The sequence below is a fragment of the Malus sylvestris genome, chromosome 8 (assembly GCF_916048215.2).
Source record: "Malus sylvestris chromosome 8, drMalSylv7.2, whole genome shotgun sequence".
NCBI lineage: Eukaryota > Viridiplantae > Streptophyta > Magnoliopsida > Rosales > Rosaceae > Malus > Malus sylvestris.
The window spans coordinates 3,797,856-3,858,803 of NC_062267.1; the positions used below are offsets into that span (position 1 = coordinate 3,797,856).

The 60,948-nt window shown below is 39.7% G+C and overlaps 4 protein-coding genes, 1 long non-coding RNA gene and 2 pseudogenes across 7 annotated transcripts; 3 read left to right on the plus strand and 4 right to left on the minus strand.

The window, feature by feature from the left end:
- The first annotated feature begins 7,677 nt into the window (after positions 1-7,677).
- Positions 7,678-8,850, plus strand: LOC126632562 (protein ENHANCED DISEASE RESISTANCE 2-like). The gene has a single exon (XM_050302987.1). The coding sequence runs from the start codon at positions 7,773-7,775 to the stop codon at positions 8,682-8,684; it is 912 nt and encodes a 303-aa protein (XP_050158944.1). The 5' UTR covers positions 7,678-7,772; the 3' UTR covers positions 8,685-8,850.
- A 6,121-nt stretch (positions 8,851-14,971) lies between these two features.
- On the minus strand, positions 14,972-27,186 carry LOC126632558 (aspartyl protease family protein At5g10770-like). Of its 2 annotated transcripts, XM_050302982.1 has the most exons (3): positions 27,133-27,186; positions 17,356-17,516; positions 14,972-16,532 (listed from the first exon to the last, which is right to left on the minus strand). In XM_050302982.1, the coding sequence occupies exons 1-3, from the start codon at positions 27,153-27,155 to the stop codon at positions 15,226-15,228; spliced, it is 1,491 nt and encodes a 496-aa protein (XP_050158939.1). In that variant the 5' UTR covers positions 27,156-27,186; the 3' UTR covers positions 14,972-15,225. The 2 variants fall into 2 exon arrangements, with proteins under 2 accessions (XP_050158939.1, XP_050158938.1); XM_050302981.1 differs by lacking the exon at positions 27,133-27,186 and having other exon boundaries at positions 17,356-17,594.
- Positions 17,372-27,307, plus strand: LOC126632569 (uncharacterized). Its single transcript, XR_007626741.1, has 2 exons — positions 17,372-17,516; positions 27,133-27,307. It is a non-coding gene; the product is annotated as an uncharacterized LOC126632569 (long non-coding RNA).
- LOC126632559 (aspartyl protease family protein At5g10770-like) lies at positions 24,689-27,155 on the minus strand. The gene is made up of 2 exons (XM_050302983.1): positions 26,972-27,155; positions 24,689-26,217 (listed from the first exon to the last, which is right to left on the minus strand). Exons 1-2 carry the CDS (start codon positions 27,153-27,155, stop codon positions 24,917-24,919), a joined length of 1,485 nt encoding a protein of 494 aa, XP_050158940.1. The 3' UTR covers positions 24,689-24,916.
- Positions 27,308-33,511: 6,204 nt separating the features above from the next.
- On the minus strand, positions 33,512-35,707 carry LOC126632567 (glutathione S-transferase L3-like; annotated as a pseudogene).
- A 1,698-nt stretch (positions 35,708-37,405) lies between these two features.
- Positions 37,406-47,338, plus strand: LOC126632552 (ruBisCO large subunit-binding protein subunit alpha-like; annotated as a pseudogene).
- A 7,500-nt stretch (positions 47,339-54,838) lies between these two features.
- On the minus strand, positions 54,839-58,641 carry LOC126632555 (aspartyl protease family protein At5g10770-like). 2 transcript variants are annotated; one of them, XR_007626738.1, is made up of 3 exons: positions 58,358-58,641; positions 55,012-56,385; positions 54,839-54,912 (listed from the first exon to the last, which is right to left on the minus strand). XR_007626738.1 is itself a non-coding variant. In XM_050302979.1 (2 exons), the coding sequence occupies exons 1-2, from the start codon at positions 58,587-58,589 to the stop codon at positions 55,091-55,093; spliced, it is 1,527 nt and encodes a 508-aa protein (XP_050158936.1). In that variant the 5' UTR covers positions 58,590-58,641; the 3' UTR covers positions 54,839-55,090. The 2 variants fall into 2 exon arrangements, 1 of the variants encoding a protein (XP_050158936.1); XM_050302979.1 differs by having other exon boundaries at positions 54,839-56,385.
- Between the last annotated feature and the right edge of the window lie 2,307 nt (positions 58,642-60,948).

Genomic DNA, 60,948 nt, shown 5'->3' on the forward strand with positions numbered 1-60,948 from the left:
ATAAACAGCGGTAAAATAAAATAGTTGAGTGTTTGGTAATTTTTTTTTGTAAAAATGCTTTTAATAATAATAAAAAAAACAATGTGTGAGTGTTTGGTAAACTTTTATATAAATTGTTTTGAATATGTTAAATGACTAAAAAGGGTATGGTACTTAGGGCCAATTCGGAATTGCTGTGCTTTTTAAAAAAAAAATTGTTTATGCCGTGCTTTAAGAATAATTAGCTGTAAAGTAAAGCATATGAGCGTTTGGTTAACTGTATTTTATAAATGTTGTGAGTATGAAAAGCAGTGTAAAAGCGTTTGGTAAATTTTAAAAATGATATAATTGTATAATGACAAAATGGACCTAATTGTAAGAGTGGGGGCGACGACAGTAGTGGCAAGGATGGTAGTGGTGGCGGTGGTGACGGTAGCAACGGTGGAGGTATGGTGGTGGTGCTAATAGTGATTTGATGGTGACGGTGCTAATAGTGAGATTTGATGGTTGGGGTGCATATATAACAATGGTGTTAAGGGTGGTAGTGCCGATGGTGGCAGTTGTGGTTATGGTGACAACGGTGACGGTTGAGGTTATGGTGGTGGCGGAAAAAATGGTGGTGACAATAGTAGTAGTGGCGGTTGTTGTTATGATGGCAATAGTGGCGGTTGCTTGCAGTTATGGTGGTGATGGTTGCAGTGGATGGCCCTGCCCTTGGCTTTTTTGCTAACAAGGCAATTTCATGCCCTGCCCTTGGAGGTTGTGGTTATGGTGACAATGGTGGAGGTTATGGTTATAGTGGTGGTGGTGGCAACAACAGTGGTGATAGGTGGTAGGAGTCACTTTATTCTCTAAGGGATACTATGTGTGAAAGACTAAATATGTCATTTTCAAAAAACTAATAAAGGTATTACAATAATTGAAAATATTCATCAAAGGCTAAATTCTGCTTTTTATTAAAACAGCTTTTAAAAGCAACATACAGGTTGCTTTTAAAAGTTGCTGTCTGGAGATCATTGTTTTTAAAATAAGCATGATATTTTACTTTTACCAAATACTTTTTTACTGCTTAACTTTAAAGTGAATCAGTGTTTGGTGAAAAAAAAACAATATTAAACGGGGCCTTAATGTGATTTAATAATTATCAAAGACAATAATGTAGGGCAAAAATTATAATTTTGTAAAATATTTGGGGGTATACTTGCCATTTTAAAAATTCATTAATTGAGCATTTATTAATATGCTTTGACAAAAAAATTATTTTTTTTTTAAAGCATGGTAGATGATGCTTCTACTTTTTTTATTTTTTATGTTTTTCTACTTTCATAGACATCATTTTTTTTAAAGTATTTTTTTTATTTTACCGAACACATTTAATGTTCCAGATTTTTTAATAAGCTGTTTTTTTTAAAAGCACCATAATTCAATCAAAATGTAGCATTAGTTTGTTACTAACTCGACTTTACCCAACGGATTTTCTCTTTCTCTCTCTCTAGAAACCCAGATCCAGAGCGCCCCTTGCTCTTGCTTGGAGTAGGCGGCAACCCGCTACTTCTTCCTCTTTCCAATCTCATTCTTCCCTCCTCCTTCTCTTTCTCTCTCATTCCTTCCTTTGCATTTCCACTCTCACTTCCTCTGATCCATCCCCTCCATGCATCCATCTCTTTGAGTTTATCTCAGTTTTCTCTGAGCTGGTTCTCAACTATCCCATGAGCTTGTCTCATATTTGGACTTCATGCCCCTTATTCGGCATCTTTTGCCTAATTTTACTGCTTTGTGTCTTTTAACTTTCTGTCCTCCCGTCTCCTTAGTTGTGATACTAAATCCCCATACCACCATGTACTCGGATAGGTGGGCTTCAATCAGAAAATGGATACCAAATCTACCACCCTCCTTCACTTCCCCTTCCCAACCCGCATACCTATGCTGGATCCCCATTGAGGCCAAGTGTTAGGTATTTTACATATCCGCTTAACCTCACCCTCTACCCGTATGATACTTTGTTTGTATATATTTGTAAGGATTCGTGAAAGGGATTTGGTGTTACATCCCACATCGCCCAGGGGAGTAGATCCTGTAAGCCTTATATGTATATTCTCATCTCTACCTAGCAGGAGGCCTTTTGGGAGCTCACTGGTTTCGGGTTCCATCGGAACTCCGAAGTTAAGCGAGTTTGCACGAGAGCATCCCCATGATGGGTGACCCACTAGGAAGTTCTCGTGTGAGTTCCCAGAAACAAAACTGTGAGGGCGTGGTCGAGGCCAAAAGTGGACAATATCGTGCTATGACGGAGTCAAGCCCGGGGGGGGGGAATATTGGGATCGGGGGGGGGGGGGGGCGTGACAATTGGTATCAGAGCCAATCCCTGGCCGGATGTATGTCGACGAGGACGTCGGGCCCCTAAGAGGGGTGGATTATTACATTCCACATCGCCCAGGGAAGTGGATCTTGTAAGCCTTATATGTATATTTTCATCTCTACCTAGCACGTGCATATCCTTGTGTTCGGGGAATATCGGGATCGAGGCGTGTCATTTGGATCTAGTGTCTACTTTCTTAGTCCGGAGTTTGGCTTCATCCGAGGATGTGATGGTGGTGGCAATGTGGTCTTTACTGCTGGAGATTAGGGTTTTTTACTTTCTATTTTCCCTTCGAGCCTAAACTTATATGAGTCTTCCATTGTATCTTGGGTTACTGCTCTCATATTGCTTGGGCCTTGTACTTAATAAAAGTTGACTTTCTGATAAAAAAAAGGTTTGTTACTATCTCAACAATTCTATTATCTGTTATTAATAATAATTTCATAATTTGTTTGGTTTTGGTACACTTAAATAGCCATAACCAACTAGACTACTGATTTATGACTACTCAATTATGCCACAAATGTTTCAATATCGTAATCACATCAACGGATTACAATAAATAATACAAACATTGATACCTGCTGTGGAGGAGAGATTTTTTAGTGTGACTGGTACACGGGATGGTACATCATGTGTCACTAAACAAATAGTGGGATATGTGTGCTAAAAAGTTAATAGCTTAAAAAATAAAATTTCTCACCACTCATATTGAAACACGTGGTATACCACTTGTGTTTCCGTCACAACTAAAAATTTCTCGCTGTGGAGACCGTCAACACAAGCCTCCATGTGCCACATGTCAAATTTGAGCCACCAAACCAATGAGATACTTTTCAGGGCAATCGGAACATAAATTGGTACACTGCATATCGTATACAAATGGAGCGAAATTTTTTTAAAGTGCCTCTCTAATTCTATAGTGATATGTAAACTACCGTCTTTTGATCACACAGAAAAATCTGTTTAAACGAATATGGATCCCCAATTATGTGACATTTGTTATATTTTTATTTTCCAGAGTACGGATATTTGTTTTCTTTGTCAAAAACTTAAAAGTCGGCATGAAAAATCAGATTGTCAAAGGACGAAAATGTTGCGGAGGCGAATGCCCTTTACATAAAGATGTTAACACGTGTCGCTGTCCAGATGCTCAGATCCGTCAAGTCAAACGGTTTGTCAAGGCCACACCGTCCTGGGGAGTAGGGACCATTTCTCAGTTTTTCATATTCCCATTTCACTTCCGGAAGTCCCCCTATTGTGTTGAGGAATTTACAGAAAATGCCCCTTATTCTTGCTTTCCTCTTAAGAAAAGTAGAAATTAGGAAGGGAAATTTTATTTGAACCCAAACAACTTCACTTTACACCCAACTTAAATCTTAATTGTGAATTGTCTTCTTAGCCCTATTGTCTAATTACCATCAAGTACAAGATGAAATTAATACAAAAATCAAAATGTTATCAATAAACCCACTTCCAATAATTAAACCCTTATCATCACGCAATAATTTTTTTACATTTTGTTTTGGCTAAAATCCTAAGACGTTGTCAAAGAGAGAAATAAGCTCTTTTTGACGGATAGATGATAATTTTGAAGTTTTAAATCTTTCAAATAAAATATGAATCAATTTATGTTAATTTTTTATTTGATTTCAATTCTTTTTGTTTAGGGTTTAGTAGCAGTTGTATACTGCCTGCAAATAGGCTTGAAATCAAGGATAATAAAGGTGGATGATTTATTTCTTGGTATTTTGTTTCTCTGCCACCACATGTTCTAGATTTTTCAAAGATCCATGTATATGGCTAATCATCTTTTTTAGTGATAGTATCCCGATAAATATATGTCAAAACCAAACCTTTTTTGTTAAGAGGAAATAACCATCACTCGAGTAGAAAATTGAAATCAAGGATTATTGAAATCAATAATTGAACTGGGTAATTATACTTGGTAAAATCTCGTCGGAACAATAAACTTGCCCGGAGCACCAGGTGCGAAGGAAACCCACACGATACCTAAACTTTTGCAAATTAAAAAATATTTTGAATACCTCAACGCTTGGGTTGGTTGGTGATGAAACAAAGCAATGAGAAATATGCAGCAAAAGAAGGATTAAGCGCGAGACAAATATGTAAGATATATTGTTCTCTTTACGTCTTGAATGAGTTGTAGAATACTCATTTTGTGTTTTTATTTTCTCAACGGATGTAAAGATAAATTTACATATTGAATTAGGTTTGAGAGGGTAGTTTAGGTAGTAAATTTGGGTTCAAATAGATATTGATGGTTTAATTAAAATTAATATGGGTGTAGAGAGTAAGTTGGGTGTAAAAATAGGTTGTATGGGTTCAAATAAAATTTCCCAATTAGGAAAAACAAAGGGTTTATCAAAGTCAGTTTTCAATATTAAATAGAGAATTTCGTTTCCTAATAAAAATACAAGACAGAAATTTGTTTTAAATATTAATTTTTTTTTGTCAAATAAATATTAATCTTTTTTTTGTCAAATAATTTGGATGTTAAAATCATATCTAGTTGATGGTTAAAAAAAACAGTAAAATTTATATTTTTGTAATTACCAAATTGCCTATAATTTTTATTTCGGTTCAATTTTAATTAAAGGGTCAAAATACTAATTTTCTCAAATTTAGTTAAGAACCATAGTTCTATTAATATGTAGTTTAAATATAATTAAATGGTAAGGAATCAAATTAGAAATTAGTAAGGAATCCAATATTATAGGAAAAATACAATTTCTTAGTTGTCATGCATGATAGAGCTTCACACCTTATTGATTACATGGAATTAAAAGAGCAACCACGCTTAGATTTAGAGCTAATTATATAGTTCACTTTAATGAAAGTGTCAGTCAGTCATCCGCACATAATAAAAGTAGAAAGTAGTAATTTTGCAAAAAAAAAAAAATTATTAGTTATGCCCTTCCATGATTTTATGTTGCTGGGAAGGGAATTAAATATGAAAACTGAATATATGGATTTTTTTTAATAGAATGATGTTAATTTGGTTGGTTTAGGTGTGAAGCATGAGTTTTCAATTTTTTGCTCCATACAACATATCTTTGCTTCTCATAACAATTTCAAACAAAAATGGAAACAAAGTGGGGGTGTGTAGATTTCCACTATCAAAATGCAAGCATGCATTTCATTTTATTTTTACAAACGATAGAGTCAGTGAGGATCGAACATGCCCTATAATGCATACACATTACTATTTTCCATCAAAGCATTATTTGCAAAATGTAATCATGCATTTTTGATTCTTGAATTGACAACAAGAGTGACGATTACTCCCAAAATAAAAATAATTTTATAATACAAAATCATTTCACCAACTGCATTTTAAAATTAGGGTAAATTACATTTTACCCCCTCAGGTTTGGGGTCGATTTCAATTCCTTACAACATCTTTAAAACATTTCAATTTCATACATTTACTTTTCATTTTATTTCAATTTCATACATCCATTAGAAAATCCATTAAGTGATGACGTGGCTGTCAAATTTGTGCCACGTGGCAAATTTTTTTTATTTATGCATTTAAAATATTATAATAATTAATCCTATTAAATAAATAAAAGAAACAAGAAACCCATCTTCTTCCCGAGCACACCCATCCCACCCCACCCCACCCAAAACCCAACCTCGGGCACCAGAACGCCATGTCTTGGGAAGACAAAATTGTTATGCGCGATGTCACCCATGGTGGCCTCATCGTCGCCGACTGCATTGGCCGTGAAGTCGCGTCGCAACTCGATCTTGAAGAAGCCCTAGAAGCTTCTCGATACGCTAGTGTGCATGTGTTTGTGGATGGGTTTTGATTTGGGATCGGATTTTCGAATTCGGTGTGCAGGTGTTTGTGGGTGGGGTGGGAGATGGGTTTCTGGATGGTTTGTGGGGTGAGAGGGAAGGTTGCAGGGGAGATGGGGGGGTTGCAGGTGGGGTGGGGTGGGATGGGTGTGCTCGGGGAAGAAGATGGGGTTTTTTTTAATAGGATAAATTATTATAATATTTTAAATACATATAAAATTATTATTTTTGCCACGTGACACAAATTTGTCAGCCACATCATCACTTAACAGTTTACTTGGATGTATGAAATTGAAATAAAATGATAAGTAAATGTATGAAATTGAAATGTTTTAAAGATGTTGTAAGGAATTGAAATCGACCCCAAACCTGAGAGGATAAAATGTAATTTACCATTAAAATTAAGTCCCAATTTAGTTTTCCACTATTTAAAATTATTAAGTTTTAGACTATATTTAAGTTCGGGTCTGCCTCTCGTTATAAAAAGTTAAGCACACTAACTATAAAATAAATTAGGTACAATAGGACATTATTTTATTCAAGAACACATGTGAGTTTATTGGTGCATGCAATTTTATTAGTTTTTATTCAATTAATATGTATTCTAATTCTTTGATTTGCTACATGCGGATTTATTTAATCCAAGGCATGTATAAAAGTGAGTGTACGAGTGTGTTTTTTTTTTCCAATAGTCAATGGAAGGTTTAAGCAGAGATCAAATCTCCTACACTAAAAAAATGTGTGATCTTTCTGTGACCCAATAAATAACTGATACATATATATTATTTTAAATTTTTTTTAATTTTGTTGTCATAAATTCAATATGTGTTAAACACATATTGGGGTCATAGAGACGCCACACTTATTTTGGGTGAAGAAGATTTGATCTCGCATGCCAAATTATAAATCCATCTGAACATGTTATGATGATAAAAAGAAAATAAAAATGTGAATTAATGGTTAAAAATGAAAAATAAACAATTAAATTGTTTTTATAATGTGGTATTTTTTTACTATAATTTTAAAGTTAATATTTTTGAGATCTTCTAGCCCTTTTTGATGTAGGGTTAAAACTTGAAGTTATGAATATCATTTCTTATAAAATAAATTTATTTTAATTTGTAGAAAAGAGAATTTGAGAACAGACTCTCTAAAAAGTGGAACTGTTCATGAACTTTAGTCATTTCATGTTTTTTATATAATATTTTATGATGTTGATACGAGAATTAATGCTAAATTAAAATAACAGAGAGTATAAAAAGTTCTTAGTATCTCTTGAGAAGAAGGAAATAAACACACTACATACAACCAGCATTACTTGCTTTCCGAAAAAGCAGAGGAAAAAAAAGAACAAAATAATATATGAGCCGTGTAAATTATCTGTCCCAGATGCGATGAATAATCAAATAGAAATAAATACACAAAATTAGCTGTCTCAGAAACGATGGCAGTCTCGTAGTTTTCTCCAAAAACAAAGGGCACTTGTGTTTCCCTCGCTATTATACACCGCGGTGGCCTCGACAACTGAGGCGCTCGCTTCTAAACAGGAGAGAGTCGTAGTGCGAAACCAAAATAACAGAGAGACGAGTAGAGAAGCACCACTGCCATCATGTGTCCAACAAAGCAAAAGCACCGGAGCTCCGTCGCCGACCACGCAGGAAAATGCTCCGAATCGGAGGATTCTACAACCTCCACCGCCGACTGGATCTCCGAGTCCGTCCACGGCGGATCCTTGCGCCACGTGGACCTCACCACCGGAACCAACGGCTGGGCGTCCCCTCCCGGCGACCTATTCTCCCTCCGCACCAAGAAATACTTGTCGAATAAACAAAAAGGCCCCGCCGGCGACTACCTACTCCAGCCGTGCGGCACCGACTGGCTCAGATCCAGCACGAAACTCGATAACGTACTCGCCCGCCCCGATAATCGCGTGGCCAACGCGCTGCGGAAGGCTCAGTCGCAAGGGAAGTCGATGAAGAGCTTCATTTTCGCCGTGAATCTCCAGATTCCCGGCAAGGACCAGCACAGCGCGGTTTTCTACTTCGCGGCGGAGGATCCAATCCCCGCCGGCTCTCTCCTCTACCGGTTCATCCACGGCGACGACGCGTTCCGGAATCAGCGGTTCAAGATCGTGAACCGGATCGTGAAGGGGCCGTGGATCGTCGTGAAGACGGTGGGGAATTACAGTGCGTGTTTGCTGGGGAAGGCGCTGACGTGTAATTACCACAGAGGACCCAACTACCTCGAGATTGACGTCGATATCGCGAGCTCGGGGATCGCGAAGGCCATTTTACGACTCGCATTGAGGTACGTGACGAGCGTGGCGATAGACATGGGGTTTGTTGTGGAGGCGCATGCGGAGGATGAGCTGCCAGAAAAGTTAGTCGGCGCGGTTAGGGTATGCCAGATGGAGATGTCGTCGGCAACGGTCGTGGACGCGCCGCAGATCGTAGCGCGTGGATTGAGTTTTGCGTCGATGTTGAATCATCATAAGTCCGGCGACGATGACGACGACGATTGAGAATCTTAACCGGCCGTAGCTTTTTTTTGTTTTTTTTTATTTAAAAAAACGTTTAATTATTGTTTGTTGTTAATTGTAATTTTCACTTGGTGGGTTCATCCCTTTTTTCATGGGGATTGATGTGTAGATAATAAAATTGAAATCGCAACAACAAATTACAATGCAACTGATTTTTCACTTTCCACATGTTTTTTAGGTTTCTGGATTAATATGAAAAACATAAATTTCAATATTTAAACTTGTTTAATGATAATAAATAGTGGGGCGAGTATGTAGAGATTTTGGTAGTGGGATATGGTAACGGTAAATACGTCACAGAAAGCACAAATGTAGCATGCGGCATGCCTACTAAGCATTAGGATTTCAAGTGGTTCCAAATTTTTATTTTTTTTATTTTTATTTTTATCAAAATCGGTCTTAGCTACACTTTTAAACGAAGATATGTCGTTTTTTGTGTAATGACATTATTTGTGGTAGTACATTGTACCCTAAAGCCTTGTTTGGTAGTGTGATTGTGACAAGTCTATTCCATTGCAAATGATTCAGCGATATATTGTACATTGCGTTAATTTATAGAATTTAGAAGTAAAAATAGACCTCATCCCCAAGAATTAGGGATTAGGATTTTCTGCTCCTCTATTATCATCACCTTCCATTCTTTCGTCTCACTTTTTTTTTTCTTTTTCGTTTTATTCTTTATATAAAAAATTCAAAACAAGATGTAGATGTGTCTGCAATAGCTTAAATAGAAGGGGATGAAAGGAGAAAGAGATGATGAGGGAAGATAATCCTTCAAGAATTAGACACTATGAAGATATTTCTTTAGGAATCCGGATTCTCGCCAGATCCTCTTCGTGAGGATCCCGAGGATCCATGAATCGTGTCCGTTCATCGTACATCGTGCGATTAGAAATTATTTTAAAAAAATTTATTTAAAATTAAACACAAACAGTATTTGACAATAACTGATCGCATAATGCATGATGAATGGACACGATTCACGGATCTCCAGGATCCTCACTAAAAAGATCCTGAGAGGATCTTGTTGGTTTCTTTAGAACCAAGACATAGGACCTATTGTCCTTATATGTTCAATAATTGCTTAGTTTAGTAGGTGTCCAATAGATGGTGGTGGATCGATTACCTAAGAGATATCTCGACATTATGGGATTAGACGCAGTATTGTCTTGAAGTGGCAGAGAACTAGGATATAATTATAGTATAACTTCCGTCGTTTATTTCTCATATGTAAGATAATGTGGGAGTAGAAAAATTACTCCACTAAGCAACCCACTAGGATGTCAAACATGGAGAAATAGAAGGAAAGTGGGACTTGGAGCCCAATTACTTGAATGCCAATAAAAGGTTAATAATCCCACTAGCATAGGGGGTTGGGGGAAAAGGAGAGGTGTGAGATTGTTTTATGTTTTACAAGCATCTTGAACAAACATTGACTTGAGTGTCAGGGTGTTTTATTGCATGTCTCCTTCCTTCCTCATTGACAGCGAGCAAAGATGATGTTGTGGACTTCTCAACATGGTTACAAGATTACTTTGTTGGTGGAAAATTGAAATACTCGAAATTTGCCTCTCCAACAGATACTTATCACAAAAACACAACACCTTGAAAAGTTTAATGCCATTTGATTCAATGTGAAAACTGTAACAAGCATCCGAACAAGATTTCTCGGTTTCTCTCTTCCGAATGAGACCTAATAACTTCTTGATGTGGGGTTGGGGTTGGTGGGTGAGAAGGCGGCATGCCTTAGCCTAGCTTGCTGAAGTTACTAGCCTACTGTGGTAGTACCTTTTACCCAAATGAAATAAGAGGTTAATGTGTTCCCGATTAGGACCTTTCGGCCAATTTTAAAGTGGCTGAGGGTCTCCCTTCCCACCGCTGAAAGCAATTGTGGACTCAAATGTCAGAATCTTGTGTCAGCATCATCGTTTTTTCATTCAACATAAAGTTTCTATCGATGACGAACAAATAAAACTTTAGTTGTACCATTTTTTGTTTTGTTTTTTTAACTCGTCTTGTCACGATATTCTTCTTGTTTTTTGGTTGATAAAATCCTTATATTTTTGTTGATTATAATTTATAAACCAATGTGATGTACAATATGTCCGAGTTCGAATCATTTTCTCCTTAATACTTTTCTAATTTAAGTTGTTACCCCTTAATTTAAATTAGTTTTAAATTGAAACATTTAGTGTTTCTAGTGTTTAAAATATTCACGAAACTGTCGATATTTCTATCAAAATATCCCAAAAATCATGAATTAATTTGGAAATGGGGTGAAATGCAAACTTTACCTTATATTGAGTAGATATAGCAATTATAAAAATTTCATCAGAACCCATTGCAGATTTCGAACTTCAGATTTTTTTCTTTCTCTAATTCGACTAAATTTGAATGAGTTGATATACTCATCCCATTACAAATTTCTTTAACGACCAATATTGTTTGGTAAATTTAACTGTATTTTCATAAATTTACATATCGTTAATTTTAGAGTTGAAAGCATCTAACTGCCTATGATCCAATCCATCCTTCAGTTGAAATAAAAACAACTTTCTGTTTGCAATCGAAGTTTCTGGATCAAGCCTCATATCAAGAATCTGGAGGGGGCCCGACTCTTTTGAGCGTTTTATTTCTTGAATCATTATTCACCATCCACTTGTCAGACTAGGAATGTCCAACCAATTTTGATATATTTTTTTACTATATTTCTTTTCCCTTAATCCATATTATTTAAAAAGATCATTGGTCCTAGTCGCAGTTGTATTTTGTTTTCTTTTTTTCTTTTGGCAACTTTCAATGTGCTTGGCTGCTATCTTCGGCAACTTTCAGTAAGTTGTAATATAGAAAAGAAGATGAAAAAGATGACCACTTCTAAAATATTATATGTTAATTTTTCTCGTTTTATAGAGATTTTTTAGTGTGTTCAGAAGACGGATGCATACGTCATATGTCATTGTACAAGTGGAAGAACACTTAAAAAAAAAAACTCCTTCCACTTATGCTACATATAATGTACTGACATGTGTTCTGAACACATCAAAAAATGTATGCTCATTTTACGGGTGAATCACTAGTTCATCAATTTTTGGAGCGAAAACTGTCATTCCTTGTATAAATCTTTAGGATCTTGGAAATTGTTTTATGTTGAGACAGTGGACTTCAATTTTGGTATTGATCTTCTTGTTTCCACAAGCTTATGAGGAAAAAAGAGCCTTCCTAATTTTGCGCACTTGGAAATATCATGTTTGTGCGTATAAAGTGAATTCAACTATTCATGTTTATGAAACTTACAAATGAAGAAACAATGCAAGAACGACAAACCTTACCACTCTCCTTTCACACTATTATCATGCCTTGTGTGTTTTCCGAAAGATTTTTCAATAGTTTGTCATAAAAACGGTCTGGTAAACCAAGTATTATAATACAGGTGGTTGAATACTGAAAAAAATAATTTTAACTACTTATATAATGACACTTAATGTACTAAATCATTTCTTAACACTGAAAAATTTCTCGTGCATTGCGATGCATTATTTTCAGTCTCCTAGGATTTCATCCACACAAGAATAAGTGGACTCATGAGAGAAGTTTATAAAGCATGGTGGAGTGATGGCTTAGGCAATGCTTTGCTTCTGCTGCAGCAGTTCAAGCAGGATTGTAGTGTCTTTGTTTGGTTTTTTTGTTAGACCATCTCCAACCCTTGGGCTAAAAGCCAAATTTTTTAGCCCGGAAAATTTGGCTTTTAGCCCAGAAACATCTTTTCTGCTCCAACCCTTCTAGCCTAAAATTTTAGCCCGGAATTATTAAATAATGAACTTAGGCTAATTTTTTTCTTAAATCAATTTAAAAAAAAATATGTAGATTATTGTAAATTAATTTTATGAACATTTTAATCTAAAAAAATTTAAATTCCTATAAACATTTGGCATTTAGCCCGGAGGGAAAGCTGGGGGGTATTTGGCTCAGAAATAACATTTGGCATTTAGCCTAAAATTTTAACATGGGTTAGAGAGTGTTTGGGGGGGGTAATTTGGCTTTTAGCCCAGATTTGGAGATGGTCTTATGGGCTCAAAACTTGTTTTGGGGGTCCATATCTTTTTTTCCTGCATTTTTTTTGTAACTGGACCTCTTTTCTTTGTAATGTGGTGTGCTGTTAGTAAAAAATTTATTTTTTTATAAAGGAAAGCGTATTATTCATGATAATTACTGTTACTTATCCATGAATACTAGTTTCAAGTAACTTTTTCATACGATGGTTGGTTATAAATATATATGAATCACACATTCATTCATACAATAATTGAATGTGGTGCAGAAGGGAAGATAATAATGGTAAAAGCAATCAATGGTTCAAATTTTTGAGTAAGATAGTAATGCATCACGTCGTGTTAACAATTTAGAATTCATGTAATAATACGTGTTATAACTATTACTAATATATATACATAAATTTGTCCTTGATCCATGTCATATTATAACTATTTGACATGGCTTGCTAGTGCTGCTATTATAGTGGACTCGTGAAGTCTATAAAGTATGGTGGAGTGCTGGCTTAGGCATTAGTGAGAGCTTGACCCACCTAATTCATCGACATTCTCTTTCTTTTCTTTTTCCTCCATCTTTTTAATTTCTCTTTGCCTTTCCGAGACATTTACGAGTGACAAAAAGGTAAAAATGAACGACTTTTGCCTCGTCGTGTACAAGGGGAGATGCAAACTTTGAGTTTTGTTGACGAGCTGCGTTTTTGGCAAAAATGAACAATTTTTGACTCGTGCTTGGTCTTCCTCAAGGAATTGTGTGTAACATTCATGATGATCTGTAGCGGTTTTGGTTTTTTGTTGGTTGGGTTCGTGGCAATGGCCATGCATGTGCACCACTAGTTCTGATGCATGTTTCTTGTTGTTGTGACCTGAATTAGTGAATCAATTTCCAAACCTCTGTCATCAATTTCAAACTTAAGCCATCAATTTCAATTCCCCTTTCCCATCCTCCACATCCATGGTTTTATTCCTTCCTTCTCCTACCCATCCCAACTGGCTCCGGGTTTCCTCGACCCCACATATTTGCGGATCTTCAGCCACTCTCCTTCATCACGTTTTGACGCGATTCTCTCGGGAAGTGCATACCTTTCTAAGAGGATTTTTGTCAATCTAACCACTTCACTTAATGAGGATATTGACATATTTTTCACAGAATGATCAAAATGTTTACGGTGGACAAACTCAAAGACCACTTTCATCAATTTTCATTATCAGAGAACAGAGTGAAGAGTTATGCCAATTTCATGAAACATTTTAGTGAAAAAGCCTAGAACAAAATAAACCTAGGATCCCCCATAGCCACTAATAATTCAATATGCCAATCCCCTTGTTCACACCACCACCTCCCATGGATCAGGAAATGCGTTTTGCTTTGATTCGGGTGTTCACACCGCCATCTCACATGAATTTGTCCTGGGCGGCTTCATCGCCTTCGGTGACCTTTTTGTTGGCGGGTCATCTTTCCCTAGCTTTTCTTTGGTTTGTGGTTGTTGTTTTGATCTACATGGTGCTTTGTGGAGGTTGTTGGAGTCGTCTTTTCCATCATTTTTCAGGATTTGGTTGGCTGTTTGAAATTCTGTTTCTCGACAATTCAAGTAGGATTGTAGGGTCTTTGTTTGGTTTTTCTGTTTTGGGGGTCCATATCTTTTTTTCCTGCTCTTTTTTTTTTTTTGTAACTTGACGTCTTTTCTTCGTAATTTGGTGTGCTGTTAGTAATAAATTTACCTTTTATAAAGGAAAACGTATTATTCATGATAATTATTGTTACTTTTCCATGAATACTAGTTTTCAAATAACTTTTTCATACCTTGGTTTGGAGTTTAAAAACTCTAAAATCTCACTTTTTGTGTTTTTAGAAGTAGTCTAATTTTCAAGTTAGTTTTGAATTCAGTTTTTGGAAAAGTCATACCAAATAAGTATTCAAGTTGTAAAACTTAAAAAATATTTTTGGGTCTAAAAAGTTGGATTCAAGTTGAATACCAAACAAGCCCTTAATAACTCAACTAAAATTTTGTAAATATTTCAACAAGATTAATATATATACTGAATTTTCAACTTGGAAAAGGGTGTGAGAGGGTATGTGCCCCCTCTACTTATACTTTCACAAGCTCTAAATACATGACAATATTCCGAATACACCTCAAAATTATTCTCGACATGCATATGCAACATTACTTAATATCTTTTTTTGGTTGTGAAACCAATATTTATTTTATCAAAGTACGATTACGATTGTAAGCTGGGATAATTCTTATTGAATTGAAATAACAATTATGACTATTAAATAGCCTTACATCAAAACAGGAATTGGAATAACAGCCCAATATTTTACGGGACCTAGAATCGTGGTAAGTGACGAAGTCAAAAACAGAAAACAAACTTGTCCCTCAAGTATCGAAGGGTTATTAGCACGACCTGAAATAAAACCCTAAAACAAGGAACCCTATCAACTAGGAAATCCCAACAACTTCAACAATAAATCATTGGCAACCAGCAGGGGCAAATCCAACCTTTCCACCAGCAACGTCATACACTACCTGCAACCTCTTCTGTTGAACGTTCCCAATAATCCCAACATTCCTATCATCTTTGTTTCCGGCAAACGCCAAGCAAAACTGCGAAGCACTCTGCGGGACTACTATCCCCGTTGCGTCCACATCTACCGTAACCCCATTGCCAAACACAAACCCTATCGTTGGAAAGGTTATCGTTTTGAATCCACTGAAGTCGTAACACGTGTCCAGCAGGGAAGAAATCGACTTAGCAGTTGGGTACCTCTTCATCGCTTCTCGAAATGCGTCCCGCAGCGCTGTGTACGCTGTGGCTGGGAGGCGCGTGATGACCGTCCCCGAGTCGATGATTGTCCCCGAAGTCGAAAATACTGAAGCCGAAATTGGCAATTGACTCCCACCGATGTTGATGCCGACCAGTCCGAGGCTGTAATACGACGCGCCTTGAGATAATGTGGTGAGCGGCGTGAACTTGACGGCGTTACCTGAACGTCTGTTGTCGGAGTTGCCCAAGCTGAGGTAACCGGTGGAGCTTGAAGTTGAAGGGAGGCAGTAGGAGAAGAATCTGTTGTACTTCTGAGCGGTTTGTTCAACAAAGGAGATCTTACTTCGACCGAGACCGAGCAAACCGGCGATGCCCCTAAATAAGCCTTGGTTATTCTGGCCGCAGCCGAAGACGAAACCAGTAAAAACATCTGTTGAAGTCAAAGTTAACTTCTCGCTGGCAAAGAAGCCGATTGTGAAGGAGCGGTCTCCATACTGTTGGCCGTAAACACAGGTGGAGGCGGAACAACCGCTGGGGACACCGGAGGCTGCAAGTTGAGAACACGCGGGGGAGTTGCAGGAGATGTTGGAGTAAGAGGTAGAGAGAGAAGGGTCGAAGATGGGATCTTTCTGTTTGTAACAAGATACAGAACATGGTCGGCACTGTGTCCAAGTGAGACTGCTGCCGGTGTCGAATACAAGCGAGAGTTGCTTCTGGGGCGAGCCCAAGCCGACACTGACGATGTAGTTTCCAGAACCAAGTACGCTGGCAGACTGGGCGGGAATCACGGTGGCTTCTGATTGTGCAAGTGGGTCGGGGATTCTGTAATTACGGTTTGAGTCGTTGAAATGGGAGTGGATTGAGTTGACTCGGGCTTCGTCTTGCTTGAGGATTTGCATGTGATATTCATCTTGATCGGAAGGGTTACTGTTTGATTTGATTTGGTGGACTTGGTTGCATGGGCCATATTTGTGGACCACTTTCAGTACGGATGCCGCCTTATTGTCATAACCTGAATTGAGAAATGTATAGGTTTGTCATTACATACAATTTTTTTTAACAAATGATATTATCTGCATACTTACATGGTGCCAATTACTTTTATGAAGTACAATATATATATATATATATATATATATATATATATATATATATATATATAAGTGTGTGTGTGTGGTGACACGAGTTGTTTTTACACATGCTTTTATGGAGCCCATTCGTAATGTATTTCAATGATCTGAACTGTTTATCTTTTATGTTTCCTCTCAAAGATCTTGTTTGCCAAAAATGACCTAGATCTAAAATCATATGACCGTTGGATTAACGATTTAGGTTTTTTTTTTTTTTTTTGTAAAACCATATTCGTCAATTTTCTTCACTAAAAGATAGACGGTTCAGATCGTTAAAATACATGACGAAATGGGTACAAAATTAAAAATAGAAACATATGATACAAATTTTACCCATAAATATAAACATACCAAATGTAACACTTATGACACTAAATAGATTTATTTGGAAAATTAAACTTAAATATGCTGACATGTAAATATTTCATTACTAAAATACTGACATAGATAAAAATAAAAATAAAATAACTGACATAGATAAAAATAAAAATAAAATAAAATAAGATTTCAATCGATGGAATAGAAAAATGAGGGATTTAAACCTAATTTTTCTATTAAAATATTTCCATGCACTTGGCACTCATTCAACACGATGCATGCAATGATCCATATATAAAGCAAGTAGAATACGCTTCATTGAGATTGAAAAGACAACATATGCGTGCATGGATAGAGGAGTTAGCTAGAGAGAGATATGGGATCGACCATTGGTGGAGGGTCTGCAGGTGTTTGCTGGTAGAAGAGAGATGACTTCAACTGTGTAAGTACGTGAAGGGAGGTTTGTTTTTGTATCTCTTACTGCCAAAGAGCAGATAATTAGGCATAGAAATGCTGATAAACCAATGGAAAATCTAAGGAAGAAGGAGGTGCTAGAAATGGGAGTCGCCATGATAGCAGATTAGCAAGTCTTCTTGCTATTTCCTCTAGATTATGTTGCTCCTGTAAGCATACGATCTCAACCTTATATACTAATTGGAAATTGGAAGACATGCAGGGATGGCCACCGTGTTGTCGGGTTTAATTATTTTTCTATTGAAAAGTACATTGATCAATTGGTAATTACCTACCACCACTCAACTCGTCAAAGTCCATAGAGACCATATATACACCAACGTTCTCAACACGTTCAAGTCCACCATATTACTTCGTTGCATTCCTCAAGGGAATGTTAGAGAATATTACTCGAGTTCATCCGATTGTGATTAAGAAATATCGTTAAACAAATGTTATTGACATGCCCCAACTTCGATATCCCCAAATACCAGAATGGACACGTGCTGGTCGACACTCGAGGATGACGAAGCCATAATGATACGCATGCAAGTTATAAAAGAAGAACGAATGTAAATAAAAATAGGTAAATTTAAAAATATAATTTAATATGGAAATGCAGGAACATGTTCAGAGTATATATCTAATCAAGAATAATGTGAAAGAATTATTATAAAAAGGTACAAATAAAGGAATGGGTTCTACGCTGAGAAGACTCGAAGATACCCATGCGAAAGTGCCCTGACGCCAGAATCGTACGCCTCGATTCTAAATCCTAAAGGGAGAGTAAACAAAGGGTGAGTGGACCAAAGTTTATAATGCTAATACTAATAATAGTAAACCATTTTCTTTCTGAACATATTAACCCAGTGTTCTGAAAACTCAAATAGTACTACATAATAGGTTTTATGAAAACTCTAGCATGTCATGAAAACGTTCATAAAACATGTACGTATAAACCAGTGCTCAGTAATGGTATCATAGTCACCCGAAGTCAAATCCATAAAACCTTCAAAAATCCAAAATAGTAAAGTACTCAACTAGGGGTATCATAGTCACTCAAAGACATAACCATCACCTGAAGGTGAAGCTGTAAGAAATATAACATAACACACCGACACTAGCCGTGGCTAGTGAAGCTGTCTGACACTGGTTTCGCCAATGATGGTGGGATTATGTCCTAAATATCCTCAACTGTGTCTTATGGCCTTAGGCGACTACATATGCGTGTTGTGTGTATGTGCTGTTTGATAACCCATTAGATAAGCACAAAAAATGTATCTCAAAATCTCATAACAAATCACCGGAGCTAAAATACTCAAAGCATCAATTCATAAACCATGATAATTCATATCGTTTCATAAAATGTAAATTCAATAAATCGTAAATAAATCATAAAACATAAAATCATGAAATCATGCTTTTCGTGAATGCAACCCTAATATTTTATAAAACATGCAAATTAAGAAGACACTCACAAATGTTCTGTTGCTGGGGAGTTGCTCGAACTAGAAAGGACGGGGCCACTTCCAACCGACACACCTAAATACAAATAGAGAGCATTTAATAAAATTCTACTAAAACAATAGAATTTGGAAGAACAGACAGCGGATTCGGATTTGGCATGTTGAAAAACCTAAGGAAGGACCTCGGGTTCCCCTACGTGCCGCCACTGAGCGGCGACTCGAAATGCCACCTGCCACCGCACACGTCGCCATGAAGCAATGGCCTGGAAGGCCACGTGCCATCGCACTCGTAGCCACGTGCCGAGATGGTCGCCGAAAAATTCGCCTACATCGCCATGGACGGTGGCGGAGCACAGTACCTCTGACGGAGGCATCTGTGCTCCACACACCGACTATGGCAATCCTCCACGGGCACCCACGCGTGGCCTACGCTTCAACTAAGGAATCTAGGAATTGGGTCTAGGTCGGGTTGGATCTGGGCTTTAGGTTTCTGGGTCGGGTCTGATCCGGGTCGAATCTGGGCTTTGGGTTACTGGGTTGGATCTGGGCTAGGGTTAATGGGCCAAATGTTTGGGTTGCATGGCCCAAATTTTGGGGTCGGGTTATCGGTTGCAGGTAAAGTTTGACCTGATTTCAGGTCGTGGGTTAACCAGATTCCACAAAGAAGAAAGCCGGAGCTTGGAAAGCTCCGATCATCCCCAAGACTCAACTGAAACTAGTCATTCAATATACCAAATTGAAGTCCAAAGAACAAGGAGTTGGAATATACCTTTGGTTTCCTCGACCGTGGCCGGAGTTGGCCGGAAAATGGCTTGGAAGTTCAAGTTCTCGCCGGAAAACTAGGGAAGTCTCCCCGAGCTGATTTCATGTTTAAACCTTCACCAAAATCATTTTTATTCAACCATTGAATACTTTAGACCACGTGGGAAGAACATCAAAGGGTGGTTCATGACTTATCTTTGTCGAGGACATCGATAACTCATCGGGAAAGGTTTGCACAGTAAAAGCACTTGCTGTGCAGTGGAAGAGAGTGAGGAGAATGGGGTGATCTCGTCTTGTGCTTGCTGGAGTGCTGAAGTGGGATAGTGGTTAAGGTCCAAATGTATGTGGGTGTGAGTGTGTGAGGGTGTGCTCGGCAATGGAGAAGGAAAAAGTTGCAAAGATGGGGGAGAGACAAGGAGAGAAAGAGAGAGTTCTAGAGAGTTCTATAGAGTCATTGGGAAGAGAAATGAGAGAAAAAAGAGGGAAAAGAAAGAGAGGGCCGGGAGACAACAAAAGAGGGGTGGGCCCCACTGGTACACCAACCAAAGTGAGAAAATTTGAAATGAGAAAATATCTCGCGGGACATAAAATTACCAAAATGCCCTTACTGTTCCAAATTTTGTAAAATTCACGTTTTAGCTCCAAATTCAATTCCACTTGACCCCATGCGTTCATAGTGACAAGTGCTATAAGGATATGCCAAAGAAACGAATCTCACATTACTCGACAAGGCGGTTAACAAAAGTCAACGTTTTTCACCTCGGATGGCATTTTCGTAAATTCACGATTCAAATTTATAAAAACCCTAAAATTGGGGACTAGTTATCACAGTTATAATTGAAATTGTTTATTTTTTAACTAAAATTTTTGCTACATTGAAGAGTTTCAAACAATAAATCTAAATTACTCTTACCTATAAACCTAGACCTGCCCACACCACTAGTTTTCTTAATCATAGTTTAAATATTTATCATCTCTAAAAAAAAAAAAATAATAAGAGAACATTTGTAGTGCACAATGAAATTTTTGAAGTGCTAAATTAGCACTCATTTATTATTTCAACCACGTTTTAATATTAATAAAATTAGTAGATGGCGCTTTATTGTGTAGAGGTGGGTTAGAAAAACCAAAAATCGAAAAAAAAGGATTGAAAACCGAACTGTAACCGAAAAAAATTGAACCAAAAGCACAAAACCGAATCGAACCCCCATAGCCACTAATTATTCAATATGCCAATCCCTTTGTTCACACCACCACCTCCCATGGATCAGGAAATGCGTTTGCTCCGACTCAGGTGTTCGCACCGCCACCTCCCATGAATTTGTCCTCGGTGGCTTTGTTGCCTCCAGTGACCTTTTTGTTGGTGGGTCATCTTTCACTAGCTTTCTTTGGTTTGTGGTTGCTGTTTTGATCTACATGGTGCTTTGTGGAGGTTGTTGGAGTCGTCTTTTTCATCATTTTTGCGGATTTGGTTGGCTGTTTGGAATTCTATTTCTCGGCAATGCTTTGCTTCTACTGCAGCAGTTCAAGAAGGATTGTAGTGTCTTTGTTTGGTTTTTCTGTTCTGGGCTCAAAACTTTGTTTTGGGGTTCCATATCTTTTTTTCCTGCTTTTTTTTTTTTGTAACTAGATGTCTTTTCTTCGTAATTTGGTGTGCTGTTAGTAATAAATTTACCTTTTATAAAGGAAAACGTATTATTCATGATAATTACTGTTACTTATCATTAATACTAGTTTCAAGTAACTTTTCCATACCATGGTTGGTTATAAATATATATGAATCACACATTCATTCATACAATAATTGAATGTGGTGCAAAAGGGAAGTTAATAATGGTAAAGGCAATCAATGGTTCAAATTTTTGAGTGAGATAGTAATGCGTCACGTCGTGTTAACAGTTTAGAATTCATGTAATAATACGTGTTATAACTATTACTAATATATATACATAAATTTGTCCTTGATCCATGTCATATTATAACTATTCGACATGGCTTGCTAGTGCTGCTATTATGGTGGACTCTTGAAGTCTATAAAGCATGGTGGAGTGCTGGCTTAGGCATTAGTGAGAGCTTGACCCACCTAATTCATCGACATTTTCTTTCTTTTCTTTTTCCTCCATCTTTTTAATTTCTCTTTGCCTTTCCGAGACATTTACGAGTGACAAAAAGGTAAAAATGAACGACTTTTGCCTCGTCGTGTACAAGGGGAGATGCAAAGTTTGAGTTTTGTTGACCAGCTGCGTTTTTGGTAAAAATTAACGACTTTTGACTCGTGCTTGGTCTTCCTCGAAGAATTGTGTGTAACATTCATGATGATCTGTAGCGGTTTTGGTTTTGTTGGTTGGGTTCGTGGCAATGGCCATGCATGTGCACTACTAGTTCTGATGCATGTTTCTTGTTGTTGTGACCTGAATTAGTGAATCAATTTCCAAACCTCTGTCATCAATTTCAAAACTTAAGCCATCAATTTCAATTCCCGTTTCCCATCCTCCACATCCATAGTTTTATTCCTTACTTCTCCTACCCTTCCCAAGTGGCTCCGGGTTTCCTCGACCCCACATATTTGCAGATCTTCAGTCACTCTCCTTCATCGCGTTTTGACGTGATTCTCTCGGGAAGTGCATACCTTTCTAAGAGGATTTTTGTCAAACTAACCACTTCACTTAATAAGGATATTGACATATTTTTCACAGAATGATCAAAATGTTTACGGTGGACAAACTCAAAGACCACTTTCATCAATTTTCATTATCAGAGAACAAAGTGAAGAGTTATGCCAATTTCATGAAACATTTTAGTGAAAAAGCCTAGAACAAAATAAACCTAGGATCCCCCATAGCCACTAATTATTCAATATGCCAATCCCTTTGTTCACACCACCACCTCCCATGGATCAGGAAATGCTTTTTGCTTCGACTCGGGTGTTCACACCGCCATCTCCCATGAATTTGTCCTGGGCAGCTTCGTTGCCTCCGGTGACCTTGTTGTTGGTGGGTCATCTTTCACTAGCTTTCTTTGGTTTGTGGTTGTTGTTTTGATCTACATGTTGCTTTGTGGAGGTTGTTGGAGTCGTCTTTTCCATCATTTTTCAGGATTTGGTTGGTTGTTTGGAATTCTGTTTCTCGGCAATGCTTTGCTTCTGCAGTAGCAGTTCAAGCAGAATTGTAGGGTCTTTGTTTGGTTTTTCTGTTCTGGGCTCAAAACTTTGTTTTGGGGGTCCATATCTTTTTTTCCTGCTTTTTTTTTGTAATAACTAGACGTCTTTTCTTCGTAATTTGGTGTACTGTTAGTAATAAATTTACCTTTTATAAAGAAAAACGTATTATTCATGATAATTACTGTTAATTATCCATGAATACTAGTTTTAAATAACTTTTTCATACCTTGGTTGGTTATAAATATATATGAATCACACATTTATTCATACAATAATTGAATGTGGTGCAAAAGGGAAGTTAATAATGGTAAAGGTAATCAATGGTTCAAATTTTTGAGTGAGATAGTAATGCGTTACGTCGTATTAACAGTTTAGAATTCATGTAATAATACGTGTTATAACTATTAATAATATTTATACATAAATTTGTCATTGATGAATGTCATATTATAGCTATTTGACATGGCTTGCTAGTAGGGGTGGGTTCAAAAAACCGAAAACCGAAAAAAACCGAAACCGAACCGAACCAAATTCTTTTGGTTCAATTCGGTTTTAGTGATCTAGAAACCGAACCAAACCGAACCGAACCGAATTAATTAAATTGATTTTTTTATTTAATTATTTGTTTTGGGTATTATTTTCTAAACCCAATTTGTAAGTTAAAATGTGCTAAACCCAATGTGTTGCCAAACTTTAAGCTCAAAATATTAAAAAAAGGCCTATAAAAACTCTAAACCCTAACCTATTATTTCTCTCCCATATAAGGTTCTGGAACCAAACCTCCTCCTGAAGTACCTACATCCATCTCCATAGCACTATCTACTTCTGCCCCAACTTTCTTTTCCAAATCTACTCTCATATAACATGTAACAGAATCCATAAACATTTATTTCGGGTAGATTACTTGCGTAATTTGTGATGAAAAAGAATCCAACACACACTAAATAAATCCACCCACGCATTACTTTTACTAATCAAGTTGTCAACATGCAGTTACAAGCAAACAACCCTGATCTTTGAACAACATCATACAATTTAACTTTTCTAAGTCATTTGTATGATTTTTGTGTTGTGAGGTTGTTAGTTTGGACTTTGGAAGACTTGATTGATGATTTTAGTTCAACTTTAAATGTTTATTTTCATTGTCTTTGATTCTAGTTCGAATACTTATGTTATGATTGTGTTGGAGATGTTAAAATTTTAAATTTCAATGTTTTTCATTTTTTGAAAAAAAAAACAAAACAAAAAACCGAAACCGAACCGAAAAAAACGGAAAAAAAAAAAGAACCGAACCGAACCGAAATTTCGGTTTGGTTTCGGTTTGGCAAAAAACCGAACCGATTTGAACCGAACCCACCCCTACTTGCTAGTGCTGCTATTATAATGCTTACTACATAATGATGTCAGTAGAGGACATCCATGCATGCTGGAACTGCAGGAATATGGAATCGTGAATTTTAATTCAAGTGGTAATTAGCAAGTCAATAGCGGTCCACTCTAACTTTGACATTTAAGTCGTTGTCTTACGCTAATTACTAAAATGAGTTTAATTAGGTCTGTCTTATCAGTTCAAACAACCCAAAAAATTCCAAACCCAAAAGAAAAATCAAACCAATACTTGACAAATCAAACCAATACTTGTGTAGTATTTTGCAGACAGAGACAGATTTGGAAAAGATATGTATGGCTGAGAGAAAGCAATTCCTGTCAAATATCGTTGATCAAGTTTTCCAAGCTAGAAACTACGTAGCACGTACGCTTATTTCCTGGTTGCACATTTAGATGTCCCTTTTACAAGTCAATACTAATTAAGTCATCACCTCGATTACAAAATCATATATTTGGGCAACGACTCATACTCTAAACATCATACTAGTAATCACTTTGAACCTCATGCCATACGCTATACGTATTATATGTCACATAATTGGTATTAAAATGGGAAGCCCACGATTTTACCGGACCTAGAATCGTGGTAAGTGACTAAATCAAAACAGAAAACAAACTTGTCCCTCAAGTATAGGAGGGTTATTAGCACGACCTGAAATAAAACCCTAAAAACAAGGAACCCTATCAACTAGGAAATCCCAACAACTTCAACAATAAATCATTGGCAACCAGCAGGTGCAAATCCAACCTTTCCACCAGCAACGTCATACACTACCTGCAACCTCTTCTGTTGAACGTTCCCAATAATCCCAACACTACTATCATCTTTGTTTCCGGCAAACGCCAAGCAAAACTGCGAAGCACTCTGCTGGAATAATATTCCTGTTGCGTCCACGTCTACCGTAACCCCATTGCCAAACACAAACCCTATCGTTGGAAAGGTTATCGTTTTGAATCCACTGAAGTCGTAACACGTGTCCAGCAGGGAAGAAATCGACTTAGCAGTTGGGTATCTCTTCATCACTTCTCGAAATGCGTCCCGCAGCGCTGTGTACGCTGTGGCTGGGAGGCGAGTGATGACCGTCCCCGAGTCGATGATTGTCCCCGAAGTCGAAAATACTGAAGCCGAAATTGGCAGTTGACTCCCACCGATGTTGATGCCGACCAGTCCGAGGCTGTAATACGACGCGCCTTGAGATAATGTGGTGAGCGGCGTGAACTTGACGGCGTTACCTGAACGTCTGTTGTCGGAGTTACCTAAACTGAGGTAACCAGTGGAGCTTGAAGTGGAAGGGAGGCAGTAGGAGAAGAATCTCTTGTACTTCTGAGCGGTTTGTTCAACAAGGGAGATCTTGCTTCGACCGAGACCGAGCAAACCGGCGATGCCCCTAAATAAGCCTTGGTTATTCTGGCCGCAGCCGAAGACGAAACCAGTAAAAACATCTGTTGAAGTCAAAGTTAACTTCTCGCTGGCAAAGAAGCCGATTGTGAAGGAGCGGTCTCCATACTGTTGGCCGTAAACACAGGTGGAGGCGGAACAACCGCTAGCGACACCGGAGGCTGCAAGTTGAGAACACGCGGGGGAGTTGCAGGAGATGTTGGAGTAAGAGGTAGAGAGAGAAGGGTCGAAGATGGGATCTTTCTGTTTGTAACAAGATACAGAACATGGTCGGCACTGTGTCCAAGTGAGACTGCTGCCGGTGTCGAATACAAGCGAGAGTTGCTTCTGGGGCGAGCCCAAGCCGACACTGACGATGTAGTTTCCAGAACCAAGTACGCTGGCAGACTGGGCGGGAATCACAGTGGCGTCTGATTGTGCAAGTGGGTCGGGGATTCTGTAATTACGGCTTGAGTCGTTGAAATGGGAGTGGATTGAGTTGACTCGGGCTTCGTCTTGCTTGAGGATTTGTTGTATGTGATATTCATCTTGATCGGAAGGGTTACTGTTTGATTTGACTTGGTGGACTTGGTTGCATGGGCCGTATTTGTGGACCACCTTCAGTCCGGATGCGTCATGACCTGAATTGAGAAATGTATAGGTTTGTCATTACATACAATTTTTTTTAACAAACGATATTATCTACATACTTATTTGGTCCCAATTACTTTTATGAAGTACAATATATATATGGTAACACGAGTTGTTTTTACACATGCTTTTATGGAGCCCATTCGTAATGTATTTTAATTATCTGAACTGTTTATCTTTTATGTCTCCCCTCAAAGATCTTGTCTGCCAAAAATGACCCAGATCTAAAATCATATGACCGTTGGATTAACGATTTAGGTTTTTTTTTTTTTTTTTTTGTAAAACCGTATTCGTCAATTTTTTTCATTAAAAGATAAACTGTTTCGTTAAAATACATGACGGAATGGGTACAAAATTAAAAATAGAAACATATGATACAAATTTTACCCATAAACATACCAAATGTAACACATTTATGACACTAAATAGATTTATTTGAAAAATTAAACTTAAATATGCTGACATGTAAATATTTCATTACTAAAATACTGACATGGATAAAAATAAAAATAAAAACGTGATAAAAAAATAAAATAAAATAAGATTTCAATCGATGGAATAGAAAAATGAGGGATTAAAACCTAATTTTTCTATTAAAATATTTCCATGCACTTGGCACTCATTCAACACGATGCATGCAATGATCCATATATAAAGCAAGTAGAATATGCTTCATTGAGATTGAAAAGACAACATATGCGTGCAGGGATAGAGGAGTTAGCTAGAGAGAGATATGGGATCGACCATTGGTGGAGGGTCTGCAGGCGTTTGCTGGTAGAAGAGAGATGACTTCAACTGTGTAAGTACGTGAAAGGAGGTTGGTTTTTGTATCTCTTACTGCCAAAGAGCAGATAATTAGGCATAGAAATGCTGATAAACCAATGGAAAATCTAAGGGAGGAGGAGGAGCTAGAAATGGGAGTTGCCATGGATAGCAGATTAGCAAGTCTTCTTGCTATTTCCTCTAGATTATGTTGCTCCTGTAAGCATACGATCTCAACCTTATATGCTAATTGGAAATTTGGAAGACATGCAGGGATGGCGCCTGTGTTATCGGGTTTAATTATTTTTCTGTTGAAAAGTACATAGCATCAATTGGTAATTACCCACCACCATTCAACTCGTCAAAGTCCATGGAGACCATATATACACCAACGTTCTCAACACGTTCAAGTCCACTATAATACTTCGTTGCATTCCTCAAAGGAATATTAGAGAATATTACTCGAGTTCATCCGATTGTGATTAAGAAATCTCGTTAAACAAGTGTTATAATTGAAATTGTTTATTTTTTAATTAAAATTTTTGCTACATTGATGAGTTTCAAACAATAAATCTAAATTACTCCTACCTATCAACCTAGGCCTGCCCACACCATTAGTTTTCTTAATCATAGTTTAAATATGTATCATCTCTACCAAAAAAAATATAATAATAAGAGAATATTTGTAGTGTACAATAAAATTTTTGAAGTGCTAAATTAACACTCGTTCATCATTTCAACCAATTTTTAATATTAATAGAAGTCGTAGATGGTGCTTTACTGCGTAAGGGTGGGTTGGAAAAAAAAAAAAAAAAAAAAAAAAAGGGACTGAAAACTGACCCATAACCGAATAAATTATAAATTAGTATTTTTTTATTTAAATTAAATTATATGTTAACATCTTCGAAGCCCAATTCCAAACATTAGTTAGTTTCAGCACAATCTACGGAAGCCCAACTTCAAGCCGAAAACATATCAATATTATAATTGTCAATTCCCTAAAAGGAAGGAACTTTAACGAAAAGCTCATGGTACTGTTCACTTTAACGAAAAACCACATTTTTACACTAAAAAGTCAATCCTGGTACTATTCACTTTACCCTTTATTTTATCCTTATCATTAAAACTCAAAGTTTTCAAGCCCTTTTCATTAGTTTTCCTTAAAAGGAAACCCTAACCATATCACCCACATGCTCTGACTCCTATGGGAAGAAATTTTTATAGACGAGATGTTATATCACGTGTCACTATACAAATGATAAGATAAATGTGTTAAAAAGTTAATAGCTTAAAAAGTAAAATTTCCTACTATTTATATAAAAACACGTGGTATACCCCGTGTACCGGTCACAATGAAAAATTTCTCGCCTATTGGACCTATTCCTTTTCTCTCCCGTTATGCAAATTCTTAGTCAACGCCTTCTGTGTAGTATATTAGGTGCGGCGGCAATGGAAGAAATTTGGGTAATTGGGCTCCAATCAAGTCTGTTGATCCTGGAGAGGGCAAGCTCAGGACAAACTGGGAAGGTCTATACATGGTCATTAGAGTAAGAGGCAAAAGAACATACAACCTTACGCAGATAGATGGAACTCCAATCCTTAAGAGGTTGAATATCGCCAAACTCCGACGATATTATTAAGAACCTCAATGTCACTCCAATCCTTAAGAGGTTGAATATCGCCAAACTCCGACGATATTATTAAGAACCTCAATGTCGTTCGTCTACCCGTAGATATGGAGAAACAACTCCAAAGCTTGCCTAAATCAAGGCACATTTGCCAAAGATGAACCATAAGGTAGACAGACATTGTTTCATCTTTCTTTAGAACTACACTAATGATTTGATTTAGGTCTGCTGAAATTATGGTCGAGCGAATTATGGCTTGAGCGTGCTCCACATTTTGTAGTCTGCTTGCATCAACAGTAACCGGTCGACGGTTCTATAATGGCCAGAGATAATAGGAGATTGAATTGACTGCCCAATTTCGGTTGTCGTTGTGGCAGATAAGTATATCTTTGGTAGGCACTGAGGCTGGCATTACTAAAGCACTCGTTGGAATACCAGATGGAATGATTATAGCGGAATGAGGTCTAGTCATTATCACCTCATTTAGATTCGGAGTTGTGGCATGCTGCTGTTACCATTCCACTACCGCGCGGACTATATCTTTAGGAATTTGAACGAATCGCTCGCCGTCATTTTCCGGCATCTTTCTCTTCGTCTCCTCTCACCACTTCCAGTGGTTGCTGTTATTGCTGTTGTGATTGCAGCATTGTTGGAGGTGGTTGTAACAACGATGTGGTGGTTATGACAATGGTGGTGTGAGGTTAGTGGTTGTAGTGGTAGGTGGTGTTTGTCACCTTGATCTCCAAAGAAAAAAAATATGTAGAATGATAAATTATGTCATTTAAAAAAAATTAATGAAGGGTATTATAGGAATTAAAACTATTCATTAAAGATTTAGTTCCGTTTTTTACAAAATCAGCTTTTAAAAGCAATCTACATGTTACTTTTAAAAACAATCAACAAGCTGCTTTTAAAAACTATTGTCTAGAAGTCATTGTTTTAAAATTAATTATGATATTTTATTTTTATCTAACATTTTTTATTTCTTAACTTTAAAGTGAAACAGTTTTTTATATAAAAATAATAATAATACCAAAAGGGAGCCTAAAACACTTATTCTTTGGACATTTGTATGTATTACCCACATTGTTTACGTGTACTACAATTATACCCATAAAGGATCATCAATTCATAATGAGTAATGTTATGGAAACCAAATTTTTTAAATCAAATTGCAAACCAAATGATGTGTCACAATAAGAAACAAGTATATTAATCGACACTTAATTAACTATCCAATCATCTACAATCACGTCATTTAGTTTGCAAATTTAATTTAAAAAATTTGGTCTCTCTAGCATTACTCATTTATAATTGTTCATTGAATCGATCAGGAGCATCCAACAGGGGCAAATCCCACCTTTCACCTAGCAACGTCATACACCAGATGCAACCTGTTCTGCTAAACATTCCCAATAATCCCAATGTCTCTATCATCCCTGTTTCCTACAAAAGCCAAGCAAAACTGCGAAGCACTCTGTTGAAAAAATATGCCGGCAACGTCCACGTCCACCATAACCCCGCCGCCAAACACAAATCCTATCTTTGGATACGACACCGTTTGTGTTAAGAATCCCACATCGGTGGGGATAAAGTCCCACAATGGGTTTAAATATGATTACCCAGCTCTGATACCATGTTGGATTTTTGGATCGCCGGGCCCGCCCCATTCTAATGACACCGATATTATCCCCAACTTTGCCATCTGCCCAATCCGTCAGGTGTGAGGTTTTACCACAAAAGGCCTTGGTATTAGTTAGAGTTGGGTAATCAAATTTAAACCCATTGTGGGACTTTATCCCTATGCCACTGATGTGGGATTCTTAACACTGATGTGAAAATTAACTCGACACACAAATTAAACCCTATTAAACATGTAATTGTAGTATTAAACAAGTATGGATCGTTCTAAACCGGGGATTAACTAGGGCTGCTAATCAATGCAAATAAGACTAAAAAACACTAAACTAGACTTTATAAACTCAAAACTGACTTAAATAACTTAAAACAACAACAAACAACTAAATAGACTCAAACTAGACACTAGGAATGACTTTGGACGAAAATTGATTTTAGCTTGACTCAAAACACTTAAAAACACAAACTAAGACAGATTCCAACTAATTTGACACACTAAAGTAAAGGAGATTGGGTTTTGGACGAATTTTAAGTAAAACAAGTGAATTAAAGACTTAAACAAAGTTGAACGAATTTGGTGAATTAAATGGATAATGGGCTAGCTAGAGGGTCATTCTCCACACATGACACACTTGGCATACAAATCAATCTCCAGTAGCTTTTTCGATAAACCATGAATGACAATGCCCCAGATTAACCGTGCCATCACTAATTAACCCTCAGATTTTCCTTAAGTTATTGAATTGAATGGGATACCCATCATCAACCCAAATCATTCTTCAATAGTCCCCTACATGCACATCATCATAGAGATACAATCAAAGATCATTAAGTTCTATGAAAATCATAAACATTGACAAAACATTCGTAACTATAAGTTACATGCACATCATCATAATACTCATGCTAGGAATTTAACTTAACGCGATCGTGACCAGCGACCTTCACTACTTGTGAATATAAGTTTGTAACGATTATGTGAAACTCCCTTATATTCTAGCATCAAATTCATGCATGCAAACTAAGTATGCATCCTTAATCCACAAACAAGAATAAGTTTTGAATAAAACAGTTAAGCAAATTGCATTCTCAATATATGAAATCACAACTGGAAGTAATCAATTCATATTGCAAATATGTTCATGGCTTTGAATTTTCCCCTAACTAAAATGAGTTTAGCTCCTCATGTTCGTAAAACAAAGATAAATAAACTTAAACATTGAAAACAAAAGATAGATTACACCTAAAAATGATCCAGCAATCCAAACTTGAATAGCAAGCACTCCAAGGGTCCTCCTTCTTCTTCGTTGCTGCAACACAAGGTATGGGTGAAGGTTTTAGTGATGAATTGTGGTGGTGGATGGATGTAGGTGATTTCTGGTGAAGGATGGATGGTGTTTTTGCGGCTGAAATGGGTGTAGAATTATATGGGGGGTGGTGGTGAATTTTGGCTGAAAAGATGTATATATAGGTTCGGCCAAACCCTAGGGTAATCAGTTTAGGTTTAGAACTTAGCAGAAATCAAGGATTAGGGCCTAAAGGTGCGGCAAAGGTGTTTAAATCCACTAAGAACAAGGTTTGGCCCAATTAATTTCTGAAAAGGATTTGCATAACCCAAATCCATAAGGAATAAGGCTACCAAAATCAGAATCCAAAGGGAATTGAGTGAGGAAAGGCACGACAAGAATTGGAGGGAATGGGAATTGCTTGCAAGGCAAGGCAAAAGCCTTCTAGAAAGGAATAGGTGCCACTTTTGTAGGGTTTCTAGAAACAATGTGTTTTGTGACAGAAATTAGGACTTCTAGAAGTAGATATTTAGGTCCCCTTGCAGCTAGAATTAAGGCATGATAAGATTAGGATAGGATAAGATAGGATAATGTTAGTTTGGATAAGATAAGGTTGGATAAGGTTTTGGATAATGTTTCTTCTTTTTAGCTGATTTCTTATCTTCTTTGTCTTGAATTTAATTTCTTCATCTCCTTATCAGATTCCTAGCCTTTTGAACTCCAAAAACGTCCATCCACCTTGGCCCATACATATGCTATCCATTTAGTGCCTAAAACTGCTCCAAAACGCTCTAAAATGCATTTTCTTGCCAACTTTGTCATTTGAACCTATAAACACACGAAAATAGCTTAAATCACTATAATAAACACAAACTAACTACGAAAATGCAAGAAAACAAGCTAACTAAGTCGCATAAATATGCTCCTATCACACTCCCCCTCACGTGTAACCTCATTTAGTGGTTCACACGTGGATATCCACATCGGTAATTGAAACTCAGAGGTCGGCTCACGTTGGGCCCACTTGTTTTCAATGGAACTCAGCGGTCGTCTCTATATTAAGAGTTCATACTTGTTTCCTTCTAGGTGACAAGCTCATTGGCTTGCACGACCCCGAACCTTGGCTCTAATACCATGTTGGATTTTTAGATCGTCGGGCCCGCCCCACTCTAACGACACCGATACTGTCCCCAACTTTACCACTTGCCCAATCTGTCAGGTGTGAGGTTTTACCAAAAAAGGCCTCGGTATTAGTTAGAGTGGGGTAATCCTATTTAAACCCTTTAGTTTCTTTTGCACCCACCGATGTGGGGCTTTAACAAGAGTGGGGTAATCCTATTTAAACCCCTTGGTTTCTTTTGCACCCACCAATGTGAGACTTGTTAAATGTCCCACATTGGTGGGATAAAGTCTCATAATGGGTTTAAATATAATTACCCAACTCTAACTAATACCGAGGCCTTTTGTGGTAAAACCCCACACCTGACGGATTGGGCATGTGGTAAAGTTGGGGACAGTATCAGTGACGTTAGAGTGGGGCGGGCCCAATGATCCAAAAATCCAACATGGTATCAGAGCCAAGGTTTGGGCTCGTGTAAGCCAATGAGCTTTTGTGCAAGCCAATGAGCTTGTCACCCATAAGAAAACAAGTCTGAACTCTTAATTAGGGGTGGTTCGGTATGGGATCCCATACCGAAACCCTTGTCCCGATTCCCATACCGAAATTTTCGGGAATCCCAATTTCAATACCGATCCCAAACCAAATTTTCGGGAATCCCAATTTTCGGGAATCCCGAAATAGTTTCGGGATTTCGGGACAAATCGGGAATCCCAAAAATGATTTTGGGCTTTTGGACAAAAAAAAGCTAATATTGGTCCAATTGGACAAAAACCTAATATTGGGCCTGCCCACTAAATGTAACAGCCCCCACATATGGGCTTAACTTTTATTCAACCAAATAAAAAAAATATTGGGCAAACCTGCAATGTTTATAAGAGCAGTTCAGCTGCATTTTCCACTTGTATGGTAGCCAAGGTTTTAAAATAAATAAAGTAACAAACCCAAAAGCAAAAAAATTAGTTACAATCTAAAGTTTTAATAATTAAGTTACAAACCAAAAGCAAAAAAATTAGTTACAATCCAAAGTTTTAATAATTAAGTTACAATCCAAAGTTTTAATAATTAAGTTACAAAGTTTTTCACAGGCCTGTAACAAATTCAAGGCATATACTGTCGCTTCTTGAACACTGCAACAATCTCCTTTGGATCAGCTTTTGTTACCTTGTATGCCTCAATCTTGTTGATTTCCTGCACAAGGATATATAACAACCATAATAATCACCATCTCTATGAGATATATTACAGAGCAGCGCGTCCTCTATCAAATCCGATTTTAAGATAGTGGTTAACAGAGTGCTTTTGCTTAGAGTTCTTGCTCTGAAACCACTTGAACAGCTAGCTTAGTCTCATGAAACGTTTAACTTTGTTTTTAAACAGATGAGAGACAGTCATCCGTACATGGGATAAAGCTCAGACAATGGAATCCATAACATTCATTATACAATTCTATGACTTGTTAATGTACCTCCAAGAATGCTGCTAGTTTAGGCCTCCCAGCTGTGATGTCATACTTGAATACGTCTGATAAGAAGGCTTGGAACCGCTCAATGAACGGGATATAGGCTATGTCCACCTGAATATCACGAATTCTTATCCATTACTTAAGCACTTATGTGTTACTACTAGCTCATTTTATTAGAAATACAAAAACATTAATTGGCATGTAGATAAATTGTACATTCAACTTACCAAACTAAACTGGCCCAGAAGATACGCCCGTCGTCAAATTTCTCAAGAGCATTTTCCAAGTAATCAAACTGCTCATCTGATGCAGATAACCAAATTCAGTCAGTGTTAATTCATCAACTAAAACAGTCACTAACGGGAGAATCTTCCAAGTCTTACCAGCTGCTTTTACCGTGTCTCCTTTCAATGAGCGATACAAGGACCCCACGAAGGTATCAACATAAGTCAATAATTCTTTGCCAAACTTTTTTCTCTCAGGGTCGTCCTAAAAACAATTTCGCAGCATCACTCTGGTCAAATTTCTGAGAGACAAAGGCATGTTACTTGAGGCACAATCAAATTCTGGATATCTTACATTGGGGACAAGTGAAGGCCCTTCGAAGTTGCTTTCAAGGTATTTGATCAGGTCAAGACTCTCTCCAATGACTTTTCCATTGTGCTCCAGAGATGGCACCTATAAAAATAATCAATCAAGAGATTTATCCAGCTTCACCCAATTTTCCACAGACAATCAATGGCAGCAAAGAAGAAAAAACACTCATTTTTTTTCAAAATTATACCTTGTTTCCAGGGTAGACCTTTTCCTTGTACCAATCAGGCCTGTTTTGAAGATCTATACCGACTAACTTAATCTTGTCTTGCAAACCCTGCAACTCAAAAATTTCAACAAAAACAAACAATAAGACATGGGTTCTGATTAATTCTCAATTTACCAATTCATGAAATGATTAAAATCAAATAACGACGACATATCCATCAAATATAGCCAACAGAAAAAAAAACAAAATCTCGAAAAAATCATTTCCGCAATTGGGATTTGTATTTCATCATATTAGCCAATTTCTCAAACAACAAATTGAATTATCTTATAACAGGGTCATTGCCAGAAGCTCCAAAGACAGAAAAATGGTGAAGAAAAAAAAAGAGAACAAACCTTGTAGTTCCTAGTGATCCAAACCCGCTGTGCAAATGGACATGTGTAATTTACGTACAACCTTCAAAACACAAAGCAACCAATACACATCAAAACATGGTAATCAACGAACAAAACAAAACTCAGTGACCATCTTCAGCACTTGATTCGCCCTGTCCCGTCATCCACAGTGAAACCAACATCAGTGTTCCTTTCGGCTTATCGAAAACCATCCCAACACGGAAGTTACGAACTTTTTTACCTGAGGTGGAGGAAGAAGAAGAAGGAAGAGGATGCCTGAGGTGGACCGTGGGTTGTGGAAGGAAAGGACGAGGAAGAAGTGAAGTAGTGAACTCTGCAATTCGTCAAGTGTGGTGGTGGGCCGGTGGCTGGCCGGAATTCGTCACAGAGAGAGAGATGAGATGAGGGCTCGTCGGCTAGATGAGGGAGAGATCAGAGACGAGAGAAGAGATTAGGGTCGGCTAGAACGAAAGTGAAGTTTGTAAAATGGTTGTGAAATGGTTTCTGACCTAAAAACATATGAACGGCAAAGATTAAATCTAAAACAATGAACGGTTGAAATAATTCTCTTATAATTAAAAGAAAAAAAAATATATATATATATTATATAATATTTATTTTCGGTTCGGTATGGGAATACCGAAAATTTGAGATTCAAAACCGAATCCCGTACCGAAAATATCGGTTTGGTTCGGGATTACATACCGAAAATTTCGGGATTTTTGGTTTGGGATTTTTTTGGTTTGGGATCGGGATTTTTTCGGTTTGGTTTGGGATTTTTGGGATTTTTTTCCAGCCCTACTCTTAATATAGAGACGACCACTGAGTTCCATTGAAAACAAGTGGGCCCAACGTGAGCTGGCATTTGAGTTTCAATTACCGATGTAGATCTCCACATGTGAACCACTAAATGAGGTTACACATGAAAGAGATTGTTAAATGTCCCACATCAGTGGGGATAAAGTTCCACAATGGATTTAAATATGATTACCAAACTCTAACTAATACAGAGGCCTTTTGTGGTAAAACTCTACATCTGACGGATTTGGCAAGTGGTAAAGTTGGGGACAATATCAGTGTCATTAGAGTGAGGCAAGCTCGGTGATCCAAAAATCCAACATGGTATAAGAGCCAAGGTTCGGGCCTGTGCAAGCTAATGAGCTTGTGTACAAACCAATAAGCTTGTCACCTAGAAGGAAACAAGTATGAACTCTTAATATAGAGACGACCACTGAGTTCCATTGAAAACAAGTAGGCCCAACGTGAGCCGATCTCTGAGTTTCAATTGCCGATGTGTGGATTTCTACGTGTGAATCACTAAATGGGGTTACACATGAGGAATAGTGTTAAAGTCCTATTGTAGACATCGAAATTTCGGTAAAATAAATGTTGATCAATAATTAAAATTTCAATGTTTATGTGTCACATAAATTTTACACATAGCATGTGAATAAACGAAAAATCAAAATAAATAAAAAAAGTCATCAAACGGGACACATGTCAACACCTGGCAGAAATGATTTATTTCATCTAATTATTTAAATCCAAAAAATCAAGTTTTGGAATTCTATAAATAGGAGGCCAAGGCATTCATTTTGGGACACCAACTCATAACCAATTCACCTCATACCACAACCTTGAAGCTTTGAAACTCAAAAGCTCCCAAGCAAATCCCGAAGGATCAATAGAGCTCTCTTCGTTCTTCGTCAAATCCTCATTCAAAATCAAGCCCCAACGGCCCTTGAAGAACTTCCACTGATTCAAGATCAAGCCCCGACGGCCCTTGAAGAAAGTGTCCATCGTTCATCATTCGTTCATCCCTAGATCAAGCCCCGACGGCCCTTTGGATCCACGACGTCAACAAATTTGCACAACTGTTTATCCCAAGATCAAGCCCCGACGGCCCTTTGGACCAACAACATCAAATCCACCCATTGCAAAGATAGAATCAGAGGCTAAATTTGTAGAAGAGATTGTAACCCCTAAATCATCAATACAAATATTATTTTGTACACGTGTTTCTTGTCTCGTTCATTGCAGGAATTTCCGTGTTTACAAATTTGGCACGCTCGGTGGGACATTCTCTACCTTTCATCTCTATCTTTGAATCCGCAAAAAGCACAAATGGCATCAAAGAAGGCTCAAGTTGTTCTCGCAGCCAATGCAAGGAACAAGAGCGTCATCACCGCAGGCGGTGTTACTTCGGGCATCATAACTCGAAGCAAGGTAAGAGCTCTTTCTGCCGCATCTTCCACCCCTGCATCAACTCCGCCGAATGAACAAGAGCACCTGAGGCACGAACCTGTGATCACCCTGACTTCGCTAAAGGCGCCAAGGAAGGAAAGCCCAATGAAGTACTCTGGTTTCATGTTTTCCGATGCCGACTCAAGCGGCAACTCAGCCATGCAAGTCATGACTGCTGGAGCGACATCAATCGATGAGCAGCTGGCTCATATGAATGAAACAATCGCAAGGCTAACACGGATTGTGGAAGAAAAGGACCAGCAAATCGCCGCACTAGTCAATCAACTAGATGTAAAGCCCGACGTGAAAATCGAGCAAAGGGATGGTTCAGTAAAGAAGGAAAACAACGAGGATGAAGAGCCTCCGGTGGAGAAAATCGATGTGAAGCCGGAGCCAGGCCAAGCAGAGGCACTCATGGGATCTCTTTCTATCCAACAACTGCAAGAGATGATCGCCAGCACCATCAAGGCGCAGTACGAAGGGAGCTCACATACCTCATCATTCTACTCAAAGCCCTACTCCAAGAAGATTGATGCCCTAAAGATGCCAAGGGGTTATCAACCACCAAAGTTCATGCAGTTTGATGGAAAAGGAAACCCAAAGCAACATGTCGCACATTTCGTCGAAACCTGCAACAATGCAGGGACGAAAGGAGATTACCTCGCCAAGCAGTTTGTGCGCTCGTTAAAAGGAAACGCCTTTGAGTGGTACACAGATCTGGAGCCCGAATCCATCAACAGCTGGGAACAGTTGGAAAGGGAATTCCTCAACCGCTTCTACAGCACCCGTCGCACCGTGAACATGCTAGAGCTGACAAGCACGAAGCAATGGAGGGATGAGCCAGTCGTGGACTACATCAACCGATGGCGCAATCTGAGCCTTGACTGCAAGGACAAGCTCTCAGAGATCTCTTCGATCGAGATGTGCGTCCAAGGCATGCAATGGGGGTTACACTATATCCTTCAAGGCATCAAACCACGGACATTTGAAGAGCTAGCCACCCGTGCCCATGACATGGAGCTAAGTATTGCCCATCACGGGAAGAAAGAGCCGATCACCGACTTCAAGAAGGATAAGGTGTTCTCCCCAAATGTAGACAAGACTGGGAAGAAAGCCCCCAAGGAAGCGTTCACCGTCAGCACTGCGCCCGTCAAGACAGCCTCCGCGCCTATCAAGATCTCCTCCAAAACCAAAGCAAAGGAGATAAAGAAAAGTGAGCCTCCTCGCACCCAAGAAAGGTACAAAAGCACCTTGAGGGAATTGGAGCAGAATGTATACCCTTTTCCTGACTCAGACATGGATGCAATGTTAGACGACTTGCTAGAAAAGAAGGTAATCGAGCTACCCGAATGCAAGCAGCCTGAAGAAATGAATCGCATAAACGATCCTAAATACTACAAGTACCATCGAATCGTGAGCCATCCTGTGGGTAAATGCTTCGTCCTCAAAGAGCTCATCATGAAGCTAGCACAACAAGGGCGAATCGAGCTCGACCTCGAAGACACGGCCGCGACACATACTACTACAATTGCATTTGGAACTTTCGATCCCGTGCCTCTCCAAGTAGCATTTGACCATTCCTATCAATGTTCAAGTTACACGATACCTTCTGTGCAACCATCACCGGGGGCAAACGAACAAGATGCACATGCCGATGATGAAGAAGGATGGACATTGGTGACCTACAAAAAAATAAGGAAACCAAAACCACAAGCCATAAGACAAAAGGTGGAACAAGTGAGAAAGCACCGTCCCCGCAACAGTAGGAAGCCCAAAAGAAACGTAAAAGTTGATAAGCCAATGTATGCTGGGGAACCTATGGAGCAAGAGCCACGCATTCCTATCTCATTGCACGAGTACTTCCCGAATGACTTCTTCCAACAGTGCACTATCGCTGTATGCCACATGGTCGAAGTAGAAATAGAAGAACCTTCAAAAGGCAAAGATATCACCACTGAGGGAGAAAAAACTCTCACTCTCGAAGAAGGTCTGCCAACACACTTTAGCATTGAGGAAGCGCTGCGATTACCAAAGAAGATGCGAATAGCATTAGCAGCGGTCTTGGAAAGTCCCAATGACCACGAAGTGCAAGAAAGCAAGAACGAATGCTTCAAGCTTCGGCCACATGAATATGCCACATGCTGTGCCATCGAGGACACAATCCATTTCACCGACGAAGACTTGCTGCTAGGATCCAAGCCTCACAACCGTCCTCTCTTCGTTTCTGGGTACGTAAGGGAGCACAAAGTCAATCGCATGCTTGTGGATGGTGGATCAGCCATAAACATCATGCCAAAGTCAACAATGACTACAATCGGCATCAAGGCGGATGAACTGTCCTTAAGTCGTCTATTAATCCAAGGTTTTAAACAAGGAGGACAAAAAGCGATGGGCATGATCCGAGTGGAGATGACTATTGGTGAACTTAAGTCAAGCACGATATTCCACGTGATTGATGCAAGAACTTCATACGGCTTGCTTTTAGGAAGGCCTTGGATCCATGCAAATGGAGTAGTACCGTCCACCCTTCACCAATGCTTGAAATTCTACCGAGAAGGAGTGAAGGTGATCTATGGCGACACCAAACCATTCACCGAAGCCGAATCACATTTCGCAGACGCCAAGTTCTACATGGATGAAGACATGGTGCTCGAAGCTCTTCCAAAAGAGATCAAATCCACGGGCAAAGCAACACCTAAAAAGCAGGAGTGGCAAGCCATGCCCAAGATGCAAGAAGAAGAAGCCATGTCTTCTTTAAGCAAGAACGATGATGAGCTTGCTAAACCTGCAACAACCAAAGGGAGTAAGATGTCCTCAAATGTACTAAACACACCCGTTTTTCGATACATCCCGATGTCAAGAAGAAAGAATGGTCAATCCCCATTCGAAACTGAAGCAAGCAAAGCCGATGCACAACGGTACGTGGATAATGTAAAGTTGCTCAAGACGAATGCAGTTCTACCTCTGACACAGCTAAGCAACGCAAAGGTTGCAAGATTACCACAAGGCTTCGTAAAAGCTCTACCAAAGAGAGCGGAACCAAGTTTTCTCCCAACCAAAAGGACTGAAGAAGGTTTTGATCCGAAGGCCTACAAACTCATGTCAAAAGCTGGGTACGACTTCGCTTCTTCTTCGAATCCTGGAAAAAAGGTTTCAAACACCGTCAACAATAAAGAATGTGACCTCACAAAGACTCAAAAGAAGTTGAAGAAGCATGGTTACGGAATTAACAACAACAAAGCTGGACTTGGCTTCACACCAAATGCACCTGTGAAGATTTCAAGCCAAGCAAAAAATACTAGCACTCAACATATCAGTGTGAGCATTGAACAAGATCAAGAGGAGCCTAAATCCACCCCTCGAACGCCAGTCTTCGATAGGATGAATCGTTCAAGACCCAAAACGTCAGCCCTTGATCACATTGGTGGTCAAAACCGAACCTCCGTCTTCAAGAGGCTTAACAGGCCAACCTCCCGAAGCTCTATTTTTGAAAGGTTGTCAAAACCTAATAAGCAAAGCAACACGGCTAGCTCTCCTCCTCGTCAGTCAGCTTTGGAAAGACTTGAAGACAACATGAAGTTTTCTGGAAATAGGGAAACAAAGTCAAAGGAAGAAAAGCTTGACAGGCTAGTAGAAAAGGGCGATATTCGAAGCTCAATTCCTTCAAGGATGAAGCGTCAAGCAATCTTGGAGGTTGACGCAAATGGACCACTGATAGTAAGAAGGCGCACCATCATCCATACTGGACAATCTGCATACCAACAAACCCAAGAGGACGACACTAAAGAGGAAGTCCAAGATGTCTTCCACATCACGATCCAAGAAGGCAAAGAAGACGAGACCCCTGAAGAAGATGTCACTGCCGCACCACCACAACTTGAGGATGGGGGGCAAGCCACGGTTGACGATCTCAAGGAGCTCAACTTGGGCACAGAAGAGGAGCAAAAACCTATCTTTGTAAGTGCACTGCTAAGAGCAGACGAGATAGAGGAGTACTACCAACTGCTATCAGAGTACAAAGACGTCTTTGCCTGGACTTACAAAGAAATGCCCGGCCTTGACCCTGTCATCGCTGTGCATCATCTTGCAGTCAAGCCTGGAACACGACCAATAAAGAAAACTCAAAGGCGATATCGATCCGAGCTCATTCCACAAATCGAGGCAGAGATTGACAAGCTAATCGAAGCAGGATTCATTCGAGAGGTGCAATACCCCAAGTGGATCTCCAACATCGTCATCGTCCTTAAGAAATCTGGACAAATATGTGTTTGCGTAGACTTCCGGGACCTCAACGACGCTTGTCCGAAGGACGACTTCCCCTTGCCAATCATCGAAATCATGGTGGACGCAACCACTGGCCACGAGGCACTGTCATTCATGGACGGCTCTTCTGGATACAATCAAATTCGTATGGCTCTCGAAGACGAGGAACTAACAGCATTCCGCACTCCAAAAGGTATCTATTGTTACAAGGTGATGCCCTTTGGTCTAAAGAACGCTGGAGCTACATATCAACGAGCAATGCAGAAAATCTTCAATGACATGCTACACAAGAACGTAGAATGTTATGTGGACGATGTGGTGGTCAAAACAAAGAAAAGATCAGATCACTTGAAGGATTTGCGAGTAGTGTTCGAAAGGCTGCGAAAATACAACCTCAAGATGAACCCGTTAAAATGTGCGTTTGGCGTCACCTCTGGAAAGTTCCTCAGCTTCATTGTCAAGCACCGTGGTATTGAAGTGGACCAATAAAAAATCAAGGCCATTCAAAGCATGCCTGAGCCAAGAAACCTGCACGAGCTGAAAAGTCTACAAGGACGGCTAGCCTTCATCAGACGCTTCATCTCTAACCTTGCAGGGCGTTGTCAACCGTTCAGTCGACTCATGAAGAAGGATGTTCCGTTTGTATGGGACGAAGCATGCCACAATGCTTTTGAAAGCATAAAAAAGTATTTGTCAAGTCCACCTGTCTTGGGGGCGCCTGTGCTTGGGAAACCACTCATATTGTACATTGCCGCTCAGGAAAGTTCAGTTGGAGCACTCTTGGCGCAAGAGAATGAATCCCAGAAAGAAGGAGCGCTTTACTACCTCAGCCGAACCCTTACCGGCGCCGAGTTGAACTACTCCCCAATAGAAAAGATGTGCCTTGCCTTGGTGTTCGCCATCCAGAAACTCAGGCATTACATGCATGCGTACACCATCCACTTGGTTGCAAAAGCTGACCCGGTCAAATACGTCATGTCCAAACCCGTCTTGACAGGGCGACTCGCTAAATGGGCGTTGCTTCTTAACCAATATGAGATCATCTACATCCCAGCTAAAGCCGTAAAGGGACAAGCGCTGGTAGACTTTCTTGCCGATCACCCAATCCCAGCTGATTGGAAAATCTCAGACGACTTGCCTGACGAGGAAGTGTTCTACATCGACATCTTCCCGACATGGACGATGTTCTTCGACGGATCTGCACGAGCAGACGGAGCGGGGGCAGAAGTAGTATTCATGTCGCCACAAAGGCATATATTACCTTATTCATTTCAACTAAGCGAATTATGCTCCAACAATGTCGCTGAGTACCAAGCACTGATCATCGGACTCCAAATGGCGATCAATATGGGAATCACAGCCCTTGAGATATTTGGCGACTCCAAGCTCATAATCAATCAACTCTTAACTGAATATGAGGTGAAGAAAGATGATCTCATCCCATACTTTCGGCTGGCAACTCAACTGCTACAAGAGTTTGAGACTGTGACACTAGAGCATGTGCCAAGAAAAGAAAATCAAATGGCAGACGCTCTTGCCAACCTAGCCTCAAGCATGACATTAGGAGAAGATGAAGCTGCAGACGTGCCAGTCTGCCAAAGATGGGTGATCCCCCTCGTCACTGAAATGCTACTAGATGATACAAATGCCATCTCAGTACTTCCAGTCGATGTTGAAGAGTGGAGACAACCGCTGATCGATTACTTAGAGCATGGAAAACTTCCAGATGATCCTAAACACCGCTCCGAAATACGTCGACGAGCACCTCGCTTCCTCTATTACAAAGAAACACTCTACCGACGCTCTTTCGAAGGAGTACTTCTGAGATGCCTAGGTGAGGAAGAAGTTAATCAAGCCATGGAAGAAGCACACTCAGGCGTATGCGGGGCGCATCAATCTGGACCAAAGCTACATTTCCAGCTCAAAAGAATGGGCTACTACTGGCCAAGCATGGTGAAGGACTGCCTGAAATATGCCAAAAGGTGCCAAGCCTGCCAATTCCACGCAAACTTCATACACCAACCACTTGAGCCATTACACCCTACAGTTGCTTCATGGCCATTCGATGCATGGGGATTGGACGTCGTAGGACCAATTACTCCGAAATCATCTATAGGAGAAGCTTACATCCTAGCTGCAACAGATTACTTTTCCAAGTGGGCTGAAGCCATACCCCTAAGGGAAGTAAAGAAGGAAACTGTCGTTCGTTTCATCAAGGAGCACATCATCCACCGATATGGAGTGCCTCGCTACATCATCACTGATAACGGAAAGCAATTCTCCAACCGACTCGTGGATGAGCTATGTGAGAAATACAAGTTCAAGCAGCATAAGTCTTCCATGTATCATGCCCCGGCCAACGGTCTTGCAGAAGCATTCAACAAAACATTGTGCAATCTCTTAAAGAAAGTGATCGGCCGAACAAAGAGAGACTGGCACGAAAGAATAAGCGAAGCACTTTGGGCATATCGGACGACACATAGGACTCCTACCCAAGCTACGCCTTATTCTCTTGTATATGGCGTGGAAGCTGTTCTACCGCTCGAAAGTCAAATCCCCTCACTGAGAATGGCTATACAAGAAGGCTTGACTGAGAAGGAGAATGCAAAGTTGCGCATTCAAGAGTTGGAAGCACTCGACGAAAGAAGGCTCGAAGCTCAACAACACTTGGAATGCTACCAAGCACGACTATCCAAGGCATTCAACAAGAAGGTCCGCCCAAGGTCTTTCCAAACTGGAGATCTCGTCCTCGCATTGCGTAGGCCTATCGTCGCAACTCACAAGACGAAAAGCAAGTTCACATTAAAGTGGGATGGACCATACGTAATACAAGAGGTTTACACCAACGGCGCCTACTTAATCATGGCAGAAGATGGCTTGAAGATTGGCCCTATCAATGGAAGATTCTTGAAGCGCTACTACCCCTAAAAGGCCACAACCAAAGCTCCTTGTCCGCACGAGCCTAAACTGCATGGCACAACGCTCCTGGTCTGCACGAGCATAAAAGGCAACACCAACTGCTCCTTGCCTGCATGAGCTGAAACTGCAAACGACACCAATGCTCATTGCCTGCACGAGCTGAAACTGCAACACGGCACCAAATGCTCCTTGTCTGCACGAGTTGAAACTGCAAACGACACCAAATGCTCCTTGTCTGCACGAGTTGAAACTGCAAACGACACCAATGCTCCTTGTCTGCACGAGTTGCAAACGACACCAATGCTCCTTGTCTGTACGAGTTGAAACTGCAAACGGCACCAAAAGAAAATACCAAAAAAAAAAAAAATGTATTTGAACTACGTTTTGACTTGATCTTTTCTTTGGAAGGGTACGTAGGCAGCTTGAATATTCAATTTCAAGTTCAGTCACATCAAAATAAAAAAATAAATGTTTTATTAAATAGAGTCAATTTTATTACAAAAAAAAAATGTATATATATATGTATGTATATATATATGTATGTGTGTATATATATATGTGTGTGTATAATATATATATATATATATATATATATATATATATATATATACAGCAAAAAAAAAAATAATAATAATAAGATTTTATTGAAAATTTGACCATTGAGAGTATATTTTTATTACAAATACAAACATTTTCCTTGTGAAAAAAAAAAAGGGGGCGGCCCATCTTTCTAAATTCCAATAAACCCAGCTCTCAAAACCCACTTCGGGTTTTCTCCTCCAACCAAACCCTTCTACATTCCAGTCACCGACTCCTCCGATTCCAACCCAGCGAACCCAACTCCGGGCACGCTCCGCCACGCCGTCATCCAAAAAAAACCCTTCTGGATTATCTTCTCGGCCGACATGACCATTAAGCTCAAATACGAGTTCATTGTCAACAGCTTCAAGACCATCGACGGCCGCGGCGTCAACGTCCACGTGCACCACTGCAAGCCCGCCGGCAACACCAACATCGCCTCCAGCCCCACCCACGTTGGCTGGCGCGACAAATCCGACGGCGACGGCATCTCCCTCTTCGGCGCTCGCAAAATCTGGATCGACCACTGCTCCCTCTCGTTCTGCACCGACGGACTGATCGACGCCATCATGGGTCCACCGGAGTCACAATTGCCAGAGCTATTGAGTCACCTGACGCCATGGGGAATGCTGGTGCAGCTGTCATTAGAGAGGTTGCCAGCAAGACCAATGACTCTGCTGGTGACGGAACAACAACTGCATCAATTCTTACACGGGAAATAATCAAGCTAGGGCTCTTGAGTGTGACCTCTGGTGCAAATCCCGTTTCAAGAAAGAAGGGTATTAAGAAAACGGTGCAAGGGCTGGTGGATGAACTAGAGAATAAGTCTAGGCCTGTTAAGGGTCGTGATGATGTTAAAGCTGTCGCATCTATTTCTGCCGGGAACGATGAGCAAATTGGGACAATGATTGCTGATGCTATTGACAAGGTTGGACCTGATGGTGTATTGTCCATTGAGTCATCATCTTCATTTGAGACCAGCGTCGAGGAAGAAGAAGGAATGGAGATTGACAGAGGATATATCTCTCCTCAATTCGTTACGAACCTTGAGAAGTTGGTTGTTGTGTTGAATTTGAGAATGCAAGAGTTTTGGTTGCTGACCAGAAGATTTCAGCTATCAAGGACATAATTCCTCTATTGGAGAAGACCACTCAGTTGAGAGCCCCTCTACTCATAATTGCTGAGGATGTCTCTGGGGAGGCTTTGGCGACTCTTGTTGTGAACAAGTTGAGGGGTATACTGAATGTTGCCGCTATCAAAGCTCCTGGTTTTGGTGAACGGAGAAAGGCTCTCCTCCAAGATATTGCCATTTTGACAGGAGCTGAGTTTCAAGCCAGCGATCTGAGTCTACTGGTTGAGAACACCTTAGTTGAACAGTTTGGTTTGGCTCGGAAGGTGACAATCTCAAAGGACTCCACTACCATTATCACTGATGCAGCATCAAAAGACGAGTTGCAAGCCAGAATTGCATAGCTAAAGAAAGAGCTGTCCGACACGGATTCTGTTTATGACACAGAAAAATTGGCTGAGAGGATTGCCAAATTGTCAGGTGGAGTTGCTGTTATAAAGGTCGGCGCTGCTACAGAGACCGAACTTGAGGACCATAAACTCCGTATTGAGGATGCCAAGAATGCTACTTTCGCTGCCATAGAGGAAGGGATTGTGCCTGGTGGTGGTGCTGCTTTGGTACATCTCTCAGCATATGTTCCTGCTATCAAGGGAAAAACTTGTTGATGCAGATGAGCGGCTTGGAGCTGACATTGTCCAGAAGGCACTGGTAGCACCAGCAGCATTGATAGCTCAAAATGCTGGAATTGAACACGAAATCGTGGGCCGATGTTGACGACGAAGAACTTCAATAACCACCGTCAAACGACTAGCCGGTAGTGAAGCTCAATGCCTTGCATTCTACCTCAAATTCCAACTGCTTCTGCACCTCCGCCATGGCTGCTCCTTTTGAATGTGATTGACAAAACCAAAGTTTGTCAACTCACACCCAAAGGCCTTCTCTCCGTTCGTGACAAACAACAACGAAGAACTTCAATAAACCGCCGTCAAACGACTAGCCGGTCATAAAGCCTCGACTGCAGCTCACCGTCCGTCGAGTTCCATCCCTACAAAGCACCATATATAAAGAAAAAAAAAAAAGGTTTTCAAATGGTGACTAGCCACCGAAAGCAAAGAAAAGAAGTGATTGACAGGCACCATCCAAAAGGAAATGATAAAAAAAGAAAAAAGAAAAAAAACAAGAAAGACAGGTCATGGTGTATGCTACTATTAGCAAGTATGAATAATTGAAAGGAAGAAAGCAGGGGGAAGACGACAAATTTCCGTCTAAAAATAGGGAGTAAAAGAATAGTGCGCATCAAGTACCATCAAAATAAAATAAAAAGGAGTAACACATCTTAGTCAGATATATGTTTTAGCACAACATACTGAATAAAGTAAAGCATGTCCATTGATATCTCTAAGAAATTACAAATGCGTAAAAAATAAAAATAAAAAAATAAAAAATAAAAATAAAAAAAATAAAAAATAAACCTTCACAAATGTCACTTATGAGAAGCCTCAACTTGAAGCCTTAGTGCTCGACGACTTATGAGAAGCCTCAGTACTTGAAGCCTTAGTACTCGGCGACTTATGTGAAGCCTCAGTACTTGAAGCCTTAATGCTCGGCGGAACCCTAGAAGAGGGAGGCATTGGGGATGGATTATTCGGAGCCTCAATACCTGGTTGAACTTCAGATGACGAAGGCAAAAGGTCCATCTGGAATACATCCACAAATCTCCGATTGTCACTTTGAACCCGACCTTCGGAGTCCAGCAACTGATCAAGCTTCCTCTTCATGCTTGTCGAATAATTATTTGCAAGCACATGCAACTCTCTATTCTCATACTTCAGCTGTCTGATCACTTGATTAAGAACTACCACCTCAGCTGTCAATGATTCAACCTGGCGAGTTCGAACAAGTAAGCGTTGGCTCATGTTGGAAACAGAGTTCGCACACTGGACACTGAGAGCCTGGGACTCTCGAACAGCTAATTCATCGGATCGTTGTGAAAGTATCATATTATCTTTAGGAGTGATAAGGTTTCTAGCTACAACCGTAGCCGTTGCTGCATCCCTCATTACAGAGTCTTCAACTGTAAGAGGGCCATTAGAAGATGAGAAGGACGGACGCCATATATTACCCTGACGCGGTGCACCTGCGTCACTGCTAAGACTCAAATCTAAACAAATGTTAGATGGGTTAGCCATTTTCAAAAAGATGGTAAAAGAAAAGGGTTGGAGTGAGTAAACAATCTCAGAAATACAGCAAGGACTATTTTCAAAGGCGAGCAATCTTCAAAGCGTGCAGGTCGAAAATGATTGACACCCCTTTAAAAAGAAGAGGCAACACAACCACTTGTTCCAAAAAAAAAAAAAAAAAAAAAATTAAAGAAACGTCACTCTTCGAATTTCAAAACCCGGATTTTCCTGCGTAAAATCCGTCAACACTTTTCAGACGCAGTTTCAGCTTTCGGCTATCACGTGCAACTTTGCCAGAGATCACTGACAAGGTTGAAAACGTGTGGAGTCCATCATACTCACCTACCCGACTGTTGGCCGACAAAGCATGAGAGACAAGGCACATCCACCCTGCCACTTGCTGTTGGGAGCTCACCATATAATTCGACTTCCATCCTCTATGGCAAGACACACATCCAGCCTGACTCTTCTTCCTTGCCGAAGGCATCTGCAACCAAAACTCAGTTTTCTTCCTCCCTGGAAACGCTTCTTCAGCTAAATCACATCAAAGCAAAGGTATCTCATATCACTGGGGTTGAAAGCAAGAGTATCTCATAGCATGCTTTCACCCTATCCTTTTCTTTGTCCTCTCTCTTCATTACGATGATAAGGATAAAGAAAGCAATATGTCGAAACCTCCACTCAAGCTCCTGGTAAGGAACCGACTGCTTGGAATCTTTCCTGATTGCTCACCTAGCACTGATCTCGAAGTACCCATTATCTCAACATCTTATGCTTCTAGAGAAGATACCATATCTGCCAGGAGAACAGAAGAGGCGAATGAAAATGATGCATCGAAGCATGTGGAGACAAGCTCAACAAACACATGTGCTGATCATCTGCTACTTCTTCAAAAGCAAAAGTATCTCATATCATCGGGGTTGAAAGCAAAGGTATCTCATATCATGCTTTTTCCCTATCATTTCCTTTGCCCTTGTTCTTGCCTGCAGAATAAGGAGAAAGAAAGCAATCAGTCGGAACCTGAAATTAAACGTCCGATCAGGAACTGATTGCCAGGAACCTTTGCCTGGTTGCTTACCTAGCGTTGCTCTCGAATACTCATCTTCAACTGTTGACGGATCTCGAATTTCCTCAGCAAATATTTCAAAACAGTTAATAAGGTGTTGGCTCTTTACACTGAAGCTGCCAGACAAGGATGAGTGGCTGAAAAGTGATGTTCTGAAGGACCATTCAAAGGCAAGAGGTTGCCACCACTTCTGCCAGGTGAAAGAACTTCCTACGGGTAATTTAAGAACTAATGGCCTGTGGAAAGTCAATAAGTGCAACAATCTGTGGAAAGTCAACAATTGGAGGAAACCAGAAAATCTTCCGAACCAGTTCAAGATCAAAGCTGTGGAAAGTCAATAAGCGCAACAAAATACGTGCCGATTCACCCACTACCAAAGCAAAAGATCATCTACCACATGAAGCTCCTTGTGGTCCAATTTCAACCTTCAAGATCAAGCCTTAACGGCCTTTGAAAAAAATTTCAAACAAAGTTCAAGATCAAGCCCCAACGGCCCTTGAAGAAATCACCAACCCAGTTCAAGATCAAGCCTCAACGGCCCTTGGATCAACATCTGCAGTAAGGGACTTCAAAACGCATCTTCTACACGTGACAAGCACATGTATACGACGCGCCTTGAAGTGGGGGCATTTGTAGACATCGAAATTTCGGTAAAATAAATGTTGATCAATAATTAAAATTTCAATGTTTATGTGTCACATAAATTTTACACATAGCATGTGAATAAACGAAAAATCAAAATAAATCGAAAAAGTCATCAAACGGGACACGTGTCAACACCTGGCAGAAATGATTTATTTCATCTAATTATTTAAATCCAAAAAATCAAGTTTTGGAATTCTATAAATAGGAGGCCAAGGCATTCATTTTGGGACACCAACTCATAACCAATTCACCTCATACCACAACCTTGAAGCTTTGAAACTCAAAAGCTCCCAAGCAAATCCCGAAGGATCAAGAGAGCTCTCTTCGTTCTTCGTCAAATCCTCATTCAAAATCAAGCCCCAACGGCCCTTGAAGAACTTCCACTGATTCAAGATCAAGCCCCGACGGCCCTTGAAGAAAGTGTCCATCGTTCATCATTCGTTCATCCCTAGATCAAGCCCCGACGGCCCTTTGGATCCACGACGTCAACAAATCTGCACAACTGTTTATCCCAAGATCAAGCCCCGACGGCCCTTTGGACCAACAACATCAAATCCACCCATTGCAAAGATAGAATCAGAGGCTAAATTTGTAGAAGAGATTGTAACCCCTAAATCATCAATACAAATATTATTTTGTACACGTGTTTCTTGTCTCGTTCATTGCAGGAATTTCCGTGTTTACACCTATATCGATGGGTGCAAAAGAAACCAAGGGGTTTAAATAGGATTACCCCACTCTTGTTAAACTCCCACATCAGTGGGTGCAAAAGAAACCAATGGGTTTAAATAAGATTACCCCACTCTAACTAATACCAAAGCTTTTGTGGTAAAACCCCACACCTGACGGATTGGGCAGGTGGTAAAGTTAGGGATAGTATCGGTGTCGTTAGATTGGGGTGGGCCGGACGATCCAAAAATCCAACATGGTATCAGAGCCAAGGTTCGGGCCCGTGCAAGCCAATGAGCTTGTGTGCAAGCCAACGAGTTTGTCACCTATAAGGAAACAAGTTTGAACTCTTAATATAGAGACGACCACTGAGTTCCATTGAAAACAAGTAGGCCCAACGTGAGCTGACCTCTGAGTTTTAATTGCCGATGTGTAGATCTCCACTTATGAACCACTAAATGGGGTTACACGTGAAGGGGAATGTTAAAGTCCCACATCGGTGGGTGCAAAAAAAACCAAGGGGAATGTTAAAATCCTATACCTGATGGATTTGACATGTGGTAAAGTTAGGGACAATATCGGTGTCGTTAGAGTGGGATGGGCCCGACAATGGAAACTTCCAACATGGTATCATAGTTGGGTAATCATATTTAAACCCATTGTGGGACTTTATCCCCATCGATGTGAGATTCTTAACACTCCCCCTCACGTGTAACCTCATTTAGTGGTTCACATGTGGAGATCCACATCGGTAATTGAAACTCAGAGGTCGGCTCATGTTGGGCCCACTTGTTTTCAATGGAACTCAGATGTCGTCTCTATATTAAGAGTTTAGACTTGTTTCATTCTGGGTGACAAGCTCATTGGCTTGCACAGGTCCGAACCTTGGCTCTGATACCATGTTGGATTTTTGGATCGTCGGGCCTGCCCTACTCTAACGACAATATTGTCCCCAACTTTACCACCTACCCAATTTGTCAGCTGTGAGGTTTTACCACAAAAGATCTCGGCATTAGTTAGAGTGGGGTAATCCTATTTAAACCCCTTCATTTTTTTTTGCACCCACTGATATGGGACTTTAACAAAAGTGGGATAATCTTATTTAAACCCCTTGGTTTCTTTTGCACCCACCGATGTGGGATTTTAACAGTTTGGAATTTGCTGAAATCGTAACACGTTTCCAGCAAGGTGGAAGTCAAGTTAACCGACGGGTACCTCTTCACTGGTGCCTGAAATGATCCCTGCAGTGTGACGTATACCGTGGCCGGGAGGCGCATAATCACCATCCCTAAGTCGATAATCGTTCTGAAAATCTGAAGCTGAAATAGAAAGTTGACGCCCGCCGAAGTTGATGCCAACCAGTCTGAGGCCGTAAAACCCTGGACCTTGAGATAATGTGGTCAGCGGTGTGAATTTGATGGTCTTTCTCGAACCTTTGCCACCAGCTTTGCCGAAGCTAAGGTAACCGGTAGAGCTTGAAGTGGATGGGAGACAGTAGGGGAATAACCAGTTTGTTCGACTATGGTGATATTGCTTCGACCGAGGCCGAGTAAACCGGTGATGCCCTTAAATAAGCCTTGGTTGTTCTGGCAGCAGCCAAAGACAAAACCGTTAAAAACGTCCGTTGAAGTCAAAGTTAGCTTCTCTTTGGCCCAGAAGCAGACTGTGAAGGAGCTGTCTCTAAGCCGTTCGCCGTAAACACAGGTGGAGGCGGAACAACTGCTAGCAACATTGGAGGCTGCGAGCTGAGAACATGCGACAGAGTTGCATGAGATGTTGGAGTAAGAGGTAGAGAGAGAGGGGTCGAAGATGAGTCTCTATGTGGGTAACAAGACCGAACACAAGTTTGGCATTGTGTCCAAATGATGTTGTTGCCGGTGTTGAATAAGTGCACGAGTTCCTTCTTAGGCGAACCCAAGCCGATGCTAACCATGTAGTCGCCATAGCCCACTAAGGTTGCCTTGTAAGAGTATGAGTATGATTCATACAAGTCTTGGGATAATTGATATTATAAAGAAGTCTCAATCATGTTGACAAGAGTTAATCCAATCATATTGGTATATTGAAGACTTTTGTGTTTGCTCGTTTATAGGACTCATACAGATATAAGGAATGCAGTCTGGTATTCCTTGTAGGATTGTTATAGGGCAATCCAAGTCTTTTAGTATAACCACAAGCCCTTGCTCTCACAAAAACAGTCTCTTATTGTTCCAATTACATATAACTTGGAGAGCATTGAGTTTTGCAGAGAGGAGAAGGTTGTGTGTAGATTTCTCCAATGGCTCTTAATCCTAATCTGTTGAACATAGTTACGATATGGTGTTTAGTACTACTCTTTCCTATTATCAATGCCGTGAAACATGAAGAAGTTATTCAAGCTAAGAAAGAGAGTAGCAATTAAAAGAGCAGCGATCGGCTGTAAGAAAGAAGAATGGCAACAACCCAAAGGTCCTTGCAGAATTCAACAACTTCCAGAGGTTGTAGTCATGGCCATTCTCTCAAGGCTAGTCTCCATCAAAACCATCCTTAATTGCCGGCTACGTCCGACTTCCCAATTCGGGGAAGACCTTGTTGTACTGGTTTTTCAAGCCCAAGAGGATGCATCTCGAAAACCCCTCGTCCTTTGGCTTATTGGAATAGCACCATCTTCTGACAGCACACATGGGAAAGACTTCGTGAAACAGTCTGCAGGTATGTGTTGTAGATATTACTTCAGTATCTACATATGTAGAACATATTTGATGCGTTGGTTGTGATTTAGTTGGTAAATTCTTATGTTCTTGGCTAAGTATATTAACATAAAGCCTATGTTTACTCTTACATGCCTCGCTGGGCGGGGATGACGGTGGCATCAGATTATTTGAGTGGTCCTTCAGGGATTCTGTAGGTTTTGTTTCCAATGTTGAAACGGGAGTGGATCGAGCCGACTCAGGCTTCATCTTGCTCGAGGATTTGTGTGAGGTCCTCATCCTGATCAGTAGTACTGCTTTTTGGTTTACGTTGGCGGAGTTGATTGCATGGCCCATGCCTGTGTACCACTTTTAGTACTGATGCCTTGTTATTGTTATGATCTAAATTGGAATGTATATAGGAGTTTAGTTATCCAGATTCACAATTATTTTCATATATGCGTGTGTGTGTATATATAATTATATATTCATATATATCCTTAAGCTGTAAACAAGCTTTAAGTAGGTGAAATAGTCACGCAATGAGATAAATTTATATAGAGACGTGAAGTCAAGTTTTTCTCGTAACCATAATATTATATAGAAATATATATGTTTAATATGCTATTTAAACATACAAACTTGACATAACCCGTAATCTCTAATAAGGGTGAGTCTTACTATTATATGTGAGACTCGCCTGAGAGTATCACCTCCACCCACCATCACGTCACCACCACTCACCATAATTATCGCTGCTGCCACCATTACCCACAATCACCGCCACTGTCATCATGACTTATTATCATCATCGTCGTTATTGCTACCACCATCCACCATCTTCATCACCGCCATTGACGCCACCCCACTGCCGCCAACGCTGTCACCACCACCACCTTTGTTAGTACATTTCTTAACTACTATCTCTCATATTGAATTCTGTATTTGAATTTCCTTATCCTTTTAGGTTAGCCAAATAAGAAAAATTCACATATAAGAAAATAAATTTAAAAAAAAAAAAGAAAAAAAATCACAAATTTTAGAAAATAAATTTCATCATTTTGCAATTCCTTAAAAATCTTTAATTTCTTCATTCAAACATATTAGAATTGTGGTAATATCACATTACGAGAACCCAAATTTTCATTGATGCAAGTCCCCTACTTTTTCACACAAAAATAATTATTGTTGCATGGCTTGATTTTGTATTATTCTGACTTATGTTGTGAGACTAGATATAGAAGAATTGTAGAATAGCAACGACATAAAGTACTTTTATTTTTTATTTTTATACAAGTTGCTGCTTGCGTACTTGAATTCTTTTTTACCTATTACACACACAAACCAATTGTCACTATATATAGTTTGTGCCAATTCGTCTATGTATAATTATGTATTACTATTACATTATCTGTTATAAAATTTGCCCTATGTTGCTGCTGGTGGTGGCTTAATCAAACTTTTTAGCCAGCCTAATTAAGCAACTAATCACATAAGCCCTCATGCTCAGGGGCATCCTGCAGGGGCAAATCCGATTTTACGACCACCTACATCATACACCACCTGCAGCCTCTTCTGCTGAACGTTACCAAATATCCCAACGTCGCTGTCGTCGCCGTTCCCGGCAAACGCCAGGCAAACTTGATCGGCACTCGCCACATACATTATCCCCGTCTCGTCCAAATCCAACGTCATCCCTCCGCCGAAAGCAAACGAAATCTTCGGATACGTCAGCGTTTTAACATTGCTGAAGTCGTAGCAAGTGTCGAGAATAGAAAGCGCCGGAGCCGAGGTGTAGCTCTTCATCTGCTGCCGAAACGCGTCCCGCAGTGCCCTGTACGCCGTCGCCTGCAAGCGCGTGATCACCGTCCCGGAATCTATAATCGTCCCCGAGGAGGAAAAAACTTCACCGGAAATCGTTAATTTTTTCCCGCCAACGCTGATCCCGACCACGTTGAGGCCGTAAAACGACCCGCTGTCGGAGACGTCGACGAGGGGTGTGAATTTCACGCCCTTGGAAGATCGGCCGCCTTTGCCGAATCTGAGGTATCCAGTGCCGCTAGATGTGGAGGGGAGGCAATAGGAGAAGAACCGGTTGTATTTCAAGGCGGATTGCTCGACGAGGGAGATGTTATCCCGGCCAAGACCGAGCAAACCGGCGGCACCCCCGAAATGGCCCTGGTTGTTCTGGCCGCATCCGAACAAAAACCCATCAAAAACATCCGTCGACGTCAGGCTCAGTCGCTCTTTCCCGAAATATCCGACGGAGAAGGACCGGTCTCCGTACCCAATGGTGTAGATGCATGTGGAAGTGTAGCAGCGGGGGTTGTATCCCGTGGCTGACGCCAGCTGGGAACATGTGGCAGAACTGCATGAGACATTAACGTATGAGGCGGAGGTTGCGGGATCAAAGATGGGCTCCTTCTGGTCGTAACACGAACCAGCACATGGGCGGCATTGGGTCCACGTTAGATCGCTGCCTGTGTCGAAAATGAGGGAAAGCTGCTTCTTGGGTGAGCCCAGACCCACGTTGACAATGTAATTGCCCGAGCCCAGTACGCTTCCGGACTTGGCGGGGATGGTGGCGGCGGCGGATGGACGGGGTTTACCGACCGTGGTTGTGGATGGTGATTTATTGGTGTTGAATAGGGAGTGGATTGAGTCGACTCGGGCTTGGTCCTGGTTGAGGATTTGAGCATGAGTTAGAGTTTTGGATTTGTTCTTGTTGATTCGAGAGCATGGTCCGTGCTTGTGTACCACTTTTAGTACCGATGAAGATGATGACTCCTTGCTCTCACCACCTGAATTCAAATAGATCGATTACACTTTTTTATTATAACCGAAGGAGACTATGTCCGATACAAAGACTTAGAACGCTTTCGAGTAATAGGAGTGGTTTTTAAATAACTTTTAAGTATTTTATGAGGGTTTATTCGTAATTTTATTTTACAAAAGCACTTTTCAACAAAAAACGCTAATATATATGAATACATAACATTTTCATATATAAATATGAAAACCCAATTTATGTCTTTAATACATAACGTTTTCTTATAATCTCTAATGTTCATTACTTCACTTAGTATTGGTTTAGTGATATTTTTCTTTATTTGTAATTAAGAGATCTTAGGTTCAATTCTCGTCAAATGTGAATTTGAATCACATGATTATAGCTAGCCTAGTGTGAGAGTTAGGGCTGGTTTGGTATTGCTGTGCTTTTAAAAAAAGCTGCTTCTGCTGTGCTGTGAGAATAAGCAACTGTGAAATAAAGCAGTAGAGTGTTTGGTAAACTTTTTTTGTAAAAGTGCTTTTGAAAAAAAAAAGCAGTTTATAGTGTTTGGTAAACTTTTATGTAAAACAAATATGAAAAAAAAACCGGTTTTTCAAAGCTGGGTTTTGCAGCTTCTTGTTTTTGGTTTTTTTTCACCCAAAACTGTGAAAAAAAGCTGAAGCTAAATGTTTACCAAACACAAAAACAGCTCACAACTTTTTTTTATACCAGTTTTTTTCAGAATCACCTCAGTGCCAAACCAGACCTTAACTCCCTCTCTCACCCTTGTCCTTCTGCCAGTCTCTGTGGTACCTGCTTATGCGGCCATGAATAAACAAAGAACATGCATGGTTTGCGGATAAATTGGTTAAGTACCAAAAGAAAATAGTATTTATAGGTTATGATTTCATGTTTCTATTCAGCAATCATTGCGTAATTTTTAATTATTGTAGCTTAAACACACAAAAATATGTATACTTTTTTTTATAACAAAACATATTATCTACACTAATGAGAGATGGTCGACAATAATTATTAATTATTAGCCATACAATGAGTTAGTAATAATTTAGTTTAAATTTGCATATGACGAGAATCTAACTTAAGAACTCTGAAGAGGAATATCACTAGACCGTAGTACTAAGTGAAACAAATATATATATACTTACACACAATATATATATATATATATATATATATTTTTTTTTTTCCGTAGTGAATTAAATTATTAAATGTAAAAGGAAAAAGGAAACTTGTGAATATAAAACCTGAACCAAAGTATATAAATATTATTATTTTTTGCTACTACAACAAAACGTCATTTGCACACACACATAGATATTTTTGAGACAAAAGACTTAAGAAACAAAACCATGAAAAAAAACTCTTTTAATAACTTTATGAAAGTTGTTCCCAAAATCCAGACAAAATGAGTCATCCTATTTTTTATAGCATAAGATGGCTGGAACAGCGTATTTTTCTTTTATTATATATTTCAATTCGATTCACCTTTCATAATTTAAAATTAATTTAGTGTAATCTACTAGTAGTATATGAAAAACATAATCCCCTTGGTTATTGGTGTTAATATAATCGTGTTCGCATCAAATAATAGTAAATCCTAGCTCACTATTTTCATATTTGGTTCCGTACGTATCACCATCATGCATGTTGAAAATTACATCAAACTATCAAAACTTTATTACTTTCCAAAATAATATAATTTTATGACTTTAAGATTTTGCAGAATCTAATCCGTGCTTTCTTTATCAAAGTATCCCCGTAAATTTTCTTTTATCTATTTTATAAAACGAAACATTTCTCCGACCAGCCGCAGCACATATATTTCCAACATTGCAATTAAACCTTGTACATAGAAGCAAGCTCTAACAAATTATACAATGGCTTTCGATTTTTTGTATGAATGATGTTTTGTAATGATGGCTTACGAAATGACCGGTTCAATAATATTGAATAAAAAAAACTTGAACATATTTATTAACCTTTGGCGGAGGAGCTAGGGCTGCATGAGGTTGCTGGCAGCAGAGAATTGAGTTCAACTGTATGAGAAACTGGATGGGGTTCAACTGTACGGGGACGCTGGTTCTCTTCCAAGGCAAAGCCCTTCTCCAAAGAGCTGAGAATTATGGTTAGAATTACAGAGAAGTAAAGTAAATAGCTCATGAGGGAGGAGGAGGAGGAGGAGGAGCTAGAAATACCGGGAGTTGCTGCCATGAATATCGAAAACTCTTCCCAGAATTCAAATTATGGTGTTGCTCCTACACAGCGCGACCTTCTCAGCCTTATAATAAGCAAATGGGAAACCTTTTGGCGTCTTACACGTCACCCTTACAACTTGACATGAGACCAATTGATTGATTAGGTTTTTTTTAAAAGGGTAGATATGACAGTGTGTTTATTGTTGAGGAAAAACTTAGAGTACACAACTCTAACACAAGTGTTAGAGATGCAATACAAGTAAACAAATTACTTGTATTACACACACAAAATATTACAACACACAAACTTTTAAGGACACTCTTTAGAAGCTATGACACTCACTCACTCACTTTCTAGAGACAAACTCTAGATCACTCACACTCCTCACAAACTACTCTTACTTCTCACTCTCACTTGGTTGCCTACATCTTCTTGGTTGGTTCTTTCTTACTTGATTACATTACAACACGCATACATACATACTTATAGGCATGTTTGCCGACTTCACTAGCACTTTCTAGTGCATGTTACTGCACTGACATATGGCTTTGCATAATAGCCTTGCCGACTTAAATGATGCTAGAATTTTCTAGCATATTATGCATGTCCACCGACTTAACATGCAGATTTAAACTTGGTCTAGTTCATTTGCAACTGGACAAAGTCCTCTAGAAGCTTCTACCTTCCAAGCTTGCTGCTTGAATTTGCTAGACTTTTCTAGAATCCAAACACCAATTGGGCTAGTGTTGATCTTCAACACTCTCCCTCAACACCAACTCATCCTTTCCTCCATGCCGAGTTGACGACGAAGCTTTTTCTTGCACACCCATTTACATGATATGGGTTTCACATCTCTTCGCTTTGGCACTAGATTCCAAGTTTGATTTAGCTCCGCTGCAGTGACCTCTTCTCCCAACTTTGAGCCACTCAGGTTCATCTGTTTCTTCTTCTATGGCTGCGTTGGCGTATTTAGGATTTTGCTTCCGGATTCTTGTTGACCTCCTTAGTTGTGATTGTGGAGTTAATACTTCCACTTCACTAGGTCTATCTTCTTCTGGTTGTTGATATACGCCAGGTTGCCAAGGGTTTTGGGGCACTGCTTGCTCAACACCATCACCATCAAGGGAATCCTTAGACTCATCTGGTCTCGATTGGATTCGAACAGTTTGCTCCCCCATCTTCTGTTGCAGCTTATCTTCAATCTCTCTCTAATCAGGCAATGCCTCTTTTTTTGAAGACCACCAAGAAGATGCTTCATCAAACACCACATCTCGTGATGTGAAACATTTTCCAATCGTAGGATCACAACATTTCCACATTTTTCTTTGGCTGTCGTATCCCACAAAGATACATCGGACTACCTTCTTGTCAAACTTGCTACGTAGGTAACTTGGAACAAATACGTAGCAGACACAGCCAAATACTCGAAAGTAACTAACTGTAGGTTTCATATCCCACAGTTTTTCAAAGGGTGAGACAAATTCTAACCTTGGTTGAGGAAGCCTATTGATCACATGAGCTACAGTTCTCATAGCTTCGGCCCAAAACTTTTCTGGTACATTCTTGGCATGGAGCATACTTCGACATATTTCTATAAGATGCCGATTCTTTCTTTCCACTACACCATTCTGTTGTGGCGTGTTGGCACATGTGAACTGGTGACGTATTCTACAGTCTCTTAGATACTAGGAAAACTCATTCAAGGTATATTCTTCTCCATTATCCATGCATATGCAACATATCTTCTTTCCCACTTCTCCTTCAACTGTCTCCTTAAACTCTTTAAATTTTGAAAATGTTTCAGATTTTTCTTTCATAAAGAAAACCCACACATACCTAGAGAAGTCATCAATGAATGTCACCATGTATTGCATCTCACTTATCGATGGTTGCTTGACGGGCTCGAACACATCGAAATGAACCAACTCCAACGACTCTTTCTCTTTAAACTTTGACTCTTCGTATGGTAGTTGATGTGCTTTACCATACCGGCATCCTGCACAAACCATGTCTGTTCTCACGTCAAGTTGAGGTAGCCCTTTAAGCATTGACTTCTTCATCATCACATTTAGCTTGTGATAGCTAACGTGACCCAATCTCATGTGCCATAAATCTGCTATCTCGTTCTTCTTTGTCTTGTCTACGTATGCAGTTTCTGCTGACATTACATAGACTGACTGCAATCATCATCCCTCCATTGTTGGTGTCCCTAAGATCTTGAGGTGTCGATACACTTTCACATCTCGTGGACCAAACAAGACATAATTTCCTAATGACGTTAGTTGCGGCACTAAAAGTAAATTTTTCTTCATACCTGGAACATGGTAGACATCTTGACGCGGCACATGGTTAGTGTTGTATCAGGGCTCAATTA

Bases quoted from the DNA above. Each gene is read 5' to 3' on its own strand.
- LOC126632558 (XM_050302982.1), bottom strand. From the start codon at position 27,155: ATGGCAACTCCCATTTCTAGCTC. The intron at 17,517-27,132 runs CTCCTCCTCCCT...CATTTCTAGCAC, and splicing joins GCAACTCCCATTTCTAGCTC to CTCCTTCTTCCTTAGATTTT. The intron at 16,533-17,355 runs GTCGATCCCATA...TTCTCAATTCAG, and splicing joins CTGCAGACCCTCCACCAATG to GTTATGACAATAAGGCGGCA.
- LOC126632559 (XM_050302983.1), bottom strand. From the start codon at position 27,155: ATGGCAACTCCCATTTCTAGCTCCTCCTCCTCCCTTAGATTTTCCATT. The intron at 26,218-26,971 runs GTCGATCCCATA...TTCTCAATTCAG, and splicing joins CTGCAGACCCTCCACCAATG to GTCATGACGCATCCGGACTG.
- LOC126632562 (XM_050302987.1), top strand. From the start codon at position 7,773: ATGTGTCCAACAAAGCAAAAGCACCGGAGCTCCGTCGCCGACCACGCA.
- LOC126632555 (XM_050302979.1), bottom strand. From the start codon at position 58,589: ATGGCAGCAACTCCCGGTATTTCTAGCTCCTCCTCCTCCTCCTCCTCC. The intron at 56,386-58,357 runs GTTAATAAATAT...ATTTGAATTCAG, and splicing joins CCCTAGCTCCTCCGCCAAAG to GTGGTGAGAGCAAGGAGTCA.